This window comes from Maniola hyperantus, chromosome 27 (assembly GCF_902806685.2).
Source record: "Maniola hyperantus chromosome 27, iAphHyp1.2, whole genome shotgun sequence".
NCBI lineage: Eukaryota > Metazoa > Arthropoda > Insecta > Lepidoptera > Nymphalidae > Maniola > Maniola hyperantus.
Window position 1 is genome coordinate 2,259,947 of NC_048562.1, and position 60,948 is coordinate 2,320,894.

Sequence of the window (60,948 nt, forward strand, 5' to 3'; positions counted from 1 at the left end):
TCACAACGCGTAGAGGCTAATCGAGAGATTTAATCTTTATTATAACCTAACTGCAATATTAACTTGATTAGGGCACAATTGCTATTGTAACCACTTAATCAAAATATCGACCTAAACACAAAAGTATTTAATAGTCGTTGAGTCTCGAGTCGGAACGAGACTGGCTTAAAAACCTTCAAACACTGGTATTTATACAAATCGATTCAAGATGGCTTCCCCGCCACAGATCGCGTGACATCGGATGAGTCAAATATTGTCTAATTCATTAAACTAACTTCAATAAGCTAACAATAAGTACCTAGTATTAATAAGTGATTATTAAATAAAGATTGGTTCATTTATTTTATTGTTCTTTTATTAGAATTTGAGGAGATTTTAAGGTAAAAAATATAAAAGCCTTGTTTTTTTTTTGTTATACTAAGACTGAAAAATTAAAATTGTCCGGTCTTTTTACCCAAATGTCCGGCTAAACTGGCTGGTCTGTTCGGCTTTTCGGTTTCAAGATCTGGCAACCCTTCTTCCAGACAACCTTAACGCTAGGGAGAAAACGGACAAATGGACAATGGGAGTTGGTGTATAATAATACTTATACTCTTTAAAAAAAAAAAACTAAATGCCAATAGCTAAATAAACTAAACCATAATATAATAACATTTTCATCAAATAATATAATAATATATATTTATTTATTCAAAAATGTTGTACAAGACAAAGACTCCTTAAAACAAGTACACATAAAAAAGGTAGAAACAATAAAAATATAAGAACCTGAAGGAGTGCTTTGGCGTCCGTGCTAGGTAAACCTGTGTTACGGGCGCCGCAGCCATCCCTTGGATCCATCGATTGGGTGTACAGTGTAAAGCTCAGCATAATGTCTTGCATCGTACTATGCGTTAACACGCATAAAATGCAGGACGCTGATTTTCAGCTGTGCCCCGACTAAAATAAGGCTTATTTAAACAAACTAGCTTATGCTCGCGAATTCGTGCATGTGGACTACACAAACAGACCCCTATTTCACCCCAGTCAGTCATTCAGTCAGTCAGTCAGTCACCTTTTCCTCTTATATATTTAGATTCCAGACAAAATGGGTGAAATGTGGGTATTGCAAACAAAATTACCCTAGAATCTATGCGTCTATCTGGCTATAACCATAAAAATTAAACCCACTTGTGGGTGTGACATTTAGCTAGTAAGTTATATAAATGTAACTCTGGAGCTCCATCGACCCAGTGCAATTGCAAAACTGCTCCACTGCTAGTGACGTGCTGCGATAACTATCGATGTCGATAAACTCAATAGATAAAGTTTTTAGAAAATCTAGTAAGAAGTTTCGGTTCGATCACCTTATTTCGTCTGCTCCGAGGCTTCAGTCATTATTCGCTTTCCGTACCTACAGCGTGACGTTAATAATTAATTATAATATTAAAGATAAATAAAAATCATGATTTTTTAATTATTCTAGCCCCATAAACTACCGCTATACAAAAAATCACATCATTTTATTACTACAGTCCCCAGTACAGTAGTACAGTAGGGTCTTGACCCTAAATTTATTAATTTATTAGTTTTCGATTATTAAGTATACGAATGCACAGTGCATAGTCTGGAATGAATAAATCAGAAATATAATAATCGATTGATGTTTGATTCATTCATTCCAGACTCGCATGCTAAGTACAGTTCTTGCAATTCACGAAGGCGAGTGAACTTTACTTGTGGTTACGTCATATACACGGGCATTGCGGAAGTGTGCGTGCATGTCGGACCAATCAGTCGCAAGCAAGCGCTCGCAAACGCACACATTTACTGTAGCCTACTTCTACCGATACGATTTAAACGCAAGCATGAGCCATTCGCCTTCGTGAAATGCAAGAGCTATAACTAATAATAACAAAAATGTAATTATTCAATTGTTACTCCAATGAATTGACCAACACTATTATGTTACATATTAAAACATGTTTCGATACTAAAAGTCATCGAAATTTAAATATCGATACATTCATGTCACATCACTATGCATCCTGGATTTCCATTTGCGTCACTATCGTACTTGACCTAATGAAATTTAAACTAGCAAATATCCGATTTTCAACTTTATCGTAACAGAAATACGATACATATTCCAATAAAATTTTCATACAACCTGTGACACCCTTGTTTAGCAAACCAATGTACATTTCGATTTAAACTCTAGTTCATAAGTTATAGGGTTGGTATTGGATTGGATTAATATAGAAGCTGCGATACCATATTTCAGCTCGCTGAGAGTAAGTTTCAGTTTGAACTTTAAAATTAATGAGATAGGGTTTGTTTTAGATTGTTTTTATTTCTAAATGGGATTAGACAGGATCTCTTAGCACGTAGATTACGTTTCACGTAATTGAATTTTATTGCGACAAGTAAATATTTGTCCAAATGAATGTACATTTCGGGTGCGAATCGTGTTACACATTTCAAACAGCTTTAATATTCTTATTGTAAGTTTCCCTGTATTTAAATAATTTATTATTCTAAAAACTAGATATTTTGCGAGTGTTTTACTGATGACATGATTCATTTATTAAAAAAAAAAACGGAATTTTTAGGGTTCCAAAAGGAAAAGCGGAACCCTTATAGGATCAATTTGTTGTCTGTCTGTCTGTCTGTCAAGTAACCTACAGGGTACTTCCCGTTGACCTAGAATCATGAAATTAGGCAGGCAGGTAGATCTTATAGCTGACATTTGGGGAAAAATCTGAAAACCGTGAATTTAGGGTTACATCACACAAAAAAAAATTAAATTGTGGTCATGAACTAATAATTAGTATTTTCAACTTTCGAAGTGAGAGACTATATCAAGTGGGGTATCATATGAAAGATCTTCACCTGTCCATTCTAAAACAGATTTTTATTTATTTTTATGCATCATAGTTTTTGAATTATCGTGCAAAATATCGAAAAATACGGCTGTAGTATGGAACCCTCATTGCGCGAGCCTGACTCACACTTGGCTGGTTTTTTATTAAGTAGGTAGGTAGTGCCTGAATAAAATATAATAGCAAAGTTAAAGCACTGAATTATTGGCCGATTTTCGTGAAATGTTTTTGTAACTTTTAGAAATTAGAATGGTTATTGGTTACACACTGCATCCAATTAGAGTCCGTGAAAACACGGATAAAAAAACTCGGAGTGAATTCGGATATTGCTTACGCACTAGTACGATAGGGGGCGTCCATAAATTACGTGAGATGTTTAAGGGGGGGAGGGGGTCGAGTCAAATCTCATCTAATCTTACGTTGGAGAGAGTTATTTTTTTTTAATTTTTGATATTTTTAGTTTATAGAATATTAAGTAAATGAGGCAATTTTTTTTCAAATTGAAACAAAAAAATATATACTATTTTGGTCCATTTAATCCAGATTAAAGGTACATGCTTAAGATTTTACGATTTAAGCATTCTACCTATTGTTAAATTTTTATTACACTTATAACTCTCAGCAATATTGATTACTAGTCTTAACTAGTCGTAAATAAAAGCACGAGGCAATTTTTTTTTCTTTTAACAATAACAATGCAACGCGTTTACGTAAGAAACCCACATTTTGAAAAATCTCACGTGAGATTGGGGGATGGGGGAGGGGGTTGAATAAAATCTCACGACATCTCACCAGGGGGGGAGGGAGAGACAGAAAATTCAAAAAAACACCTCACGTAATTTATGGACGCCCCCATATCTGATCGAAATCCCAGCTTCCACCAGCAATGATTTCAATCTGAGGTACACGCGTACGAAGTAGCGGGCATCATCTAGTAAAATAAAGATTGATCTCAGTTACCTCTCTATCTCTTCTTTATCTCTACATAGTCTATCTATATTTATATAAAAGGAAAAGGTGACTGACTGACTGACTGACTGACTGATCTATCAACGCACAGCTCAAACTACTGGACGGATCACGCTGAAATTCGGCATGCAGATAGCTATTATAACGTAGGCGTCCGCTAAGAAAGGATTTTTCAAAATTCAACCCCTAAAGGGGTAAAATAGGGGATTGAAGTTTGTATGAAAGTCTTTCAGTTATGAAGTGTCTATAAAGAAGTTTTGTAGTTAATATTTTTGCAATTAGCAGTATGACATATTTTATTAAGCTCATTTATGTTAAAATCTCATTGTCAAAGATCAAACCTAAGGGTGTAAAATAGGGGTTTAAAATTTGTGTAGTCTACGCGGACGAAGTCGCGAGCATAAGCTAGTATAAAATAAAGTCGCTTCCCGCGTCTGTATGTATGTATGAACGCGTAGAACTTTTAAACTACGCAACGGATTTTAATGCGGCTTTCACTAATAGATAGAGTGATTCAAGAGGAAGGTTTATAGCTATAGTTTAATTCTCAAAAAATTAGAGATCCCTAGAGAAATTGAAGTAATGTGAATTAGGTCGGAAAAAAATACCTCTCATTTGAGAGTTGTCGAGGCAAATACACCTCAATGACACCACATTAGTATCTACATTGCACCCATGCGAAGCCGGGGCGGGTCGCTAGTGTAAGTATAACATTTAATCTGAATCCTCAAACCTGTCGCGGTCATCGACCCCGACCAAAAGTCGCTCGGACGCGTCCGAATATATTATACCGTTAACAGATCCTGCTTTTGGGAATATGGTTGATTGGGGTCCGTAGGTGTGACAGAAGCGGTGATAGCCTAGTGGTTAAGACGTCTGCCTTCAATTTGGGAGGTCTGGGGTTCGATCCCGGGCACGCCAACTTTTTGGAGTTATTATACGTAAATTAATCGTGAAGAAAAGTATCGTGAAGAGACCTGCATGCCTGAGAGTTCTCCATAATGTTCTTAAAGGAGTGTGAAGTCTGACAATCAGCGTGATAGACTATGGCCTAAGCCCTTCTGACTCTGCAATGCATGACGAGATTTCTATCCTGAATAAAATATTTAAAAAAACCGGCCAAGTGCGAATCAGACTCGCGCACTTAGGGTTCCGTAGTACAATCCGTATTCCGTAGTTCACCTAAGAGCCCTCGCCCACGGCGACTTTTTGTAGCGATGCTGTCGCGCGTTTATTAAACGCACGCCAGCATCACTACTAACGGCTGTTAGTCGCATTTGCAACGCGCTACTGCATCGCGACTGTATCGATGCAAACGCGCGACCGTGTCGGACGACATCGGGGGAAGAACGGAGGGAGGGTGGCGCGTGAATGGGGTAACGGAGCATCAGTGCAACATATTTTTTCGTTTGCATCGAGACAGATGCGCGACAGTATCGCGACTGAATCTGAGACCGTGGGCGAGGGTAAACAGCTAGCGACCGCTTCGCGACTGTATCGATGCGGACGCGCGACAGCATCGCTACTGTATCGCTAAAAAAGTCGCCGTGGGCGAGGGCTCTAAGCCCTCCCCAAACCAATACAAATCACATGCCATCAATCTAATCATGGTGTTGAACTTATATTCAGGTACGAGCGTATCGCACCGATAAATTATTTGATAAGTTTACATTGTAGCAGAGGTTTAGGGTTGACACAGAATAGAATAGAATAGAATGGTTTTTTTTATTAATGTAAACTTTTTACAAGTGTTTATGAATAGTCAGGTAGTTTTAATTTACCACTGGTTCGGAACGCCGTTCCCACCGAGAAGAACCAGCAAGAAACTCGGAGGTTGCTCTTTTTAATTTAACACAAACTACCTACCTACCTACTTGAAATGAGGAATCCGTAGGAGAACTAGAGTAACCGACATAGCTCAACGGATTGCGAAGTGGCAATGGGCAGGGCACATAGTTCGTACAACCGATAGACGTTGGGGTCCCAAGGTGCTAGAATGGCGACCTCGCATCGAAAGACGCAGTGTTGGAAGACCCCCACTAGGTGGACGGACGACATCAGACGAGTCGCAGGGAGCCGCTGGATCCAGGCGGCGCAAGACCGTGGCGTGTGGAAGTCCCTACAAGAGACCTATGTCCAGCAGTGGACGTCTATGGGTTGATGATGATGATGGCCTACCTACTTTGAAGCAAAAACACTTTGTTTAATTTTAATTTGACGTGATTTTTTGCATGGATGAATAGAGACAGAGAGTGAATTAAGCTTCTTTTATCCCGGAAAATCAAAGAGTGCCCGTGGGATTTTTAAAAACCTAAATCTACGCAGACGAAGTCGCGGGCACCAGCTAGTCCTAAATAAGTTTCATTAAAGGTAAGTGGTCACCCTGATCCAGCGCAAACAGATGTAACTCAAGGAACATCAAATTCTCGCCTCTCGCGATAATATTGACACTGTATCGGTGAAAGGTATGTTTGCTCTATCATTTTTGTATCGATAAGCCCATTGCAGCAGGCTGAGCTCACTTCGAAGTCAAAGTCAAAGCCAGTTTTTTTAATGTAAGTATACACGCTGAAATTTTGATGGTTGTTTTCTCGAAGCGAAATGATTTTGTCGTGGTATTACAATCGATTTATGAATATAAAAAAATATTATTGTACAGTACGCGAGAGAAAATAATGTACATGAACCTTTAGAAAGACATTTCAGCTTTGTAGAGCGTTGTCTCTGTCACTCATTCATAAGTATCGCATCGCAACGCAACGCAATGCATCGCATCGCAACGCAACGCCACGCAACGCAACGCAATGCATTGCAACGCAACCCCACACATCGCAACGCATCACATCGCCTCGCAACGCAACGCATTCGCATTGCAACACAATGCAACGCATCGCATCGCAACGCAACGCAATGCATTACAACGCAGCGCTACTTCTTAACTTATATTTCAAACTAGCTTATGCCCGCGACTTCGTCCGCGTGGACTACTCAAATTTCAAACCCCTATTTTACCCTTTTAGGGGTTGAATTTTTAAAATCCTTTCTTAGCGGACGCCTACGTCATAATAGCTATCTGCATGCCAAATTTTAGCCTGATAAGTCCAGTAGTTTGAGCTGTGCGTTGATAGATCAGTTAGTCAGTCAGTCAGTCAGTCACCTTTTCCTTTTATATATTTAGTTTTAAAAATCCTTTCTTAGCGGACGCCTACGTCATAATAGCTATCTGCATGCCAAATTTCAGCCTGATAAGTCCAGTAGTTTGAGCTGTGCGTTGATAGATCAGTCAGTCAGTCAGTCACCTTTTCCTTTTATATATTGAGATTAATCTCATCATCTTGCCTGGTGCGTTCACCATATAGTAGATAGGTAACTATACCTACCTACTCAGATGATGTCCGCTACTTCGTCCGCGTGGTTTTAGGTTTTTGGGTTCCGTACGTCAAAAAAATCCGTATCACAAAAATTCATTTCACATCATCATCGTCGTCATCATCATAAACCTATTGCCGGCTTACTAATGAGCATAGATATCCTTTTAGGCCATAGTCCACCACGCTGACCAAATGCAGATTGGCAGATCATATCAGGCACCATTCATATATCGGGAGTTATTTTTAATTTTATTTTACTAACCGATTTCAAAGAAGGAGGTTATGTCATTGCAGTCGGGTAAAAATAACATACACCTGTAAACATTGATTTATGGTGAATCGATGCCTGTAAACCAACGGGGATTGGATGGGTAGATAGGTACTTAATCTTCAGATCAACTTAACTTCTTAAGTTCTGACTAAAAACCTAAAAATAGAATTTCTTAAAAACTTAAACGAATTTTGGTGCCTGGATTCAATATAAAGTGTGTTAATCTTATTACGTCCGATGAAAACTTAGCTCTATTCAATGACATTAAAGTTTATAATTGAATGTGGTATTGTAGAGTTAGGCTGTTTTACTGTGAAACGTAAAGTCATAATTTTCATTGGAAAACCAGCTCTATTGCAAAACAATTAAGGTTTGTTTTTGAATAATGAATTGTGTACTTAGGCTGTTACTCTTTGGAATGTTAGGTCAACGCAGCCTTCGACGCTCTCTCGCAATGTTGCCTTTGGAAAATAGAGCTGTGTTCATATTGGCTTATAAACTGACTTACTGACTGACACATAGCTCCAACAGCTGTGTCTAAAATTTGACATTTTACATAGGACGTGACAGTTTATTGGTTTGTCCTTCAATCACGCCGCACCAAGACAATGCGGGTTCCATGAAAAAAAAATTGCATTGATATCCTTAGTTAAAGACTGAGATTGACATAGGTTACTTTTTATCCCTGGAAATTATATGGTATAGGTTTTTATAAAACCCCATGGAAACACACACGCTCTTAATATTTTTGTCTGTCTGTCTGTCTGTTTGAAGGCGCGAATCTTCGGAACGGCTGAACCTATTTTGACGGGACTTTCCCAGACAAGCAGAGAACAGGCTACTTTTTTAACCGACTTTCAAAAAATTAGTTGTAGTATTAAAAAAACTTTAGGACATTGTCCCATAAAAAAATTGGATTCCAACTCCTCAGTCCTGATACTGCAGGGGACATGACCACCAAAACTTTTGGGATTTAGAAACTGTCGGTTAAAATTGATATTGGAGGTACCTAGACCTCCCAAGTAGGAAATTTATCATTGACCTCTATCGCTGTAAGGAATTGCATTCCTTAATCATGGTGATCCCACGGGATTTTTAATGAATCATCGTTTAAATGTTTTTACAAAACTTGGCACAGAAATACCTTATCCCGGGGACGGCCGTCCCCGGGATGCAAGGTATAGCCCGGGCTATTACAGATAAGCTACTTTTATCCTGGAAAATCAAAAGTTGCCACGAAATTTTCAAGAACCTAAAACTTCTATTGAATTTTGTTTAATACTTTAGAGTTCAACGCGCTCCAATCGTACATACATGTTTAGAAATTAGAGCCCAATATTATAAATGCGAATTTCCAATATGATATTTTGTTTATCATATTGGAAATTTTTGGGGTTCGAATACCTAAACATATTTTACTTACTATAATCTACTAGATGACTTCATCCGCGTGTGGTTAGGTTTTTAATAAATCCCGTGAGAACTGTTTGATTTTCCGGGATAAAAAGTGGCTTTAGTCACTTCAGGTCTTTAACTATATCAATGCAAAAAATCAAGTTGATCCGTTGGTCCGTTGCGACATGCTTAAAGGACAAACCAACTAAGGAATAAATCAACAAACAAGCGAATACACTTTTGCATTTATAATGTGGGTAGTAATGGAAAACCAAAATACCAGTAAATCAACATACCTACAAGCGAATTACACTATCGCATTTATAATGTGAGTAGTAATGGAAGGGGGCATGACCCTCAGTAATGAGGACTGTAGCAGAAAGAATAAAGAGCTTCCGAGACGGTCAAGCGACTTGACGTCAACCACGCTTGATGCGCCCGTCAAGCGGCAAGAGGCACTTTTCTCATTTCGTACGTGATCGTCGCACTTTTAGGTAGTCCACTTCGATTGCGGTAGAATGACAGCTATAATGTGACGATCGCAATCACCTCTGATTGGTTGACGCTCGCTCACAATTGGGTACAATGCATTGTTGCAATAAGAATTGCACAAATTCAGCCAATCACAACAATTGAGTTTGTAATAATGATTGATGCAGGTTTTAAGAAATCGACCTACCGAGGTGGTCAAACAAAGTGATTTTTTTTCCAGAGTTCTGGGGCGTCTCGGTATAGTGAAATGAGTAATAATAAAAGCTCATTTCCACTCTATTGTTCGCTACTATAATTTTCGCTGTTGTCGCATAACAAAGCATCGATGTCCGTCATCTCTGACAGTTGATGTGTAAATGAGCTATGCTTGATCAAGGCAAAAAATATAAAATCGCATCAATCACGCATCAAGCAAGTAAATGCTTGACTCAAGCAGACATTGTAAACGATCAATATGCTTGACTCAAGCGAAAATCTACGTCAAGTCGCTTGACCGTCTTGAAACCTCTTACCATAGTGAGCACACCTTTACATCTATCACGCATTCAACACACAAGCTGGCCAGTCGTCCCGGCGCACGCGCTCGCGTCGCAAGTCTGACCTCCGACACCGTGCCGCCATCTTGTTAAAACAGCTGTCATTTTGGTAAGCATAGTGTAAATAATAGTAATTTTAGTGTGTTTTAAGTGTAGTGTTGTTTGTTTTTTGGATTTATTTGGTTGGTATAGTTTTTTTTTTGCTGTTAGTTGAACAGGTGTTCAGTGCATTTTTTCGATTTATTTGGTTGTACGTTTTTTGTATGGAGTTGGTTTAATCGTGTGAGATTCCAATAAGAAGTTAACTAACTATATTGAATTACGTATTAAGCAAAAAGTTACCATTTGGCCGCGATTTCATCCGCATGTATACAGTTTTTAGGGTTCCGTACCTCAAAAGGAAAAACGGAACCCTTGTAGGATCACTTTGTTGTCTGTCTGCCGGTATGTCAAGAAACCTACAGGGTACTTCCCGTTGACTTAGAATCATGAAATTTGGCAGGTAGGTAGGTCTTATAGCAGACATAAGGGGAAAATCTGAAATTAAAGTTACATCACAAAATGTTAAATTGTGGTCATGAACTAATAATTAGTATTTTCAATTTTCGCAGTAAGATTACTATATCAAGTGGGGTATCATATGAAAGGGCTTTATCTGTGCATTCTAAAAGAGATTTTTATTTATTGTTATGCATCATAGTTTTTGAGTTATCGTGCAAAATGTCGAAAAAATACGACTGTAGTACGGAACCCTCATTACGCGAGCCCGACTTGCACTTGGCCGGTTTTTTTTTAAATATCTTCTCGAAACTCTTTGCTTTGTCGGGATAAAAAGTAGGTACCTAGCACAAATTATTCTTCAGGTCTTTAACTATATCCATACAAACTAAAAATTACACCCAAAAATGTTAATTTCGTGCTGTCTCTACTTCTGCAAGCGGGGTGGCATAGACAATCAATAAGTGTACAGCTACACTTATCGATTGTCTATGCGTTCGATTTTTTTTTAAAGTAAAATATAATTAAGTACTTAGGTACCTTTAAATATATCGTGTCCACTTCGAGTAAACGATTTGACTTTGATTTTGACCTGACCGAGCAAAGCCCGGATTAGATAGTAGGTACAATAATAATAATTTAAAACCTATCTGTCGGATTATGTTCAAGTTCTCATTGCTGCCTGCTATGCTAACATGAACAAAACTAGCTCTACAAATCTCTACCACCCACACACTAAACTAAAAAAACCGGCCAAGTGCGAGTCAGGCTCGCGCAATGAGGGTTCCGTACTACAGTTGTATTTTTTAGACATTTTGCACGATAATTCAAAAACTTTGATGCATAAAAATAAATAAAAATCAGTTTTAGAATGTACAGGTGAGGAGCTTTCATATGATACCCCACTTGATATAGTCACTCACTTCGAAAGTTGAAAATACTAATTATTAGTTCATGACCACAATTTAATTTTTTTTGTGTGATCTAACCCTAAATTCACGGTTTTTAGATTTTCCCCAAATGTCAGCTATAAGATCTACCTACCTGCCAAATTTCAGACAACAAAGTGATCCGTTTTTCCTTTTGAGGTACGGAACCCTAAAAACTGCTATAAGTAACTACTTCACATGATACAGTCTAGCTAATTTATTAAATTAAGGTAAGTATACCTATTTTTAGGGTTCCGTACCTCAAAAGCAAAAAGGAACCCTTACAGGATCACTTTGTTGTCTGTCTGTCAAGAAACATGAAATTTGGCAGGAAGGTAGGTCTTATAGGAGACATGACGGGAAAAATCTGAAAACCGTGAATTTGTGGTTACATCACATGAAAAAAAATGTGTTCATGAACAAATATTGCTATTTTCAACTTTCAAAGTAAGATTACTATCCTACCAAGTGGGGTATCATATGAAAGGGATTTACTTGTACATTCTAAAACAGATTTTATTTATTTTTAGGCATAATAGTTTTTGATTTATCGTGCAAAATGTCATAGCGGGCATCATCTAGTTTTTTTCATATAAGAAAAATGCTATCCCATAGCATAATTACTCGTAAAAATAGTAATAATTAAAATGGTACTATAATACAGCACGGTTGGCTGGCAGTCAGCGGAGGGTGTCGATTCGATTCCCGGGTGAATCACAATTAATTAAGTAAATTGCCGTTTTAACTAGGAAGCGCTGTGTGGTGGCGTGGAGAAAAAGATAGATATCCGTCATAGATAAAAAGTTTGAAGAAGACAGTTAAAATCTATATTCTAAGACCAGTAGCTCATAAAGATAACTTAAGGTGACGCAGTACGATCGACCGAACCTGTTTGCTTTTCACTTGACATTGTATGAGAAAGGTGAGAGGCACGATGATTTTCACCGAAATCAAGGGTTTAGGAAAAGTATTTTTGAGAAAAAAACAACTAGCTTTATGTTTACAAAATATAGTTATTTCAACTAATGAATAAATAAACTATGTCTAATGTTAAATTCCCTTACAATTTTCATACCCTAATCTTATTTATTAACGCCCAAAGTTGTCATAAATTTTGTGTTAAAATAGGAATCTTTTGAGGCTCGTAACTTTAAAACATATTTTTTTTTAATGTTTCATATATCAATAAACCTAGATAATGACGAGATTAATCGATATAATACTTAGTTTTGAGCATACAATATCAAATAATGTAGTAATTACCCTCCTACGTTTGTATGAAGAAAGCACCGAACTGAGCCCACTTAATGGTCTTTTAAATCATGTTTTTAGTGGTTTAATGGTCCCGATTTATTGCTTAACAGTTCTTTTCTCTTACCTTATCTATCCATTAGTATTATACATTCTAAACTGTGTATGTCTGTCTGCTAGTTTTTCATGGCCCATCCGTTCAACCGATTTTGGAACAGAGTTAGAAAGTAATGACCTATAGAAGGCGATAGCAGATTAGTAGAGCACTGTCCCTGTCGTTGAGACCGACAAAACGTCATATATGTATGAGTGACAGAGACAAACGCTCTACAAAGCCGAAATGTCATTCTAAAGGCCGATGTACATTACTTTCTGCCGCGTACTGTAGCTTACATTTATAGCCCGGAAAATCAGTGAGTTTCCATTAGATTTAGGTTTTTTAGGGTTCCGTACCTCAAAAGGAAAAACGGAACCCTTATAGGATCACTTTGTTGTCTGTCTGTCTGTCTTTCTGTCTGTCTGTCCGTCTGTCTGTCAAGAAACCTACAGGGTACTTCCCGTTGACCTAGAATCATGAAATTTGGCAGGTAGGTAGATCTTATAGCTGACATTTGGGGAAATATCTGAAAACCGTGAATTTAGGGTTAGATCGCACAAAAAAAATTAAATTGTGGTCATGAACTAATAATTAGTATTTTCAACTTTCGAAGTGAGTGACTATATCAAGTGGGGTATTATATTATGAAATATCTTCACCTGTCCATTCTAAAACAGATTTTTATTTATATTTATGCATCATAGTTTTTGAATTATCGTGCAAAATGTCGAAAAAATACTACTGTAGTACGGAACCCTCATTGGTTAGGAATCCTATGGGAATTCTTTATTTTTCCGGATCTGTGTGTCAAATGTGAATCTGTCAAAGGACCTGAATTTTAGTTAACTCCATCGCGTGATACTTCGTTGAAAGCCCGACAATGCAGACCAGAGTGATGATAATCTCCCAAAGCCACCATTATCCAAACTTCATAGTCACTGAGCAACCGCCGAGTTTCTTGCTGGTTCTTCTCGGTAGGAAAGGCATTCCGAACCAGTGGTAGATGCATCCGACTATTCGTAAGTACCCGTAAAAGTTTATACGAATAAAAAAGATTTTTATTTTATTTATTTATTTATTTACTGATCGTTCCCCCCCGTGTTGGGGACAAAATACGTAGAGAAACTTTCAGCTTTTAAAAAATAACGAAGGTCTGGCCCTCCTGGGCTTTCTCTCTATTAGCAACTTACATGGCGTCGGAACCCTACTTTATACAGTTTTTAGGGTTCCGTCCAAATGGCAAAAAACGGAACCCTTATAGATTCGTCATGTCTGTCTGTCTGTCCGTCTGTATGTCACAGCCACTTTTTTCCGAAACTATAAGAGCCTATACCTACTTGAAACTTGGTAAGCAGATGTATTCTGTGAACCGCATTAAGATTTTCACACAAAAATAGAAAAAAACCATGAGTTTTGGGGTTTCCCCACATTTAGAACTGAAACTCAAAATTATTTTTTATTAAACCCATACGTGTAGATAGGTCTTCAAAAATGATACTGAGGTTTCTAACATCATTTTTTTAATTTCTTTCTTTTGTTCCAGGTGCTAGTGCTCGTTAGAAGTGAAAAAAGAAACAAAAACAAAATGGCCGTGTTAAAGTTTGTGTTGTGTTTAAGTTTCGTGCACATGGCGTTTGCAAAAGGTATGTAATCTATATATATAAGAGGAAAAGGTGACTGACTGACTGACTGATCTATCAACGCAACTACTGGACTAGCTCAAACTACTGGACGGATCACGCTGAAATTCGGCATGCAGATAGCTATTATAACGTAGGCGTCCGCTAAGAAAGGATTTTTCAAAATTCAACCCCTAAAGGGGTAAAATAGGGGTTTAAAGTTTGTATGAAACTCTGTCAGTTTTGAAGTTAGAAGCGCGAAATTTTGCAATTTACACTAATCTATATATATAAGAGGAAAAACTGACTGACTGACTGACTGATCTATCAACGCACAGCTCAACTACTGGACGGATCACGCTGAAATTCGGCATGCAGATAGCTATTATTTTATAACGAAGGCGTCCGCTAAGAAAGGATTTTTCAAAATTCAACCCCTAAAGGGGTAAAATAGGGGTTTGAAGTTTGTATGAAAGTCTGTCAGTTTTGAAGTGTCGATAAAGAAGTTTTGTAGTTAATATTTTTGCAATTAGCAGTATAACATATTTTATTAAGCTTATGTTAAAATCTCATAGTTAAAAATCAAACCTAAGGGTGTAAAATAGGGGTTTAAAATTTGTGTAGTCCACGCGGACGAAGTCGCGGGCATAAGCCCTAGTTGTTGTAACGCCCAAAGTTGTCATACATTTTGTGTTAAAATAGGAATCTTTTGAGGCTCGTAACTTTAAAACATATTATTTTATTAATGTTTCATATATCAATAAACCTAGATAATGACGAGATTAATCGATATAATACTTAGTTTTGAGCATACAATATCAAATAATGTAGTAATTACCCTCCTACGTTTGTATGAAAAAAGCACCGAACTGAGCCCACTTAATGGTCTTTTAAATCATGTTTTTAGTGGTTTAATGGTTCCGATTTATTGCTTAACAGTTCTTTTCTCTTACCTTATCTATCCATTAGTATTATACATTCTAAACTGTGTATGTCTGTCTGCTAGTTTTCCATGGCCCATCCGTTCAACCGATTTTGGACCAGAGTTAGAAAGTAATGACGTATAGAAGGCGATAGCAGATTAGTAGAGCACTGTCCCTGTCGTTGAGACCGACAAAACGTCATATAATATGTATGAGTGACAGAGACAACGCCGAAATGTCATTCTAAAGGCCGATGTACATTACTTTCTGCCGCGTACTGTAGCTTTATTTTATTTATTTTTATTTTTATTTTGTTTATTTGAAAGTAATCAACAGCGTAAATACATAATTATTATTTAAATTTAAATCTAGGTATAACAGAAGGCCAAAAGAGATTACTTAAAATTATAATTAAACTATTTTAACATATTAAGCTTACATTTATAGCCCGGAAAATCAGTGAGTTTCCATTAGATTTAGGTTTTTTAGGGTTCCGTACCTCAAAAGGAAAAACGGAACCCTTATAAGATCACTTTGTTGTCTGTTTGTCTGTCTGTCTGTCTGTCAGGAAACCTACAGGGTACTTCCCGTTGACCTAGAATCGTGAAATTTTGCAGGTAGGTAGATCTTATAGCTGACATTTGGGGAAAAATCTGAAAACCGTGAATTTAGGGTTAGATCACACAAAAAAAATTAAATTGTGGTCATGAACTAATAATTAGTATGTTCAACTTTCGAAGTGAGTGACTATATCAAGTGGGGTATCATATGAAAGGTATTCACCTGTACATTCTAAAATAGATTTTTATTTATTTTTATGCATCATAGTTTTTGAATTATCGTGCAAAATGTCGAAAAAATACGACTGTAGTACGGAACCCTCATTGCGCGAACCTGACTCGCACTTGGCCGGTTTTTTGTATGGGTATAGATAAAGACCTGGAGAGTGATAGGCTACTTTTTATCGCAGAAAACCAACCCACGGGATTTTTAAAAAACCTAATTCCACGCGGACGAAGTCGCGGGAATCAGCTAGTATTATACCTATTAAATACCCACAGATCTTAATTACAAAATCTGGCTAGCCATACACTGAACGCCAATGACCCGTAGCATGTAAGACGTAAGTGTCAAGTACAGTTAGACTGAATCATTCGCAAAAAGTTATACCACTTAATTGTACTCTGAGACTGCCGTGGGCGACGGGTCAACAAACTGACAAAATATTGATGAAAGATGACCATGCCATGTCAACCTCTGTCGCCTTCACCTATACTGGTAGACCTCAAAGGAGATGGACAAAAAATTGCCATTTCATAGTAAAAATCTTATATATACCTTGTACATTTTTATCAAATAAAGATTATTGATTATTGATTAAAATTTAAAAAAAAAAATCTTCTATTATAAGGACGCGTCCATAAATTACGTGAGGTGTTTAAGGGGGGAGGGGGTCAAGTCAAATCTCATCTAATCTTACGTTGGAGAGGGGGAGGGGGTCTCGGCAAATATCACGCAATTTTAAAGAAAATAATTTCATTCAAGTATCCAACGCGTTTACGTAAGAAAACCACATTTTGAAAAATCTCACGTGAGATTGGGGGATGGGGGAGGGGGTTGAATAAAATCTCACGACATCTCACCAGGGGGGGAGGGAGGGACAGAAAATTCAAAAAAACACCTCACGTAATTTATGGATGCCCCCTAAGGAAAAAAAGTCGCATGTTGTTTTGCAATCGTGGCATTAAAAAAAAAAAAAGAATATTAGCCATATTAAATGACTAATATTCCCCTTTCCTCTCCAATTAAGCGTCAGGCTTGTGCTAGGAGTAGGTACGACAATAGTGCAACGGGCGAGATTTGAACCGTCGACCTTTCGGTTTTCAGTCCACTCCTATACCGGTTGAGCTATTGAGGCTCTCATTAAGTTCATGATAGGCATATTTCAGCCTGGGGCAAATTTTGTCCATCTTGTTTACTGTAGACTAGGTAAGGTAGGCAAGTCTCTGTTCAGCCAGCCAGTGCCAGCAAAGAAACTCGGCGGTTGCTCTTTTCAAAGCTTGTTTTCCGGCATATCCACAGGAAAACCTGCGAAAACATGTTATTGCAAATTATCATCGTAATCTGTGCGTGGGTTCGAAGGTTAATGTAGGATGACAGCTTGATACCTTTTTAAAACTTAAAACCATTCAAAAATCAACCTTAATCCCAACTAATAAGGTTCTAAATCGTTTTCTTGTATTTGTTAGCAAAACGTGGTTCATAAGACCTTTTAAATCATGAATCCGTTTGAAAACCAACCTTATTTCGTTGCATTAAAGTTCTACATAATCTAGCAACTGTATTTTATAAGCTTGCTTTGTTAAGCTTATGACAGCTCAATACCTTTTTTGATCCCATATTCTATTCAAAATCCAACCTTATTTCTCTGGCATAAGATTCTGAGTAAGATATTGGCTGTAGTTAATAACTTTGTTTGGTTTTAAAACCGATAATAATGTATATCGTAATATAAACTTTACTGGTTTAGAATACAGTTGAAATTAGGTTGAAAGTGATTCACTTTTTAATGTTCGCCATTTTAGGCTGTAAGGCCGTTTCCACGCGTGGGCTGGGATGTGATTCACGTGATATAGGTGTGGAAAGACCTTAATTAAAAGGCATGAAAAATCTCTATGCCTATACAGGGTGTAACCAGAACGCTAGCAAAAACTTAGCGCTATTGTTATACTACCTAAACACAATCCAATACCAATAACCATTTGCCTCATTTTGTGGTTTTAGATGATTTAGTGTTTTTCGAACCCGCAATGTATAGCGTGCAAAACTCGGGTCAATGCTCCGCTTACGACGCGGCATTGACTCCGAGTGCCTACTAACGTAACGTTCGTTGACAGACACAAGGGATGGACAGACAGACAGACAGACACAGACAGACAGACACAGACAGACAGACACAGACAGACAGACACAGACAGACAGACACAGACAGACAGACACAGACAGACAGACACAGACAGACAGACACAGACAGACAGACACAGACAGACAGACACAGACAGACAGACACAGACAGACAGACACAGACAGACAGACACAGACAGACAGACACAGACACAGACACAGACAAACAGACACAGACAGACAGACACAGACAGACAGACACAGACAGACAGACACAGACAGACAGACAGACACAGACACAGACAGACACAGACAGACAGACACAGACACAGACATACAGACAGACAGACACAGACAGACACAGACAGACAGACAAAGACAGACAGACAGACCGACAACAAAATGATTCTATAAGGGTTCCTTTAATTTTTTAAGTAAGATTAGCGCCAACCATTCGAGTTAGCGCGAATGTGCGGGACGATACAAAAACCACCAGCCACACAATCCACGATACCACGAATTATTTGCCGAATCCCGAAAGTGGAGCAGAACCACAACTGGAACGTGTTTCGCAAATAAATCGTCTGTTCTATTTACTTTTGTTACAATCTAGTTACAATGCTTGGAACTAATTTGTAGTTGTAACTAATCGGTTTCTTGTAATACTTTTTAAAGTCAGCAGTTTTACATGCACCAGATTCTTTTTTTTTAAATTGAAATATAACAGTAAAACTTAAAGCTAGCCTTATTTAATTTGACTTAATTTAATTTAATTTATTTATTGGCATCCAAAACAGATTACAATAATAATTATTATAAGCTAATTCCATAATACAAAGTTTCGTCCTTATAGTAATCCTAAATGGTTGCACAGCATAACCAGAGTTTAAAGAGCACGCAAATTGTAAATAACAATATAAATAAATAATAGCCTAATAATTAATTATATATGTAGTATGTTACTAAATTAATTTAATTATTTTTCTAAAGAAGATTGGAAATCTGTGATCAAAAATATCTACATAAATATCTACATCCAGCTTAACAAATTTAATATAAGAGCGGAATTCATTCATTACTATACAATTCATGCCCGAGATTCGTTCATTAAATTGATTATACCTACAATTTTTAGAAATACATAATATTATATTTCTAAAAAACTCTTAGCGAGATTGATAATGATGGAAGCCAGAGCCTAAAGTGAACGCACCTTGTCTACAACAAGTGATTATAAAGACTATTGTCTATTGTAGATCTGTCAATGTCAATGTATTGTGTCAAGTGTAATCTTGAAAAATTGTATTTTCATTGTGAATACACTCCAAGTTTATTTTCAATCTAAAGTCTCTTTTATTTACTAAATCACAAAATAATAAGTAAATTTAATTCCTACAGATAATATGTAATAAATTGAAACCTGCATACTTGAGAGTATAAAAATATAACTTGTGGATACACCGTAACACTCGATCTTTTTTACTATCCCGACTATCTAATATTAAATTACTGCAATTCCCAGCTACAATGCACGCAAACCGGCCCTACATTATTTTATAAAAAGTAAAAGCCTTCTTATTCAAGAGGCTTTTAAAAAAAGTAACTGGCAGGTTCGAGAAATATTAATGTCGCCTCGGCTTTATTTAAAAAATCGGCCAAGTGCGAGTCAGACTCGCGCAACGAGGGTTCCTTACCACAGTCGTATTTTTTCGACATTTTGCACGATAATTCAAAATCTATGATGCATAAAAATAAATAAAAATATGTTTTAGAATGCACAGGTGAAGACCTTTCATATGATACCCTACTTGATATAGTTATCTTACTTCGAAAATCGAAAATACTAATTATTAGTTCATGACCACAATTTTTTTTTTTGTGTGATTTAACCACAAATTCACGGTTTTCAGATTTTTCCCCGAATGTCAGCTATAAGACCTACCTACCTGCCAAATTTCATGATTCTAGGTCAACGGGAAGTACCCTGTAGGTGTCTTGATAGATCGACAGACAGACAGACAGCAAAGTGATCCTATAAGGGTTCCGTTTTTCCTTTTGAGGTACGGAACCCTAAAAAAGCTTAAACCGGTGGGAACGCAGCGTTCTATTTTTAAACGTGTGTCAATTTCGTCTTTTTCCCGCCATCTTGCATCTGTTGGTTACCGTTGCCCCTGCTTGTAGAAAGGTTTTTTAAGGGTTCCGTACGTCCAGGGAAATGAGGAACCCTATAAGTTATCACGAAGGGTTCCGTACCATCGTTCAAGGAATAACACTTTTTCATATTTTTGTGCGATGTAACCACAAATTCACGATTTTCGGATTTTTAGGGTTCCGTACCTCAAAAGGAAAAACGGAACCCATATAGGATCACTTTGTTGTCTGTCTGTCTGTCAAGAAACCTACAGGGTACTTCTCGTTGACCTAGAATCATGAAATTTGGCAGGTAGGTAGATCTTATATCTGACATTCGGGGAAAAATCTGAAAACCGTGAATTTGTGGTTAAATCACACAAAAAAATTAAATTGTGGTCATGAACTAATAATTAGTATTTACAATTTTCTAAGTAAGATAACTATATCAAGTGGGGTATCATATTATGAAAGGGCTTCACCTGTGCATTCTAAAACAGATTTTTATTTATTTTTATGCATCATAGTTTTTGAATTATCGTGCAAAATGTCGAAAAATACGACTGTAGTACGGAACCCTCGTTGCGCGAGCCTGACTCGCACATGGCCGGTTTTTTCTCTGGACATACGGAACCCTAGAAATGAACGTTTTAGTTGCTTACTTTGTTATTAACTGAAAACACTATGCACTAAACTACCATTAAATTGTTCAATAACAGTTTCCTTACATTATGAATGTACCTACAGTATGTTAATAAATTAAAAGTTATATAGGTATTATATAATTATGAACTTATGGAAGTAACATAATACTTAGATATAGGAAATCATAAATACTTTATTGTATTCGTTAATTTTCATACTAGATGAGCTACCTATGACAAGTAAACACTTATCTAGTTGTTATTTATAGTCCGTACAAAATGAGTACTCACCCGCCATTTTTACTCTATCTGTCATTTAAAAACCGGCCAAGTGCGAGTCAGGCTCGCGCAATGTGAGTTCCGTTCTACAGTCGTATTTTTTCGACATTTTGCACGATAATTCCAAAACTATGATGCATAAAAATAAATAAAAATCTGTTTTAGAATGTACAGGTGAAGACCTTTCATAATATGATACCCCACTTGATATAGTTATCTTACTTAGAAAATTGAAAATACTAATTAATAGTTTATGACCACAATTTAACTTTTTTCGTGTGATGTAACCACAAATTCACGGTTTTCAGATTTTTCCCCGAACGTCAGCTATAAGATCTACCTACCTGCCAAATTTCATGATTCTAGGTCAACGGGAAGTACCCTGTAGATTTCTTGACAGACAGACAGACAACAAAGTGATCCTATAAGGGTTTCGTTTTTCCTTTTGAGGTACGGAACCCTAAAAACAAAAATACAAAAAGTCCACCCAAGCGTAGCATACTATGGCGTAAAAACCTTACTCACTCTGAGTGGAGACCCGTGCTCAGTAGTGCGCCGGTAATGGGTTGATCATGATGATGATGAAAGAAAGTTTATCTTTTCAACGCCTAGGCATCCTAGAAAACTACCACCGCTAATGTAAATGTAGAACCTGTTAGTCTGGACCTTTTTTACTAGCATCCGTTAAAAGTAGCTCAGGGGGTAACTGTGACATAGGGATGTAACACTTAACTCTTACCTACTTATCGATAAGATGGTCGACTTTTCTTCTAATTTTAATCTAGTTATTCTGTATATCTAAGGGTTGCCAGTTCGCCAAACCTAATAGCCGGACAGACCAGCCAGTTTGGCCGGACATTTGGGTAGAAAGGCCGCACACCCTACATTATTGAGGATTTTGTGTCATAGTATTAATAGGTACGACAAAAAAATTGTATGTAAAATCAAGCTTTTTTTATTATTGTCATAAATCTTGTTGTCAGCTCGGCACTGCCGCCTGCGGGAGCGACCGACAGTCGACTCGCCTGCACTCGGCCACGCTTGTTTGCGAAATGTAAAAAGCCTAACAAAAGCCGGACAAGCCGGACACCGTTTATTTTGGCCGGACACGCAATCAAAAAGCCTACCTATGTCCGGCTTTATCCGGACGGCTTGCAACCCTATCTATGCATCTTTCTTTCTATACAGTATTCAACATGTCTGAGGGACGTGGCACCTTTCTATTAATCTTTAATCTAAATATATAAAAGGAAAAGGTGACTGACTGATCTATCAACGCACAGCTCAAACCACTGGACGGATCGGGCTGAAATTTGGCATGCAGATAGCTATTATGACGTAGGCATCTGCTAAGAAAGGATTTTTGAAAATTCAAACCCTAAGGGGGTGAAATAGGAGTTTGAAATTTGTGTAGTCCACGCGGACTAAGTCGCGAGCATAAGCTAGTACCTACCTATATATTTTTTAAATCTGTTATGATATGGATCACCACGTCACAAAATAGTCAAATATGTTCATAGTCATAGCTAGATAGTAAAACCTTTATTTTACAGACTCTACAAAAATACATTATTATCAGTCATACTGCCGCACTAGTCGCTTAATCGTTACTTAAGTTTAGTTGAAACGACACAGAGTTATATCTCTCACATAAATCTGTCTCGTTTTAACTCAATCTTAAGTAACGATTAGCAACTCTGAGTACGGCAGATAGACATGTACGTAGGTGTACATTGTAGATAATAATTAACAATTGCAGTTTCATGCATGGGTGGATGGGAAAAAAATTCACACTTTTATATCATTCATAAAATCTTCAATTGTGTAGTATGTTTAATGATAAGCATTTTATATTTTATTTCAATTGTTATTTTGGCATTGAAATCGAAACTACACCAAACTCCATTTTAAATTAAGTAACATTTGACAAACATTCATACAATAATCAAATACAAAATTTATAGTGGAATCTAAATAGGTGACTAACTGACTGCCTGACTAACTGACTGATCTATCAACGTACAGCTTAAACTACTGGACGGATCGGGCTGAAATTTGGCATGCAGATAGCTATTATGACGTAGGCATGCGCTAAGAAAGGATTTTTCAAAATTCAACCCCTAAAGGGGTAAAATAGGGGTTTGAAGTTTGTATGAAAGTCTGTCAGTTTTGAAGTGTCGATAAAGAAGTTTTGTAGTTAATATTTTTGCAATTAACATTTACATGACATATTTTATTAAGCTTATGTCATATCTCATAATTAAAAATCTCATAGTTAAAAATCAAACCTAAGGGTGTAAAATAGGGGTTTAAAATTTGTGTAGTCCACGCGGACGAAGTCGCAAGCATAAGTTAGTAATAAATAAATACCTAATATGACATGGATACCTAATAATATGATAGGCATAGTAGGTGTAGCAATGTGAATGATTTTAGATTGTATCAAAGTCAAAGTCAAAGTCAAATGATTTATTCAAAATAGATAATAAATTACTCTTATTGATGGTCTGGTATGGTGTTAGATTTGTAAGATATAGTGGTGATAATTAAAAGCTACGCGATATCGAGGGTTATCGATAACAGAACCTGCAACCCTAGTTATTGTACTAGTAACTAGTAGTGCCATAGCACAGGCACCATAACTCTTCAAAGTAATGGGGTACTCGTTATCTATGTGCTGGCCATAATTTATAAAAATAAAACTGCCTTAATTACTTTTCACGGTCCATGTTTTTATTATTAATAGATATACGGTTACCTCCCTTTTGCGGTCGACTGACTATAAAATGCAACACTGTGTTATATTTATGTCATCATCATCATGATCAACCCATCACCGGCTCACTACAGAGCACGGGTCTCCTCTCAGAGTGAGAAGGGTTTTGGCCAAGTGCGGATTGGCAGACTTCACACACCTTTGAGTACATTATGGAGAACTCTCAGGTATGCAGGTTTCCTCACGATGTTTTCCTTCACCGTTAAAGCAAGTGATATTTAATTACTTAAAACGCACATATCTCCGAAAAGTTAGAGGTGCGTGCCCGGGATCGAACCCCCGACCTCCGATTGGAAGGCGGACGTCCTAACCACTAGGCTACCACGAACGAAGTGTTATTATGGGAGCGGTCAGTGAGTGACTAGATGGTTTTTAGGGCCCCGTACCTCAAAAGGAAAAACTGGCCAAGTGCGAGTCAAGCTCGTGCACCGAGGGTTTCGTACTACAGTCGTATTTATTCGACACTAGATGATGCCCGCGTTTTTGAAAATCCCGAGGGAACTCTTTAATTTTCGGGGATAAAAAGTAGTCTATGTCCTTCCCCGGGATGCAAGCTATCTCTGTACCAAATTTCGTCAAAATCGGTTGAACGCTTGAGCCGTGAAAAGCTAGCAGACAGACAGACAGACAGACACACTTTCGCATTTATAATATTAGTATGGAAGTATGGATTGTGCGAGCCTGACTCGCACTTGGCCGGTTTTTCTAGATCAAATCCGGGGAAACCACTACAGATCTAGTTAAAGGTAGTTATTCTAACTGGGATGGTGGGGTCTGTAATCACGATGCTACATTACTGATACCTTTATGCGTGACATACTTAGCGGACCTTGTTAGCCTGGTTACCTATAACCTGATGGTGATTGATGTTAGGGTTAATGCACACTGTGCGGAAATTGACAAAAGTGACATTAATGGACCCGAGACTCACGGGGTCGCCAACTCGGCTGGGAAGCGTTCAGGACGCGTCGAGATGTCTTCTTGTCCCAAATTCCTCAGTGCTTAGAGACCAAATCCTTCGAACAACCCTCCATCTCCTATGGCCCCATCTTCTTCTTCTTCTACTTCCTTCCGGGCTGGTTTCCGAACTTAAACGTTTCCGTCTGTTGTGCGTGCATCGCCCCTCCCCGCTGAAGTTGCTATGGCCCTATACCATTCGGCCCATGCAACCTCTCGGTTATATGGGCCGAATCGCGGGAGAGCGCCTGTCAGGTACCTTGCTCTTGGCGTTTCCCCCCCTTCCCACCTTCTTGACTCCCTACAACTCAGAATAAGGACTATTAGAAGTAGCCCTATTGTGCCACTTACTGTTAGAGCGAGATGCTAAATTCATTTAAGCTCTTATTAGAACGTGACAAAATGATTATGTTTTGTCCTTATCACCGTGGCCACTTTTTTTTGTTTGCCAAAATGTATTTTTGTACGTGAGTATTTGACAAACAACGTGAAGTGTAGAAGGAATGACATTTCACAAGTAAGAAAATCTGCTTGAGCGAGAGTAGGGTTGCCAGGCGTCCGGATAAAGCCGGACATAGGTAGGCTTTTTGATTGCGTGTCCGGCCAAAATAAACGGTGTCTGGCTTGTCCGGCTTTTGGTAGGCTTTTTACATTTCGCAAACGAGCGCAGGCGAGTCGACTGTCGGTCGCTCCCGCAGGAGGCAGTGCCGCCTGACAACAAGATTTATGACAATAATAAAAAAGCTTGATTTTACATACAATTTTTTATGTTGTCAAATATGTAGGGTGAAATCCGCAATAATGTAGGGTGTCCGGCCTTTCTTCTCAAATGTCCGGCCAAACTGGCTGGTCTGTCCGGCTATTAGGTTTGGCGACCTGGCCAGTTGGCTGACCCTAAGCGAGAGGGACTGAGGGGGCCACGCTAGTTGCAAATCTGGACATATCTGTGCCCTACAAGTATTTTATATGTCTGCTCCTTGTACCTTATGCACACACTCCTTGGGGCCTAGACGTCACTATCTGTCTGTCTGACTGTCTGTCTGTCTGTCTGTCAAGAAACCTACAGGGTACTTCCCGTTGACCTAGAACCATGAAATTTGGCAGGTAGGTAGATCTTATAGCTGACATTTGGGGAAAAATCTGAAAACCGTGAATTTAGGGTTAGATCACACAAAAAAAATTAAATTGTGGTCATGAACTAATAATTAGTATTTTCAATTTTCTAAGTAAGATAACTATATCAAGTGGGGTATCATATGAAAGGTCTTCACCTGTACATTCTAAAACAGATTTTTATTTATTTTTATGCATCATAGTTTTTGAATTATCGTGCAAAATGTCGAAAAAATGCGACTGTAGTACGGAACCCTCATTGCGCGAGCCTGACTCGCATTTGGCCGGTTTTTTTTAAAGGCTCTTTGGTCACGTGGTTATATTGGTCCTTTGATCAGACAACTCAATTTGAATACAACCTACTGGATATTGGTATAAAGGGGAGTGCAGATTATTGCTTTAAAACCATAAGGGGAAGCGCATACTTGGGTTTAAGTTTTCAGGGTTCCGTACCCTATTACTAAGTCTCCGCTATCCGTCGTCGATGTTCGTTAGAAGAAGTTGTTACTAGGAAGCGCCGCATCTAGTCAGGGCCGGCTTAAGCATATTCGCCGCCGGGGTGTGAAAGTTAGTCTGCGCCCCGCTCCCCATTAAAAGTATCTACTATCTATATAATCAGCAGCACACATAGTACACGACAGGTCGAGATGGCATTCGGGGTATGAAGCGGGGCGTCCCCACCCCGACTACCATGTCGACCTGTCCCGTACTACCTATATCTATAAGGGCGAGCGAAGCGAGCGCGAAATTATTTATTATTTAAATTTAGTCCCCGACCCTCAAGGGCTGTAGGGGTCTTCTTGGTCCGTGGGTCCGTGGCATTTGCCCGGCTTACCACCCTATCGCTACACCACTGGCTGTGCCCGCGGCTCCAGTCGTGTGGTCTCGTCTCAGTGTACTAGGTACCTATCGAAATTTATAGGCGGTTGGCTTGCGCTACCTAGGGCTCTGCGCCCTGGTGCTCCACACCCCTTGAATCCCCGGGTATGGACGGCCCTGCAAATACATTGGAACATTTATATATCAGTGTAGTAAAGAAAGGCTTTAGGGTAAATCGAAGGTAAATAAACTATCAAAGAGCTGCGTTCTACCTACGACCTGCCGGAGGCGGATATTGGTATAAAGGGAAGTGCACACTAGATTCTGTTCCATTCCATATTTTTCTGTTTTTTTTTTAATTCAGATACAAGTTAGTCCTTGTCTGAAATCTCATCTGGTGGTAAGTGATGATGCATTCTAAGATGTAAGAGGGTTAACCTGGAAGAGGTATGGCAGTTTTTAGGGTTCCGTACCTCAAAAGGAAAAACGGAACCCTTATAGGATCACTTTGTTGTCTGTCTGTCTGTCTGTCAAGAAACCTACAGGGTACTTCCCGTTGACCTGGAATCATGAAATTTGGCAGGTAGGTAGATCTTATAGCTGACATTTGGGGAAAAATCTGAAAACCGTGAATTTAGGGTTAGATCACACAAAAAAAATTGTGGTCATGATTCATGAACTAATAACTAGTATTTTCAATTTTCGAAGTAAGATAACTATATCAAGTGGGGTATCATATGAAAGGTCTTCACCTGTGCATTCTAAAACAGATTTATTTATTTTTATGTATCATAGTTTTTGAATTATCCTGCAAAATGTCGAAAAAATACGACCGTATTACGGAACCCTCATTGCGCGAGCCTGACTCGCACTTATTTAATGAAAATATTACAATAAAACTGAAAGCTAGTCTTATCTAATTACTAAGTATACAAATCATGCCCGCGTGGAATGGTGCCACGAATACTGGCTGCATTTCCGCGCTGGACAGCCAGACTGATCTGTTGCGCAAAAAATGATCCAGCCCTTCTGTCACCAGATGAGGCTATTAATCGCGGTGATATGTCTCGTAAATTTTTTTTGCACTAAGACTCCATGGCCCCAGGGTCTACAAAAATGTAAATCTCGATAAGAGAGGCATACTTGCGCCGCTTGCCGTTTTCATTTATTTTAGTGTATACTAACCTTTATATCAATTTCCTTTGAGCAAGCAAAGTAAATAGGGGCGACGTAGGTACTACATACATGTTTCTACTTTCCCTACTTTCATCAAACTAGTTCCTTCACAAGACCTACATTACATATTGAGACTACAGATAAAAGAAAAAACTGTTCAAGTATAGTACGCGACTTGTCAAAATGACAAGCAAAGTTTCAATCAATCCATCAGCCTGTTTGCGTCCACTGCTGGACGTAGGCCTTTCCAAGATGTTCTTTGTTTTTAACATTAAGTTATTATATTATAATATAGTAATAGTATTATTTCTAATTTTGTTTTATGACTAAGTAGGCATGATGTAATGCGCAGACGTACGCATTGAGGGTCAAACCTCTGTGGTTTTTTTACAATGCGTACTACCTATTATATGTAAATTTTCTTGTGTGTTAATAATAATAAAAAAAAAAAAAAAAAAGAGCGCGCCACCAAACACGGTCCTCCGCCTTCCTCATCCATTCGCTCCCAACCACCTTAATCGGGAATAGCAGGGCTGCGAGGAAGTGGGGGGCCTCTGTCTGTTGGCGCTGCTCATTAAAAGTAGTGCCCATATACTGACCACGCTGGGCAGGCGGGTTGGTCAGGCCATTTCGCACCAGTGACGCTGCTGCGCGTCTCTCGTCTGTGTTATTCAAAACCAAGCAATTTGGAATGGTTATCCCCCCATTCTTCGGCCGTCATATCCTCGTTCGCTGATTCACATGGGGCACCACGTGCGGGTGAGGTTGACGATTGGGGTGCTTGGGGCACCACCTTACCCCCCTATTTATTTTTAACCACAACTAAGTCCGCAACTTCGTCCGCGTGGACTACAAAAGTCTCAAACCCCTGTTTTACTCCCTGAGGGATTGAATTTGCAAAAATCTTTTCGTAGCGGATGTCTACGTCATAATAGTAGCTATCTGCATGCCAAATTTCAGCCTGATCCAATAGTTTCAGCTGTGCGTTGATAGATCAGTCAGTCAGTCAGTCAGCTTTTCCTTTTATATACTGGGTGTAATCAAAACGCTAGAAAAACTTAGCATTATTGGGGCCGATTCTCTAGGCGGTTTTCTAATTTTAAAATGTCTAATATTAGACTTAGAAAGGTGTGTTATTCTGAAAACCCACTTAAATGACAGGTCTAACCTAAAAAATTGTTGTACTACCTAAACACAATAAATTGTTGTACTACCTAAACACAATCCAATACCAATAACCATTTGCCTCATTTTGTAGTTTTAGTGATTTAGTATTTTTCAAACCCGCAATGTATAGCGTGCAAAACTCGGGTCAACGCCCCACCTACGTGGCAATGACTTCGAGTGTCCATACGGAACGTTTGTAGACCTCTAGCGTCAGTCAGATATTTTATCTGCAATATATCGTGCACTTTTACAAAATATAGGTTTTTTTGTATTTTTTTTTGTGGTACCATATCAGTAATCATCAGTACTCACCTGTTTCGTTTTAATCAGCGTTCTGGTTACACCCTGTATAAGTATAGATATAGATTTGTTGCTAGACTTGCTAGGAGTTAGTCAATCAAGTTAGTTACTCCACAGTCTACACCACTGTTGGTATATAAGCACTCTGTACATTAGCTATACCTCACGGCGAAACGTGCGTGGCTTCAAATTATTCTAATGGTAGGTACAGTTGTCAAAAAAAGATAACTAAAGGGATAAGGAGCAGTTTTCATAAATCAAGGCTACATTATCACTTCCCATCAGGTGTGATTTAGTCAAGCGTGTGCCTGTAAAAAATGAAAATATATAAAATACAAATAAATCATATTGCCTTTATTGCCTATACATACTTATTTTTTTAATTTTTATAGTGTTTAAAAGACGGTAGTATCTTAGACACATTTTTCAACAAAAATTATAAAACAAGTATATAGTTTTACTTGTTGTCAGGGGTTGTTGATAATGATAGAAATGATAACGGATATGTCCTTCGATAGCTCCTTTAATGATACTAATTGATAATTGATATGATAATGATATTGATGAGTGCGATTCGCGGCGCGGCCGGTGGTGCACTGTCTTTGTGAACTGCTAGGCGCCAGCACGAGGATTGCGTAAACTGCTGACGCCGCCTTGTTTTATAATAATTTTTATGATAGTGTTTTTACCTACACTTCAAGAAAATTCCTAAATAATTTTAAGTACATATAATTTTTGATATGTTTTAAAATTATTTAGAAACTATACTTGTTATTAAAATGATGATAGTTTTTTTTGCTAACGGTACTCATGAACGTCTGACCGCACGTCATGTTAACATGGCGTGGTGACGCGTGGCAGGAATGGTTCCACGAATTGCCACAAACTAACTAGCGACAGTTTGCTTTAAGCTACAATTAACTAAATGATTCTAAGCACAACCTAATTTTAGAGTATTCGCACCCTCTTCTTACTATTGTAATATGAAAAGGACAGAAGAAGTTTGACATTTCTAAATTTAATTTTTAGATGGTAAAACCCGTGATTTTAGCACGCACTCGTGAACCTTCTGTTTAAATTTGTATTGTGCACTAAAATTTAGAGTCTTTAAATGTGAAAGTCATGTTACGTTCCTTTTTTAGCATTGTTAAAAAGAAAAGGATGTAGATACTCTAAATTTAGTTTAGAGTAAGAAAAAGGAATCGGTGCCATTAACATACTAGAATAATGCCCGTAGATGGATTTATGTTTAAAAAAAATCCAAGGACCAAATTTCATATAAATCGGAATCGGATGGGTCTTTAAGAATCCCGTGGGAACTCTTTGATTTTCCGGGATAAAAAGTAGCCCATGTCCGCTCCCCGGACCTCTAACTCTGTACCCTCTTCCAGCAAATCAAATCAAATGGTTTATTCAAAATAGGTAATAATTTACACTTTTTGAAAGTCAGTTGTTGCATTTGTAAGATGATATTATAGTGGTGATAATAATTACGCGAAATTAAAAACTAAAGCTACGAGGGTTCCAAACGCGCTCAGGTCTGAGAAGAGCCCACAACAAACTCAGCCGGGTATTCACACTCAGCAGCGTAGGCACTATGCTAATTTCAATGCCCATGACAGAAATTTTAAATTTTCCGCCTTATTATACCTATTTCTGTTGATTACGATTCTTATCATTACAATACAAAAATGATCTGACAGACGCCACGGTCTCCATGACAACAGGCAAAGGTCTTATTCCCACAATAATCCATAATGTGACATGACAAAACGACCATTGTTCGACGAAAGAATGTCTTTTGTTTTGTATGAGAAGTTCATAATTTTTGTGTCAACCGTACTTTCTTTAGTTTCATGTAAAGAATGGTTTGAAACTAAGAAGCCTAGGGGAGCCAGAGCCATCCCGATCACGCATCTCTAATTTTTCGGAGTTTTTTTCTGCTTTTTCCTGCATGTTTAGCAGTGGGAGGGCGGGCGTTGCATTTCGTATGCTGTATGTTACACCATACAGATTCGACCTCTTTCAGCGGATTATAGCAAATTAAGCTTTTAGTTCATTGTAAACCATATTGTGTGTGCAACCTAATAAAAAAAGAAAATAAACTCAAGCGACGACGTCGATTTCATGAGAAAAAAGCTTATAAAAGAACAATAAGGTAACTTTGATCACTTATAGTGATAACTTTCATCCAATTAAGAACTAATTAGAGATTATATATCGCCGGTTACTATTAACCTGACGAGAAATAAGTGTGTGAAATGAAATACCTTACTTATTATTTAGAGATAACCTAGGTAATCTAGGGAGAATAGCTTCAAAACTTAATGAGAATCAATAGCTAGGTCCATAGCATTTCGCATTTATTACATAAGTATAAATGGCCGCCATTTTAGTGACGTCCGTACTAGACTGAAGTTTCGAGCTGATGGTATATTTTTATTTCGGCTGACGTCAAAACGACGTCGATGTTAATGAGACATGGTTCCAGCGCAATAGTAATTTGCGGGACTTATATAGATAACTAGCTTATGCTCGCAACTTCGTCCGCGTGGAAATTTCAAACCTCTATTTCACCTCCTTAGGGGTTGAATTTTCAAAAATCCTTTTAAGAGGATGCCTACGTCATAATAGCTATCTATCTGCATGCCAAATTTCAGCCCGATCCATCCAGTAGCTTAAGCTGTGCGTTGATAGATCAGTCAGTCAGTCACCTCTTCTTATATATTTAGATAATCTAGGATCTAGGGAGTATGAGTAGGTATATAGAATTTCTTATTCTATAGTCTACACTAAGTAATACTGGTAATACCCACTTTAAGTCGTGGGCTGAAAGTCGGGGCGCGTGGGATCTTAATGGTAAAAAGTAAAAAACTGCTAAATTGTAGTTAATTAACGTTAAATTAATTATAGTGGGGGATAAAATAAAAGCGCCATAAAGCCCTTTAGACAAGGCTTCGTGCAGACTATCGACTGTCAATATCAGTACCCTTATTATAAATGCGAAAGTGTGTTTGTTTGTTGGGTTTTCCTTCAATCACGTCGCAACAGTGCAACGGATTGACGTGATTTTTTGCATGGGAATAGTAAAGACTTTGAGAGTGACATAGACTACTTTTTATCCCGGAAAATCAAAGAGTTCACACAGGATTTTTACAAAACCTAATTCCACGCGGACGAAGTCGCGGGCATCGGCTAGTTTCCAATAATCCTGAAACATGTACTTCTTTATTTTTAACCAAAAGCCCAAATATCAATTTTCATGGACACAACTTGAAAAATGATGGATACAAACATTTTCATACCAATTTTCATCGCCTATAAAGAAGTAGAATACGGTATTTGACAACTAGTCAAATCAGTAACTTTTTACCAAACGTCAAAACGCGCCCTTTGTATGCGAGTTTCTATGCAATATTGAAATGTGACGTCACAATAATATGACGAGTTTTTTTAGTTTAATCGATAATTTAAAATGGTTATTACACTTAAAACTAACAACGGACGTGGATTTTACGAATTTAGGAAGACCCTCTATTTACTAATCTCTGACAATTAATTTATTTTTGATGTAGTCAAATACCCATTTTCCTAAAATTTTGAAATACCTACGTACTTCTTCATTGTTGAGGTACCGGGAAGGATACTGAGGTACCTACTGATGTGTGGATTATTCATAGTGACATTGAAATCTATGGTTATTAGTCCAAAGCACCAGGCATAATAAAATACAGTCGTTCGTGTGTAAGACGCCTTATGGGAGCCATTATGGTTAATTTTATTAAGGTTCTAAATATATTCTACAATGTTTTTTACATTTTATTGTAGATTGTTTAGATCTTATAGGTCTTAAATTTTAATCGACTCCAACAAGTAGATAGCCAGACTTTATTGGATCTTTTATTGACTTGGACATAAGGGAATCCGACTCCGACATTTTTAGGGTTCCGTGCCTTAAAAGGAAAAAAAGAACACTCATAGGATCACTAGCTTATATGTTTTTTAAATTTAGTTTTAAAAGTTCCGACGGGGCCAATTCTCTAGGCATTTTTCTAATTTTAAAATGTCTAACATTAGACTTAGAGAGATGTGTTATTCTGAAAACACACTTAAATGACAGGTCTAACCTAAAATGGAATTTGACAGCACTAAACTATTCAATTTAGATTTTAAAGAGCAAAAGTTATTCTGTTGCACGCACTAAATGTCTAAATTAAGAAACGTCAACCTAAAATTCTCTAAAATTACAAAGGACCTCTCGAGGTGCCCTCTAAATTTAAAGAGTCTGCTTAAATGGCAAAATGAACGTGTTTTGAAAGAAGTATTTTTATTTGAGTATAGAATTATTATTATTATTTTTAAAAGAATATTAGCCATATTAAATGACTAATATTTCCCTTTCCTCTCCAATTAAGCGTCAGGCTTGTGCTAGGAGTAGGTACGACAATAGTGCAACGGGCGGGATTTGAACCGTCGACCTTCCGGTTTTCAGTTCACTCCTATACCGGTTGAACTATTGAGGCTCAAATTTATTTAAGATAAAAAAAGTGTCAAATAAGTGTTTTATTGACGATTGACGATTTTAGCGGTGGTGGTAGTAGCTGCAAAAAAGCTTCTCTTAAATGCCCTTCTACTGGTGAAATAATCTTCAAAATCGGTTCAGCAGTTCCAGAAATTACTTCCTACAAACAAACAAACAAACTTTACGTCTTTATAATATTAAGTATAGATAGTATAGATAATATTCCCTACATTATTTCCATTTACGAGCCCTAGAAGTGCGTCGGTCGTGCGTGCTGTGGCGTTAATGAGCACGACAGTGTTTCCCAGAACTGACCTTTATACCTAAAAACTTTGTATACCTATGACTATGTAATATACCCATATCTACATACGAGTATTAACTCGCGTTTATTCACGGTTTCGCAAGTTGTTCTGTAAAACTATCTATCGCCCGCGATTTCCTCCGCGCGATCTAAATCAAAATCAATTTATTTGTTGAAATAGGATGTAAGGTGTTGGTACAATTTATGTCACACTATTTCATGCCTATATAAGGCGTTAAAATTTTGGGTGTAGCCAGAACGCTAGCAAAAACTTAGCGTTATTTGTTTTACTACCTAAACACAATCCAATACCAATAACCATTTGTCTCATTTTGTAATTTTAGTGATTTAGTATTTTTCAAACCCGCTATGTATAGCGTGCAAAACTCGGGTCAATGCCCCACCTACGACGCGGCATTGACTCCGAGTGGCCTACTTACGCAACGTTCGTTGACCTTTAGGATTCAGGATCAAACCGAGAGTCCCCTCACTCTAGTTCACTCTGCTACAATTCAAATTTACATACAAACAAACAGTTTGTAACGTCTGTACGTCGCGCCCCATTTCTTATTACATAATTATAAATGTACAGTTCATGGAAAACTGAAATTATGGCTTTTTACGATACCAATAACAGTTACATCGGTTCCCGTTAAAAATATATCTACTTATTCAATGATTCTATATTAGCTGTAAAAAACCGCTTAAGTGCGAGTCAGACTCCCACAAGAAGGGTTCCGTACCATCGTAAAAGAATTCACGAATACCGCCACTATTCAGGGCTATTCACTAAAATACCATCTCGATATCGAAGCTCACTCAAGTGAGATTACTCACTTCGAAAGCAAACTCATTTCACCTTGGTTTGGTATTCTGTAAACATCTGCTACGCACATGCGAAGTGAAGTGAGTTCGGAATGCGAACGTGATGCGAACTCGAACGCCTAGGGATGTGTTCTCTATGGTTAAGCGAATCGGTAAAATCTTTAAATCCGTCTTTTATCAAAATACGTACACATTTCTAATAAAATGTATGATTTATAGTTTTGGTATTAAGAAATGTACTCATAAAAAAATAAATCTCATTTTTTATCGTTTAGGATACCGAAATTACATTTAGGACCTACCGGTTTTTGCCGCAAGATGGCTGCGAATTAAAAAGTTTTAAGTTTGTTTACAAACCAAGTGACATTAGTGATCGAATTCGAAATTGTGGATTAAAAGTTGCTATTGTTTTGTGGATTTTAAAGGATTTGTTGAAGGAAAACTTTATAAAAAATGAAGTAAGTATTGTAATTTTGCTCTTTAGTTACAAGTTATGTTCAAATCTAACATAATATTAGTGTCTAACAAGAATTCCTTTCGTACAGCACCAGTGAAAGAGCGTCACATCCTTCTAGGGCTCAAATCGAGTCTCTTTTGGAGTTCCTTCAGAGAAACCCGAGCCTTGCAAAGGGTTTCTCTAAAGTGCCCAGTGCAAGGGTCGCGTCCCGAAGATCTTGGGAGGCACTGGCACTCCAACTTAACAACCTGGGAGGATGTGTGAAAACCTCAAAACAGTGGATCAAGGTTTTTTTCTTATTTTATATTATATTTACGTAGCAAAGTAGCAATTAATTAATTGGTTTTAAGTGCATACCTAATATGCTTATTAAAATTGTTTTAGTATTGGGCAGATAAAAAGAGCGCCGTGAAAAAAAAAAGCGCCCTTCGCTATCGTGCCCGAAACAAGACTGGTGTTGGGGCGGAGGTGGTGGAGTTGAATGACGTCGAGGAAACAATTTTGTCGCTTATGGGTGGAGAAAGCTTTGGTACTGGTGACAGGCACTTAGAAATTAACCCATTTGAAGTAGGTTTCATTTTATTACAAGACTTCTAATTTCGTAAACTATACGTATATATATATATATAGGTACTTAATTATTGTTGTATAATTATAACTTCTCCAGACATCTGCAAGCACAAGCCAAACAGTGGAGCAAGCTTCTGAAGAACTGAGCATCTCATTGTTGGGATCTCAATTATTGGAGATAGATGCTCCACTACCACAAACAGGAGTAAGTGAATAGTTACCTTGTAAAAAGTATAGAACTTCATTTAAAAAAACTGGTTGCGCTTAATGTGTTTTAACTTTTAATGCAGAGACCACATTAAGAAACGTTTCACCTTATGTTTTTCCTCAACTCTGTGACACTAAATAAAATTATATATCGTTGGTGTGATTAATTCTATTGTACACAATCTCTAATCTAAAATTATGGATCTAAATATATTGCTATCCCTTTCATAATGCTTCCTGTAATAAAGTTATTAAATAAATTAAATTTCGAATTATCAAAGTTTAGTAACAATGTACAATAGAATAGCCACAATATTGCATTAAAAATAGGTATTTAATTTCTTAATTAAAATATAAACATCTGTCAGTGACAAATAAAATAGTCAAATACTATATTATATGTTTATTCACATTTTATTGTTTTATTCACAGTATTTGGATTTGTTTTAGGACCATCAATTTCACAGAAGCACTCAGAGCACACTGTCCGATATAGTCATTTGTACCAGGGTAAGGCTAATTTGCTATTGATTTATGTTAACAACTAATAATATCTTATCAAATTGTTACATAAAAATATACACATCTGATATTATTATACCTATTTTTTTCAGAATCAGAGCACTGTAACTCCTTCCCCACCGCACACCCCACCAGCTGGAATTAGTGGACCACCGCCTTTGCCTACAACACCCTCGGGCTCGGGTGCTCATCCCTCACGGCGCACGCTTAATGCCCAACATTGGCTGTTGGGATCACCAGCACAGAACCAGCCACCTTCCCCGTTGACAAGTAATTTTAATTTACAAGATAACTAGCCAATGCAATAGATTTAGAGTACCTACCCAATAATAAAATTATTGTTAGTGTCAGTAAATATACATACAGATTTGAATTAGGATAGTTTGACTTTAACTTTTTAAATTCTACTTAATCTTATCTAAGTAAGTTTCTTTTGTTCTAGCGCCATCCAACCGTCACGGTCGCCAAAGACGCCAAACAGTGGCACCTCCAACTCAGCGGCTGTCTCAGTTCTCTAGAATGACAGAGAGATTTCTGGCAATTGAAGAACAGCGGATTGAGGTGGACCGCCGTAATTCGTTGCTGTTTGAAGCGATCGTCAATCATGCGCGCGAACGGGACACGGCTACATCTCAGGCATTGCAGGCCATCGGGGAGGGGTTAAAGCTACTGGCGGAAAATTTAAAAAAATAAAAGTTTAGGATAGTACCTACGTAAAGTTTGTAAGTTTGTTTGTATGAAGTAACCTCTGAAACTACTAAACCTATTTTGAAAATCTTTCGCCAGTAGAAAGCTACATTATTCCTGAGTGACATAGGCCATATTTTATTTTGAAAAAAATATGAGATCTTACGAAATTTTTTATAAGCTACCCGTGCGAAGCTGGGGCAGGTCACTAGTAAACAATATAGTTTTAAATCTATCATGTCACTTTTAAATCAAATTTTATTTATTTCATGTAAAATATCTAGTAGGTATCTCTTATAGTGTACCTTATTCTATTATAATAATAATATTTATTTTATTTCAGATGTTTCATCCATAATGACGTGTTAGTAACAGTAGACCTTATTAACTATGTTAGTAACTAAATTAGAGTACAATTATCATTATATTTAACTACATTAATATTAGTTAAGTTAGGTAAAATTGTAAATAGGTAATTAAGTAGATAAATAAAATAAAGTATTTTTGAATCATCAGATGCATCTACCACTGGTTCGGAATGCCTTTCTTATCGAGAAGAACCAGCAAGAAACTCGGCGGTTGCTCTTTTCAAAGATTTGATATACAATATTATGCCATGTATAAGAAAAGTATTTGCAGTCCTGCGCGTTGCTGCAGGTCAAATCCACGCTCTTTTATCATTTAGATAATCTTCAATTGTGTAATATGCTTTTTTCAGGAGCATACTTTTAATAGATTTTTTAAAATTGTGTAAAGGCAAGTGCAAAATAGTTTGCGGGGTTTTTTTATAAAAGGTTTATACCCATACACCCACAAATATATATTAGGTAGTTTAGTAGACATGTGTCCGCTATAGCTTAACTTAACTGAAAACTGCTGCCGTGCCTATAGCGTACCGTAGCGTTATTGTCGTAGCTAGCAACGGTTTTCAGTTATCATCTATGCCGAACCACCTGACAACGCAACACTGCCAACTGGCAACTGACAATGCATTGTTTGGTTTTTTGGTAACTAGAAACGCAATAATTATGCCTTCTCTTTCTTTCTTTCACTGAAAGCTGAGAAGGAGCGGTTATTGGCTACCGGCTTAGTAACTAAGAACTTGGTAAACCAAAGCCGACCTTATCTCTATTACGCTAAGGCTTAACTGTACAAGTACTTGTCCATTACACTTTGATCTGTCAATCTATATACAGTTAGCCTTAGAGTAATAGAGATAAGGTCCTCTTTGGTTTATCAATCTTCATGAAATGTTTTTGGTTAACTGGACTGTGGCAAACTATTCGTGCAGGCGTCCACTATAGTTTGACCTATGTCAATGATCAAATTAAACTTTACTGCTATGAACTTAAGGTTGTGATTACTTCACGATATTCATGAAAGTAAAATTGGTTTTATTTTAGTGAATATGCGCGCGCTAGCTATACAGACGGTATTGATACGGCAGCTAGCTTAGTTACTACTACAGAAACCGCTGCGCGTTGCGCATATTAAATTAGTTGAAACACAACTCTGATACCGATATTCGGCAACGGTTAACAATATCGGTATTGAAACTAAGTAACTGTTGATTAACCGTTGCCGTAAATAGCCAATAACGCCCATCTTTATAGTTTAGGGATAGTTTAGGTATAAGAAAAAGTAAAAATTAGAATTACATAATGCATGCATGCTTTTACGTGAGTACCTACTAAAATTAAAATATGTACAAAATCGTAGTTTTAGTGAACATAATAATATTATTTTTGAGAAAATAAATATCTTCAAACCGAAAATAATATTTGGTAAACAAGTCTTTCAATTAAACTAAATGACGTGCAGTATAAGGCGTTAAGGTGACGCAGGACGCTCGACCGAAATTGGCAGCGCACGTGGGTAACATGTTTGCTTTTCACTTAACATTGTATGAGAAAGTTGAGAGGCACGATGATTTTCACTGAAATCAAGCGCGCAAAAAGGGTTTAGGAAAAGTATTTTTGAGAGAAAACTGCTGAATTTTTGTTTGAAATTTTCTATTAACTCTTCGGATAGTCGGTAATTACCACCAACAACAAATACACCAAACAAATATTGATTTTTTACCTTAGAATCTAAATTTTTATTTTATTTTATATTTGACCTCTGTAATAATATGGGTAGGTACAATTTGCCTGAAATAAATAACATTATTATCATTATTATTATTATTAAATTCAGGGTTTTATGAATTCAACTCTCAGGCTTGCAGCTTTCCTCACGATATTTTTTCTTCACAAATAAGCCTCCGACCTCATTTGATATTGGTTGATTGTACATTTCTGCTTTACTGAGTGACATTAAAATATTTTTTCTTAGAAAACCTTCAGTGAATTAAAAATAAACGTCAAATGAGCTCGGTGGCTATCATTTTATTGTGTAAATAAAGCTAGTTAAAATGTAAAGCCGACAAGATTTACATATATGCCTTTCTTGCTTTCTCCGCTACGACCATACGCGCAACCACAGCGCAACTGTCGATGCAATGGCAGATTAATGACCATATTCAGCGATTTGCAATACAAATTGTTGCGAACAGGAGTTTTTTTTTTTTTTTTTTATATAACAGTATTAGCCAAATTGCTGACTACCATTCCCCATTCCCCTCCAATTAAGCGTAAAGCTTGTGCTAGGACTAGGTACGACAATAGTGCAACGGGTGGGATTTGAACCGGCGACCTTTCGGTTTTCAGTCCGCTCCTATAACCGTTGAGCTATCGAGGCTCTCATTAGTTTTCATTCATTAGTAAATAACTTGTACGACTTAAAAATCTTCGGCATTTTGACGGGCAGTTTTCATGGGAATTTACGTATGTTAGAATTACTGAAATCCAGAGCTGTGAAATTTGGCATCGATTCTGTTGCCTTTCTATAAACTAAATTTAGAGTATCTGCATCTTTTTTTTAAACTTGCTAAAAAGTTACGGAACAAATCAAATAAAATCAAATGGTTTATTCAAAATTGGTAATAAATTACACTTTTTGATAGTCGGTTGTTGTATTTGCAAGATGATATAGTTTTGATAATTGAACTTAAAACTAAACCTACGAGGGTTCCAAACGCGCCCAGGTCTGAAAAGAGCCCACAACAAATTCAGCCGGATATTGTTTTTATTATCACCACTTTACAAAATCACTTAAACTTATTAGAACTATCACAAAGCTGTTAAGCAACTCATTCCCAGGGTTTCTTATCATTTAAATAATCCTTTACATTGTAATAGGATTTTTCAATAAGTTTACATTTTATGAAAAAGGAATTATACATTTAAAAACTGCACGCTACAAAAAACAATAGGCTCTCGACTGGCAGCTAAAATCAATCAAAATCACATATGCGAATACTTGTGTTCAGAATTAGCACCAATAATGGGTACACAATTTCTAAACTAACTTAATCTAGTGCTATCCTTTTCCACAAGAAACATTATTAAAGGGATAGCAATAGATTTAGACGTGTCATTTTAGATTAGTTTAGAGATTGTGCACAACGGAATTAGCCCTATTACTTAGGTATTAACTTATTTCGAGCTTTGACCAATTGTCCTCTTGAAAAGAAAGAAAAGCCAATTTTTTTATTCTGTCTCTGGAAGAGTGCAATAAATGTGTTGTCAGTTGAAATCGCTAGAACAGCTTAGCATACCTAGATGGTATCGGTATTCGATTCCTGGAATTCAAAGTTTGCATGCGACACCAATGATATGAAGATGCAAAGACTTACCTGGATAATACCTATAAAATACCAAAAAGGGATACCTGGAAGAAAAAGGGGCAGGCCCTTGCCCGCGTTTGTGATGACCTCTGCAAAATTACTGTTAGATATAGAACCTAATAAGCAATAATATATTATTAAAAAAAAAAAAAAACTTAGAGGTAGGCTTATTTATTTATTTATTTATTTATAGACATCATAATCTATAGGTATATTATCACTACTCATATAAATGCGAAAATGTGTTTGTTTGTTGGTTTGTTGGTTTGTCTTTCAATCACGTCGCAACGGAGCAACGGATCAACGTAATTTTTACATGGGTATAGTTTAAGACCTGGAGAGTGACATAAGCATACTTTTTATCCCGGAAAACCAAAGAGTTCTCACGGAATTTTAAAAACCTAATTTCACGCGTATAAAGCCGCCGGGCATCAGCTAGTATATTATATGTATATGTATAAAATAGAAAGAAAAAGCTAACTGACTGACTGATCTATAAGCGCACAACTCAAACTGCTGGCACTACTGAAAGGCATACAGATGCCAGATAGCTATTATGACGTAAACATCCACTAAGAAATGATTTTTGACAATGGGCTAGTTAGTATTAAGAATTTCTTAACAAAAAATATAAAAACTATTTTTGGGCGGACCCGGGAATCGAACCCATGGCCTTGCTATCCGCAGTCGAATATGCGAACCACTAGACCAACGAGAGAGAGGTAAAGTTCGCGACTGGTTGAGATGGCAATCGTGGTAATAGGCGACGCCCTGTACACCCGCACGTCACCCCCGCTCGCCCGCACTGAGTTAGTGCGGGGGCTGTACGAGTGTGCGGGTACGTGTGTGTTCCTTTTCCGATTGCCATTTTTTCACCTGTCGCGTACTATAATATATCTTCGGATTAGAATATCAATAGAGTAATGTTCAAGTTATTTATAAAATACCCCTTTCATTAGCGCTAAGGTTTTGAATCGATGGAGTTGATAACATAGCTAGTCGCCAGCCGTTGTTTGTTCGCCTGTCACACCTTATCTACTAAACTCGTGCCTTCGGAATTTGCCTTTGTGTAGAACGTCATAACTCAAAAAAGTCATAAACCTCAATAGCACAATGGCGTAAGGTCGGATTGGGATCATAAGGTTGCAAGTTTCAATCTTATCTACTGGATTTTATTTTATTTACTTAAGTACCTTTTTTTATTTAGACACAAGTTAGCCCTGGACTGTAATCTCACCTGGTGGTAAGTGATGGATGCAAACTAAGATGGATGCGGGGGCTAACCAGCATGCTGATTCGCTAAATCAGTGTCCAACAATGAATGATATCCACCGAACTCATTTGACATTGATTGGATCCACATTACTGCTTCGGAAGGTGCCATTGTGGAGTCTCATAAAAATTCGAAGTCTAGACGATTCGCGCAGCTGAAGCTAATTGGCACCGGCACCAAAAAATATTATTATGGAACTATATCAACTCTTGTATACATATAATATATTCGGTAATAAATTAAATTATTTTTAAATTTTTAGTGTTTGTGTATCGAAGTCGGTTTTTATTTTTTTTGTAAAAAAAATTACGGGATATATTTCGGAGAGTGTGCCGAAGAACTCTTCAACCTGGTTCCTCCTTCACCTTTCCACTGTCGTACCGCAAGGCATCGCCAAGGTCTGCACCCGTACGTAGTGGAAATTTCCCGGATACGTACGAAGCGATTTGCCTCCTCATTTCTAATTCGAATCGCCGAGATTTGGAACACCCTTCCAGCATCAGTTTTCCCACCGAATTATAATATGGGTACCTTCAAGACAAGAGTGAATAGGCATCTTCTAGGCAAGCGCGCTCCATCTTACGCTGCATCATCACTTGCCACCCAGCTCTGATTGCAGACAAGCGCTAGTCTAGAAATTAAAAAATAAAAGTTTTGGACAGCCCTGTGTTAGAATGTAGATAAGCTTCAAACAATAAAACACACATAATAGGCCTTCCAAACGCCCAGTGTGTATAAATCCCGAAGCACAGTTAAATGCTAGATTTATATTGCTTTCACCGAATGACCATACGCGCAAATCGCTGATGGCAGATTTGCGATACAAATAAACTTTGTTATTGGCTTTTGTCTGTATATTCAGTGATATAACGAATATTTACGGAGCCGTAAAGCGAGTTTAAAAAAAAATAGGGTCTAAAAAAATGGGATAAAAATGAACTAGAACCCGTAAAGTTAGTTTAAAAAAAATGGGTATTTGCCTATCATGACCAACCCATCGCGGCTCACTGCAGATCACGGGTATCCTATCAGAGTGAGAGGGGTTTGGCCATAGTCTACCACCGCGCTGGCCAAGTGCGGATTGGTAGACTTCACACACCTTTGAGAACATTATGGAGAACTCTCAGGCATGCAGGTTTCCTCACGATGTTTTCCTTCACCTCTCCTCCACAAGGCGAACGTCCCAACCACTAGGCTATCACAGCTTCTATTGCCTATATCAAAAATAAATTATTTCTCAGTGATTATTAAATATAGGATCTTCCATAAAAAGTAAAATCCACGCCCTTTGTTAGTTTTAAGTGTAATAACCATTTTAATTATCGATTAAACTAGAAAAGTGATTATGATGTGACATCACATTTAAGTATTTCATAGAATCTCGCATCGCATAGGTAACTAAGCGTGCATTTTGACGTTTGATAAAAAGTCACTGATTTGACTAGTAAAATGACGTTTTTTGTAGGAACCTATACGTCTTACTTTATTTTTTGCATTATGGCGCTTTGCCCCTTAATAGATTTTTAAAGGTGGGAGCCTCAACTTGCCGAGATGTTTAGACATTATAATAACACTGGAACCATGTCTCATTATAATCGAAATGACGTCATTTTGACGTCAGCCGAAATAAAAATATACCATCAGCTCAAAACTTCAGTCTATTGCTGACGTAACTAAAGTGGCGGCGCATTAGCAATTTGCGGGACTTATAACACCTTATATACATATTATACTAGCAGTTGCCCGCGACTTCGTCCGCGTAAAATTTCTGGTTTCTCATAAGATCTGAAATTTTACCGCTGCAAAAGGCCTCACTTACCTACTCACTCAGTCTCACCTTAAGACACGGAACCCAGAATACCTAAATGCCAATTTTCATATCTCTAACTTCAAAAACGTAGGATTTTCATATGACTTTTCAACCCCAATTTCACCCCCTTAGGGGAAGAATTTAGTTAGATCCTTTCTTATCTGATATCTACACCCTAGAAAGAACCTACGTTTCACAAGTAAAAATAACAATAGTTAAAACTTTTCTATAAAAACTTTACCCCCCTATTTTACCGCCCTTAAAGGAGGATTTTCCCAAATTGAATTATACAGATTTTTATTATTTGAAGCTAATAATCTAAATGTCGATTTTCACGTCTCAAACTTCAAAAACATAGGACTTTCATACAACCTTCGACCCCCCCCTTTCGCGCCCTTAGGGGGGGAATTTTTCAAAACCGTTTCTGAACTGACATCTACGTCCTAGAAAGAACCTACCTTCCAAATTTCAAGTTTGTAGGCTTTATAGTTCCTGAGATTTCGTGATTAGTCAGTCAGTCAGTGAGTGAGTGGTATTTCTCTTTTATATATTTAGATTTCGATGGGTAAAAATGAGTCCATTTGGTTCCGCAGTTGGCATGGTCAATCATCGAACCCTGTATACTTGGTATTCAGAGCTAGGAGCGCGCCAGTGCGCAAGATGGCTAGATTACGTGGAACAATCTGCCGCCTCTGACCATATGTAAATTAATTACCAACTCCACTACATTCAGTGATTATCAAGGAGATAGTGCGATTCGCTCCATGCATACCACAGAGAATTCAACCTCAAGAGTACGCATATATAGTACGAGACCGAAAATAATGTACATCGGCCTTTCAAATGACATTTCGGCTTTGTAGAGCATTGTCTCTGTCACGGTATCTAAAAATATAAAAGGAAAAGGTGACTGATTGACTGACTGACTGATCTATCAACGCACAGCTCAAACTACTGGACGGATCGGGCTGAAATTTGGCATGCAGATTTTTTTTTTTTTATTAGTCCACAAAACTGACTACAATTATTGTATGATAACAAGTTAATAGAAATACAGAAATATTAGTTGTTAATTGTGTATAACTACAGCGCAACAAACACACTTATCAAAACAAACTAAACAAGAACAAAACTTGTACAAATAGCTTCTAACAAACAAAAAGAAAAAAGGTTAACTTACAACTAACAATTCACAGATTTCCTAACTTACTAACTTATCAAGGTAGGTACTTAATTTATTACAATTTACTAACTTATCAAGGTACTTAATTTATTTTTTATTGTGGGTACTGTCACAGAAGATATCTATAACATCTCTATGACAATTTGCAAGGAATTGCATTCTATATAGCGGACTATGATGTCCGAGATTGGTCTTATGGTCAGATGGCTATTATGACGTAGGCATCCGCTAAGAAAGGATTTTTGAAAATTCTACCCCTAAGGGGGTGAAAAAGGGGTTTGAAATTTGTGTAGTAGTTTGTGTAGTCTGCGTTGATAGATCAGTCAGTCAGTCAGTCACCTTTTCCTTTTATATATTTAAGATTAACTTTTTGCAACATTTACTTAATGCAACTTTTCCAAAAGCTTTTTTTTCATAAGTTTCGCTTAAAGAAAGCAATTGTGCTTTCTAATTGCCACATTAAGTCCTCATTAAGCTCAGGTCCAGGTAGTGGGTTCTGTGCCCGTTCCGCTCCGCCACCCACTCCGTGTGAACGCGCCTTTATTTGGGGAAGCCATTGGTACTTATTCTGAGCACACCTAAATTTTAGAGTATTCGCATCCTCTTCTTCCAAATGTAATATGAAAAGGACAGGCACTATTTGACAGTTTAAAATTTAATGTAAAGCTGTCAAACCTCGTGACTTTAGCTGCCAGTTGCGAGCCTATATCCGTCCTTTTTTAGCTATATTAAAAAGAAAAAGATGCAGATACTCTTTAAAGACAACAGAATCGGCGCCATTATTATTTCTACGATTATGTCCTCGTGGATTAAGGCTTTAAAAATCTCGTCGGAACTCTTTGATTTTCCGGGATAAAACTAGCCTATGGCACCGGGATAAATACTGGATGGCAATCGGGGTATGAGGCGGGGGGACGCCCCGCACACCCGCACGTCCCCCGCGCTCGCCCGCGCTCGCCCGCACCAGGTAAGCGCGGGGGCTGTGCGGGGGATACCCTCTCCGATTGCCATCTCGACTTCTCGCGAACTCTTCAGGTCTTTAAATACATGCAAAAAGTCCCGTTGATGCGTTACGACGTGATTGGAGGACAAACCAACAATACTAGCATCCTTTCGCATTTATAATATCACAAGGATCATTATGAACCTATCGCGAGCTCACTACTGAGCACGGGTGTCCTCTCAGAATGAGAGGTTAGGTCCAGGTAGCGGGTTCGATGCCCGTTCCGCGCCGCTGCCCGCTCCGTGTGAACGCGCCTTTATTTGGGGAAGCCATTGTTATTCCTCTGTTATATGTGTAACGTGTAATTTTTATAATTACAGACCATGGGCGACTGAGATATGGTACCTTACAGATATTTTGTTTTCTTACTTTTTACACCTTTTCGCTATGGATTGCGATTTTAGGACTTTTTGTTATTTTTGTAAGCGAAACGAAGGGATTTATATTGCGTACCACTCATTTTGAGAGGGGGCCTGTTCTCAGTAGTGAGCCGGCGGCGTTGGGTTAATAATAACGGTGATGTTAGTGATAATAACCGGGATCGTCGGCTTAACGTGCTCTCGTACTTAGGCATTTTGTATTCGGACCCTTCAAAGTCGGTTCCCGACGTTAGTCAACGTTGCATATGCAACGCTAAGTATTGTCTCATAATATTTGTCTGTTACCTTTTCGTGGCACAAACCAATTTTGACGACATTTGCCACAGAGACAGCTTGCATCAAAGAATTCTTACAGGAAACCTACCTTATTCACCCTGATGAAGCTGCGGGATATCAGCAAGTACTTTATAAACGTGCCTTCAAATTAGCCGCTAGGTGCCGCATGGAGGTAGCGTGTCTGCAGCGCTGCGGCTGCACTGCTTTATAAATCCATATAATTTCGATCGATGAACGCAGCCACAGCTGCAGTCGCGCGTTATCTAAATATATATGAAGTCGGTTAAAAAGGAAAAGGTGACTGACTGATGACTGACTGATCTATCAACGCACAGCTAAAACTATTGTACGGATCGTGCTGAAAGGCATGCAGATAGCTATTATGACGTAGACATCCTCTAAGAAACGATTTTTCAAAATTCAACCCCTAAGGGGGTGAAATAGGGGTTTGAAATTTGTGTGGTCCACGCGGACGAAGTCGCGAGCATAAGCTAATTATTTCATATGGATACAAAGATTTTGAAGAATTTTGAACGCGGAACGCAGAACTCCGAAATTAGAACGACAGCCCGGTGGTTGTGAAATCGCGGCAGGGTACAATAGAATTGGTGTCACTGCCCACATCAGATGATGTAATTATTATGCGTCATGAGCATTATGCTAAGGTCAGACGAGTTGTATTTCTAGTTTACATGGTTTTTTAGGGTTCCGTACCACAAAAAGACGACCTTCCTGACGTAGTGGTTAGCCCTGTTGTCTTATTAATTGATGTCTCAGGTTCGATTCCCGGCAGGGCTTTGGAATTTTGTAATTTCTTGCTGGCCTGGTCTGGTGGGAGGCTTCGGCCGTGGCTAGTTACCACTTTACCGGCAAAGCCGTGTCGCCAAGGGATTTAGCGTTCCGGTACGATGCCGCGTAGAAACCAAAGGGGTGTGGGTTTAATAAAAACTTAAAACTGCCTGCTTTTATCTTACACTGCATTATCACTTACCACCTGGTGAGATTGCAGTCAAGGGCTAACTTGTATCTGAACCCTTATAGGATCACTTCGTTGTCTGTCTGTCTGTCTGTCTAGAACACCTATAGGGTACTTCCTGTTGACCTACAATCATGAAAGGCAGTTAGGTAGGTCTTATAGCACAAGTAAAGGAATAAATCCGAAAATTTGTGGTTACATCACACAAAAGAAATTAAAATTTGTTAATGAATAAATAATTAGTATTTTCAATTTTCAAAGTAAGATAACTGTACCAAGTGGGGTATCTCATATGAAAGGGCTTTATCTGTACATTCTAAAACAGATTTTTATTTATTTTTATGCATAACAGTTTTTGATATATCGTGCGAAATGTCAAAAAAATACGACTGTAGTGCGGAACCCCCAGTGCGCAAGTCTGATTCGCGCTTCGCCGGTTTTTTGCATTGACAAAATAAATGTTGATTCAAGTATTGTTCTTGACCTTGTCAGATACCTACTAAATATATATTCTTAGCATTATTCAAACCGATAACTACTATATTACAAGTTTCGTTGAAGTTAAGTTTTCTGGTGGGACGTTTCGGCCGTGGCTAGTTTAACCAGCCTACCGGCAAAGCCGTGCCGCCAAGCGATTTAGCGTTCCGGTACGATGCCGTGTAGAAACCAAAAGGGCATGGGTTTAATAAAAATTGTCATACTCCTTACAGGGCAGTCGCCAGTAACTGCCAGTTTTTAGGGTTCAGTACCCGAAGTGTACCAACGAGACCCAATAATTAAGACTCCGCTGTCCGTCCGTCCGTCCGTCTGTAAGCGGGCTGTTACTCGTGAACCGTAATAGATAGAGAGTTTAAATTTTCACATAACGTGTATCTATCTCTATTGCCAATATAACACCAAATAATAAAAATTTAAAAATGGTCGCCGTGATTTAAAAAGGTTAGAAAGTGTTATTTCTTGAACGGAACCCTGCGTGTTAAACACGCACTGGGTCAATTTTTAGGGTTCCGTAGTAAACAAGGAACCCTTATAGTTTCGCCATATCCGTCCGTCTGTCTGTCTGTCCGTCCGTCCGTCCTCGGTTAATCTCAGCGACTATTAGTGCTAGAAATCTGTAATTTGGCATGGGTATAAATATTAATCACGCTGACAAAGTGGTGAAATAAAACTGTGATAAATATTTTTTTTTGGGTAGCTCCCCTACATGTAAAGTGGGGATGAACTTTTCTTTTCTCGTCTACCCCATAGTGTGGGGTATCGTTGAATTGGTCTTTTAAAAATACTGTGGGTCTGGAAACATCATTTTTTGATTACTAGATCCGTTTGTAAAATATGATGTTTTAAAGTGTTAATTTTTATTAGAGTCATTTGTCCCCCCCTCTATCAGCCAAATGGTAGTAGGTATATAGGAACGTAAAAAAATTCACAGCAGTAGTAGGTATATAATCAATTTTAAAGGAAAACTATCATGGCTAAGTAGGGTTCACGGGTTAAGGAGTTACATCTGTTTTTCGAGAATTGTGACTACGGAACCCTACACTGCGCGTGGCCGGTTTTTTAAATTTAAGAAAGTGTGGATCAATTTCTAATTTTCGTCTCTCTTGTTTCAGGATCTGAAGCCCAGATCGAATGCACGCCGGAGTACATGAGGGTGACCGTGCCCATGGATGGAGACAGAAAGCTGTCCTACCTCGACCAGCTCAAAGGTAAGTCATTTATCATCATCATCATCAATAGACGTTCACTGCTGGACATAGGTCTCTTGTAGGGACTTCCACACGAAAACGAAAATCCAAAAAAAGCCAATCTTATTACATTATACATATATCACACACCGGCTTTAGTCATGTGTTTAGTCGACGTTAGCCCCAATCCATCCGGGGTCCTTTTTCCAAGGGACTCAGATCGCGCACGTTCGTCCACCTAGTGGAGGGGTCTTCCAACGCTACGCTTTCAGGTCGCTATTCTAGCACCTGAAGACCCCAACATCGGTTTTTCGAACTATGTGCCGGCGCCCATTGTCACTTCAGCTTCGCAACCCGTTGAGCAATACAAGCACACACTCACACACGCATACACACACACACACACACACACAAGCATACACACACACTGTTGTAATTTTATTATTGTATATACCTACATTTATTCTTAATCTATCCTGTTAAAATAGTTTTCATTATAATAATTTTAAGTAATCTCTTTTGGCCTTCTGTTATAACTAGATTTAAATTTAAATAATAATTAAGTATGTATTTAATTTCAATTTCAATTTCAATTTCAATTTTCATTTATTGCATTTCCATAACTCATTACATCATATTAAGCATGTACAAAGTATTATGGATACCCAGTTTGGGTGTCGCAATTTGGTCCTTAGACCTTGCTTTTACGCTGTTGATTACTTTCAAATAAACAAAATAAAATAAATAAAATAAAGTGCTCATTTTTTGCGCAACGGATCAGCCTGGCTGTCCAGCGCGGAAATGCAGCCAGTATTCTTGGCACCATTCCACGCGGTCATGATTTATATAGTAATTAGATAAGGCTAGCTTTAAGTTTTATTGTAATATTAAAAAAAAAAAAAAAAAAAACGTTCCTGTATATCAAAAAAAAAATCGGTAACTCTGTGGTTCTCCTACGGATCCCCTCATTTCATTTGATCACGTAGAGAAACTCCAAACATAGCTCTCTCCATCGCCCGCTGAGTGACTCTGAGCTTTCTTATGAGGCCAATAGTTAGCTACCATGTCTTAGTTATCCATATATTATGTCATCACTGACAACACGCACTGTTCGAAGACTAAATTCTTCAAACGCTGAGGAATTTTGGAAAGAAGACATCTCGAAGCTTCACAAACGCAGCCGAGTTTTATTCGCCGGCTGACCTCTTCCTCGTCTAAAAATATGCCTTCCAAATTATTACTCACCAAATTGCCCCTGCCAGGAATCAAACCGAGGTCTCCATTAAGACTGCAGAGCTCACAATTGCAACAGGAAGTTCGTCAATTCATTTTGAATTAGTTATTAATCACAGGAAATCGAGATATTTGTAAACAATAACATAATCGATTCTCATCGATTATCAAGACTATAAAATCGGACTTATATAGAAAAGTACTAAGTTCCTATGTGAGTTTAGTTCCATATAAGTTGGTACCTGGATATAGTCTATTTCCATGGACTATAATGACAAAAAGAGATTACGACTCTCATGACATGAATAGGTATAAGATATTGTTCTCTTGTCATTAGGTATTATGAAATCTATGACTAGCTTATGCTCGTGTCTTGTCTTCTTTGTCCTCGTGGACTACACTAGTTTCAAACCTCTATTTCACCTCCTTAGCAGTGGAATTTTTAAAAATCCTTTCTTAGCGGATGCCTACGTCATAATCTGCATTCCAAATTTCAGCCCGATCTGTCCAGTAGTGTGAGCTGTGCGTTGATATATCAGTCAATCAGTCATTCAGTCAGCCAGTCAGTCAGCTTTTCCATTTATATATTTAGATATACATTGTATAATCCGAGTTTGTCTTTCCGCGTTAATCTCAGAAACTGCTGCAAGCATCGATGTTGGTACAGATTTTTATTAGGCGTTGAATTTTCATAATCAGTCTTCTTCATAATACACAGCAGGCGTCTCCTCTCAAAATGAGAAGCGCTTTAATAGTCCACAACGCTGGCCAAGTGCGGATTGGCAGACTTCACACACCTTTGAGAACCATAGTCTAGTCGTTTAGTCTGAAATACCTAGCCATTTCGCACAGAAAGTCGTTAAACTATTTTAAATACTTTAAATAAGCGATGCTCCGTGTAACTCGTCCGCCATTCAACTGTCCGTCTGTCGGTCCGTGCGTCCGAGATTTATAGTGTTATATCCAACTGCACCCATTTATCACCGCTTCACAGGTTCCTCTTTGTTTTTATACATTTAAAATTGTTATAAAATAGTTTTCTATTGAAGATTTTTTAGTTGAATATTCTAAATAGGTATCTAATTGATTATGTTATATTCAAGTTTATGAATGAATGAATTAATTAAATGAAATACTTAAGGCTTTGTTGTATCAACATAAAAAATAGGACTTACAAAATAACTTCATAAAACAATGAAATAAACCTCTTATTGCATAATGGCCTTGTCTCAAAATGTCCTTTTTGTAACTGATTAGAAAAACAATCGGCGCCAATTATATTAATAATCATCATTATCATCATCATCAAACCATCACCTGTCCACTACGGGTCTCCTCGTTAAAAAAAATGTTTGACTATAGTCCACTACGCTGGCCATGTGCGGATTGTTAGACTTCACAGTACACCTTTGAGAACATAAAAAACTCTCAGGCATGCAGGTTTCCTCACGATGCTTTCCTTCACCGTTAAAGCAAGTGATATTTAATTGTTTCTAAAAACGCACATAACTTTGAAAAGTTAGAGGTGCGTGCCCGGGATAGAACCGTCGATCTGCCGAAAAGAAGGCGGACTTAACCATTAGGCTATGACTGCTTTCTTCAATAATTATTATTCTTTATCTTGTTTCAGATTACAGCCCTTGCGTGCCGACCATGGAAGGGAACCTGGCGACCTTCATGCTGGATCTGCAGGACTACCAGAAGTGCGCGGTCACCAGGGTGCTACATCGATACACGGTAAACTATGTTTCCTCTCCACTCCACTCGGTAGAATCTTCTTTCCCAAGCGGTGGCACCCTCAACGCTTCAAGTTGGCCTACATGAAATAAAGAAAGGGTTGAATTAAATCCCCATCCAACATCAGTTTTTAAAATCATCAAAATCAAACAACATACGTATATTTATTTCCTTTTTACATACATTAACTCGAGAAGCTGAAGTGGAATCACGTACTTTTGAACAGAAAATTGGCTAAAAACATAGTTTATCACGCCCAGAATCAATCTGCATTCATAGCTTTTTTTTCGATTTTGTCGCTTGATTCGATATTCCATAACGCAGTTCAAATATAAATGCGAAAGTGTGTTTGTTTGTTGGTTTGTCCTTCAATTACGTCGTAACGGAGAAACGGAACGAACCATGTGGTAAGGATGACGGTGGTAACCCTTGACTCAAAAGATAAGCAAAATACTAGTTTTTGTCCCCCACTGCGTTCGTATTTACTTCCTACTTTTTTGTACTACTGCAGTGCGACGTTGAAATTGCTTACTGTACATAAATGGTTTAATTTTCTACTACTAGTATACAGTAGTAGCCTAGAATATGTTACTTCATTACTTCTATTCATTACTAGGAACTAGGAAGTCGATACGAAGGAAGATATGTTTTATTTTGAAGCTACTTTTCTTCAACTTGCAAACGTTTTTGTTTGTTAAAGACTGAAGTCGTTTTTAAAGAATAATTAGCAAAAGTTCATCATGATGAATTTCTCTTTCTCCTCCAACTAAGCACTAAACTTATACTAGGAGTAGACACGACAACAGTGCAACGGGTGGGATTTGAACCGACGACCTTTCGAATTTAAGTTCGCTCCTTTAACCGTTGAACTAAGACTTTACCAAAAATGTAAAAATGTGATAAAATAAAACTATTCTCGATGTTATAAAAATGTCTTTAAATTTTGGTTTTAGGGTAAACGCACATACTACCACAAGATCGTGATAGAGGACGGTTCAGGCGGACGGGAGACAGTGACGGTCCGATGTGTGGTGAGCGGCAAGACGCGCGCTTTGACGCGGCGCGCTGCGGAGGACTTCCCGCTCAATTTCAACGAGCCTGAGTGAGTACAAGATCGTGATAGAGGACGGTTCAGGCGGACGGGAGACAGTGACGGTCCGATGTGTGGTGAGCGGCAAGACGCGCGCTTTGACGCGGCGCGCTGCGGAGGACTTCCCGCTCAATTTCAACGAGCCTGAGTGAGTACAAGATCGTGATAGAGGACGGTTCAGGCGGACGGGAGACAGTGACGGTCCGATGTGTGGTGAGCGGCAAGACGCGCGCTTTGACGCGGCGCGCTGCGGAGGACTTCCCGCTCAATTTCAACGAGCCTGAGTGAGTACAAGATCGTGATAGAGGACGGTTCAGGCGGACGGGAGACAGTGACGGTCCGATGTGTGGTGAGCGGCAAGACGCGCGCTTTGACGCGGCGCGCTGCGGAGGACTTCCCGCTCAATTTCAACGAGCCTGAGTGAGTACAAGATCGTGATATAGGACGAAATAGTTGGGAGATGGTGATATGAAATTTCATAATTAACCCATGGTAGGTATGCACCCCTAATCTAATCTTTCTAAGAATGTAAAAATAGAATAGAATCTCCTAAAAATGCACCCACATCACTATTCCCTGTTTCTTTTTCAATATGCATTCAGAAAAAGGCATAAAAATCTAGTTAAATAAAATACTGCAGAGAAGCTGAACCAGTCATTCCATTTTTTCAGTATCCTGGACATAACGAGGTACATGGAGGGGCGCGCTCCTGAGCCCATTTTAGGGGCTCTAGTGAAGCAGAATGGAAAACAGTAAGTAAAAAAATATATGCTACAAGCTGATGCCCGCGACTTCGTCCGCGTGGAACTAGGTTTTTTAAAAATCCCGTGGGAACTCTTTGACTTTCCGGGATAAAAAGTAGCCTATGTCACTCTCCAGGTCTTTGCCTATACCTATGCAAAAAATCACGTCAATCCGTTGCATCGTTGAAGGACAATCCAACAAATAAACACACTTTCGCATTATCTCAGAGCGCTTAGAAAAAAGATACATTTCACGAATTTCAGAAAGTCGGGTAATGAAACTTGTATCCATTTTCCAGGGTATCCGGAGAAATCTCGGTAACCCCCGGCACGCCACTCTCAATGGAGATATTCCTGGACAACTCGTCAGCTCCTGTCTACGGTCTTCTCGTTGGTTACATGCATGTCACTGACACAGGGAAACAGCAGGAGACTATTATATTTAATGGGTATGTTTCTAATATTAAGTTCACAAAAATTATCGTGACTGATGATTTTTAAATAGATCATAATATTATGTTAGTAGATTCACCACCCTACTTATAACCTTTTATAATAAAATCCCGCAAAGTATTTTGGACTTACCTTTGCACAAGTTTAAAAAATCTATTAAAAATATGCTCCTGAAAAAAGCATATTACACAATTGAAGATTATCTAAATGATAAAAGAGCGTGGATTTGACCTGCAGCTCGTTCCAGCAACGCACAACACTGCAAATACTATTTTATACATGGCATAATCTTGTACCTATCATCATCAATCATCAATATCAATACTTATAATAAAACTGTAACAGGTCAAATTCTGTACATTGAAGATATTTTGAAAATTTTTTTTCGAGGGCACTCTATAATCGATACTGAACCCAAAACTGTAATTTTTTTCATTTTTGTCTGTCTGTCTGTCTGTCTGTCTGTCTGTCTGTCTGTATCACGGCCGCGCATCACGCTGAAACTACTGAATGGATTCCAATGAAACTTGGTACGATTTAAGGTCATACTATGAGGAAGAATATAGGATACTTTTTGTCCCGAAATTCAGCATGGTTCCCGTAGGAGAGGGGATGAAAGTTAAAATGTATACTGAGTTGTAATTCATTAACGCGTAGTCCGATTTCATTCATTCTTTTTTTTGTTAGAAAGGGGATATTTTAAAAATTGTTCCGTAAATATTTCAAGGTAAATATTTAACCGACTGTCAAAAAGGAGGTGGTCTTTTTTCTACATCGATTTTTTCGAGATTTCTGGGCCGATTTGCAAATTTTTTTTTTTAAATCAACAAAAAAAGTTTTCGTGGTGCTCACATAAAAAATTCTGGATTCAACTCCTTAATCCTGATGCTGCAGGGTTACTGCCCGCCTGAGTTATCAAGATTCAGGAAGTCTTCATAGTGAATTCATATTGTAGGTACCACGCAACGACTTTATTCTCAGACTTCAAGTCTCAACTCCTCAACCCTGATGATGTAGGGTACAGCACTCCTAAACTATAATGTTTAAGGAACTGCGGATGATGCAAAATTATTTTAGGTACCAAGCATAGGCTACATCATTGAACTTCGGATCCTAACTCCTCAATCCTGATGCTGCAAAGTACTGAAGTCCTAAATCGTGGGGATTTTAGAATTTCTGATAGTGAATTGATATTTAAAAAAAAAAAATTGAATCGACTGTTAGGCGGAACGAAGTTCGCTGGGTCAGCTAGTATCAAATATTTGAAAAGAGCAAACGCCGAGTTTCTTGCTGGTCCTTCTCGGTAGGAAAGGCATTCCGAACCAGTGGTAGATGCACCCGACTAAATAAAATAATAAAATAAAAATCTGTTTCATTCAAATAAACTTTTACAAGTACTTTCGAATAGTCGGATGCATCTACCACTGGTTCGGAATGCCTTTTCGGAAGGACTTGTAAAAGTTTATTTGAATAAAAAAGATTTTTTTTTTATTTTTTTTTTATTTTCTACTGATTCGCTAACTCAGTGTCTAATACGGAATGATAGCCGCCGAGCTCATTTGTTGTTTTCCTCACGATGTTTTCCTTCACAGTTTATGATACCTATCCTAATGTTGTAATTTGATTAATTTCAGTTGCTCAGTGGACCCGTACCTCTTCGACAACTTCCTGACGTCCGACGGCAAGAACCTCACAGCTAAGTTCAGAGCGTTCAAGTTCCCTGACACCAGCTATGTTCAGTTCAAGGGTACGGTTACCGTGTGCCTGGATAAGTGCCAAGGGGTATGTAGATATTTTTCTTTATATAAAAATGAATCTCTGAATGTGTTGCTAAGCGCAAATCTCGAGAACAACTGAACCAATTTCGCTAATTCTTTTTTATATGATATTCCTTGAAGTACATGGATGGTTCTTACGGGGAGAAAGATTTAAAAAACCAGCCAAGTGCGAGTCAGGCTCGCGCAACGAGGGTTCCGTTCTACAGTCGTATTTTTTCAACATTTTGCACGATAATTCAAAAACTATGATGCAGACAACTGTAGATCGTCTTCCGACGTATTTAATTTTAATTTTTTTAAATGATGTAACCACAAATTCACGGTTTCCAGAGTTTTCTCCTTAAGTGTGCTATAAGACCTACCTACCTAGTACCTACGTACCAAACTTCTTGATTCTAGGTCAACGGAAAGTACCCGTTGACCTAGAATCACCTCTAGTGATTGTAATTCAAGTTTTAACCCTTCTTCTACTACAGGTGGAATGCAGTAACGGAGTAACGGCATACGGTCGTAAGCGCCGCTCGGTCGCGTCGGGTGCTGAAGCTAACAAGGTGTACGAAGTGTCGCTTACTACCATCATCAAGGTTGATTGGGCTGACGGGAATCGTGAGGAAGGTGAGGTTTCCACATCTCTACTAATATTACAAATGCAAAAGTGTGTCTGTCTGCCTGTCTGTCCGGTACGATGCCGTGTAGATAGGGGTATGGGTTTAATAAAAACTGCCATACCCCTTCCAGGTTAGCCCGCTATCATCTTAGACTGCATCATCACTTACCATCAGGTGAGATTGCAGTCAAGGGCTAACTTGTATCTGAATAAATAAAAAAAAAGGTAACAGCCTATCATTTGGGTACCTAGTATAAAAGACGGTCACTGAAAATCAGCGTTGAGGCGTCTGGTACCTCAGGTATTTGCCATAGAGGTTTGTGTCTGAGGGGCCCGACGTCTCAACACAAGCTGAGTGGCCTACCTGTTGGAGGTGTTGCACTGCTGTACAGGACGATATTGCCTACACCATGTACCCTATGATACTTCGAATAAACATTATTCTATTCTATTCGATTTGAAGTGATTTTGACAAAATTTGGCATAGACTATTTTTTATCCCGGAAATTTAAATTGTTCCCACGGGATTTTTAAAAGACCAAATGAAAAACTATGATGATTTATTATTTTAAAAAATCCATTACCAATAGCATCTACTCAGCATGCTTATAGGGTCAGATTATTTTCCTTAGAACATTAATTAAAAACCGCCATGAAAAGAGATTTTTTACAGCCGAAAATCTGAATTTTGAATTGTGGAAATTTGAGGTCAAAATACCTACCTAAATCTTACACTTTTTCTGCATTTATCTACCTCTAATTTTATTCTTACAAATAATTTTAAATTCGTTTAAGCTTTATAGTTTATTTAACTAACTTTTTTTTCTCTTTTTTCAGAGGAGGTACTCACTCTACTAAAGAACCTAAAATACGCAAACCAACTGCTAGGCGACAAAGATGGCACCTCAGCAACAATCTCCGAACAAACCCAGGATAGCAGACTAGTCGTTAACAACGAAGAAATTCCCCTAACCCCGGAAATGCCTAACAATTCCAACATACAAACATTCAGCTTTTTACTTCTAATAGTTACCCTATTATTAGTTTTATGTAAATAAATAAGTGGTAGAAAAGACCGCGACGGATGATTATATGACGAGAATGAATACAGTAAGTGTTTTCGGGTTAACCATAGATATTTTTCGCTTTTGTTTTTATTTTATTTTATTGATGAGGTTCTTTTTAATGTATGGATTGGATCTGAGACAGTATTTTATTTATTTATTCAATTGGGTTATTTTTGCTGTGTGAATTGATATTTTTCGCTTCTATTATTATTATTGGATTCTTTTTAATGTCCAATGGATTGAATTGATACTCCGATTTTTGCTACTTATGACAAAATGTTTGAAAAAGATTTTTGATTATTATAATGTATTTTTTGAAATGAGTAGGTACGTTATTAAAATGAAATAAAATATCTTCGTAAATAAAAAAAAGAACGTAGACGTATCATAAAATTGATACCTAGGTACATAGGTATTTTACCTTTCTACCTAATAAATTATACTTTATTTTACTTACATACTTACTTTTTTTACTCAATTTTTATCGTATTTTAAAGTAACAAATTATTGTGATTAATTACTTACTGTAACTTTCAAAAACGTAAACTGATCGAAATAATTCATTAGATTAAGACTAAGATTAATTTTTAAGTCAAAGTGATTTAAAATAAAAAATTAAAATTTAGTGCCTTCTTAACGTAAAATTTAGTCTGATATTAATAAAATGCTTGCGCATTTAAGGTTCACTAGTCTTAAAATAATATTGTTAAATACCTATACAATAAGAAATAGACAATTTAAAATAAATAATTTCAATTTAATTCTACACATAATCCAGTGGTGTTAATAGCATTTTCAACTGAATATTAAAATCGCAAACCAAAATATTATTTAGTACCCGACTAGTTACTTAATTTTTTAAATAGGGTACCTATTTTACACCAAGCGAGAAAAAATCCAAAAATGTATTAACAAGATAGTAGTATTAGCAATCGAAAATGTGGCGTCATCACGGCTCATGAACTTTACAAGATGGCGGGCAGCGTTTTCGCGGTGAAATTTAAAAAAATTGTAAATTTTTTGGTGGCTTATTATCACTTTAGGATCAAATTAAAACACTTTTCAAAAAAGGGTAAAATACCCTATTTCCTTTGTTTGTTCCCCAACCCTACCCTAACGTGCTCCCCAGACCCCAGTGATTTCCTTACAAGTGCACCTACCTTTAGTACGCGACAGGTCAATGGCGGATGAGGCAAAAACAATTAAGACTTTTGAGATTGGTATGAAATGAAAGGTCTCATTATGTTAATTCCGAAAATATAATATAAAGCCCTGGTAAGGCCTGACCAGAAAACAATAGCTGGCCATATTGCGGAAAACCCGCGGAACTACATACAAGACCTTAAACTTAGTGACCATAGACAATGTTATACCTACAAGTGGCGCCCCCAGAACAAGTTTTGTATATTTCTGGTTAGCCTATATTAATGTAGGTATGCAAATATGCAAATATGGTTCATTCTTTAGTAATTTCAAAATATTTTATCTAAGTAGGTACTTATTCAGGATTTAGTTTTTAAACTCTTGTCTCACTATAGTTTACAAAACGATTTTTTTTTTAAACTATAGTGAGACAAGAAATTTTGGCCTGAACATGACGATGTCTCCACGATAAAATTGTTTTTTAGTCTTGTTTTAGTGTTTAGTTAAACTTGAAACACATCTTTTACCAATTAGTGTTTAAGTATATAAATAGCATCCTAATACCTACATTGATATTGATGATAAATGCTATTAGCTAAATAACATTTAGCTGATAGCTATTACACAATACACATTGAAGCAAAATGCACGCGAAGGCACGCGGGTACACGCCACGCACATGTACCACACATGGACACTACCACACTTGTGCACGCACACATAAACACATACACACACACGTACACACACATACACACGCATATACACAACCCATACACACTAGGCAGTAGGCAAGAATACCATATACAACATAATATTTGCGATTATGAACTTCCTTGTTATCTCCCCTTGGTATTTTAAGATGCTTCGAAACAATTGTTCACTTTTTGTGAAAGCGACTAATTTTTAATAAAATTAACTAGAGTAAGATAAGATCTTAACGAAATAAAAAAATATTTCCCTAATATTGTAGTTTTATTTAAAACTAATTCACAAACTGATTCTGATCGCAACTAAATTTTATAAATACCTACGCCAATTGGTTAAAATTAAAGAAAATTATGTATAATATCTGTCTCGGCTTTACTCACGTGTCACGTGTTTGAAAAAGGACCCCGGATGGGTTCGAAACTAGTCTAACGTCGACTAAACACGTGAGTAAAGCCGGGACAGATATTATATATAATGGAAATCACTCACGATAGTTTAAAGA

At 37.7% G+C, this 60,948-nt stretch overlaps 2 protein-coding genes across 4 annotated transcripts; both read left to right on the forward strand.

The window, feature by feature from the left end:
- Positions 1–9,906: 9,906 nt before the first annotated feature.
- qsm (Zona pelucida superfamily protein qsm) lies at positions 9,907–60,694 on the forward strand. The gene is made up of 10 exons (XM_034982657.2): positions 9,907–10,004; positions 14,214–14,313; positions 49,810–49,905; positions 52,748–52,854; positions 53,808–53,956; positions 54,616–54,696; positions 54,987–55,136; positions 56,775–56,922; positions 57,395–57,533; positions 58,363–60,694. The coding sequence occupies exons 2-10, from the start codon at positions 14,256–14,258 to the stop codon at positions 58,581–58,583; spliced, it is 1,149 nt and encodes a 382-aa protein (XP_034838548.1). The 5' UTR covers positions 9,907–10,004; positions 14,214–14,255; the 3' UTR covers positions 58,584–60,694.
- On the forward strand, positions 35,501–37,824 carry LOC117994702 (uncharacterized). 3 transcript variants are annotated; one of them, XM_069508073.1, is made up of 7 exons: positions 35,501–35,586; positions 35,674–35,872; positions 35,970–36,152; positions 36,253–36,360; positions 36,813–36,872; positions 36,977–37,154; positions 37,327–37,824. In XM_069508073.1, exons 1-7 carry the CDS (start codon positions 35,582–35,584, stop codon positions 37,575–37,577), a joined length of 984 nt encoding a protein of 327 aa, XP_069364174.1. In that variant the 5' UTR covers positions 35,501–35,581; the 3' UTR covers positions 37,578–37,824. The 3 variants fall into 3 exon arrangements, with proteins under 3 accessions (XP_069364174.1, XP_069364175.1, XP_069364176.1); XM_069508074.1 differs by lacking the exon at positions 36,813–36,872; XM_069508075.1 differs by lacking the exon at positions 35,970–36,152.
- Positions 60,695–60,948: the final 254 nt, after the last annotated feature.

Coding starts and splice junctions, on each gene's coding strand:
- LOC117994702 (XM_069508073.1), top strand. Junction 36,153..36,252: donor TAGAAATTAACCCATTTGAA/GTAGGTTTCATT, acceptor TAACTTCTCCAG/ACATCTGCAAGCACAAGCCA. Junction 36,361..36,812: donor CTCCACTACCACAAACAGGA/GTAAGTGAATAG, acceptor GATTTGTTTTAG/GACCATCAATTTCACAGAAG.
- qsm (XM_034982657.2), top strand. CDS start 14,256: ATGGCCGTGTTAAAGTTTGTGTTGTGTTTAAGTTTCGTGCACATGGCG. Junction 14,314..49,809: donor GCACATGGCGTTTGCAAAAG/GTATGTAATCTA, acceptor CTCTTGTTTCAG/GATCTGAAGCCCAGATCGAA. Junction 55,137..56,774: donor GAGACTATTATATTTAATGG/GTATGTTTCTAA, acceptor GATTAATTTCAG/TTGCTCAGTGGACCCGTACC.